Consider the following 68,583-nt stretch of genomic DNA (forward strand, 5'->3'; position numbering starts at 1 on the left):
TCACTGAAGGGGTTCAAGGTAAGCAGAAGGCTGAGTGAAAGAGAAGTCACACTCTACTTGGGGACTAATGCAATTGTTGTAGCCGCGGCAATAGGAACCGTGGAGTTAATTTTTAGAGAAGGAAAAATTGTACTGAGAGATTGTCTTTATGTACAAAATTTAAGGAGAAATTTGATTTCTGTCTCAAAACTGTGTGCAGATGGTTATTCTGTCTTCTTTAGTAATACGATTACTATTAAAAGAAATAACAGATTCATTGCATACGGGGAACTGGAGAACGGTCTCTATGTTCTACATCCTTCTCTAGAAACTAACATAACCGAAACTACATCGACTGAAATCCCCAAGAAGAGAGCCCGTGATACAGTTAATCCCATGTGTCTGTGGCATTACCGACTTGGCCACATCAGTGTTGACCGAATCACAAGGTTGGTAAAGGATGGTCCTTTGGATTTTCTAACTGTAAAAGATCTTTCGACCTATGAGCCTTGCCTACAAGGCAAGATGACAAAACGGCCATTTAACGATAAGCCTAAAAGATGTATAGGCACACTTGACCTAATACATACTGATGTATGTGGTCCCCTGAGTGTTAGGACACGAAATCAACACGTGTATTTCATCACCTTCACAGATGATTTCTCACGATATGATTACATGTATCTAATGAGACACAAGTTTGAATCCTTTGAAAAGTTCAAAGAGTTTAAACAAGAGGTTGAGAAATAGTTAGGGAGAGAAATTAAGGCCCTTCGATCAGATCGAGGTGGCGAGTATCTCTCTGATGAATTCAGGGACTAAGTAAATGACAATGGGATAGTATCACAATTAGCTCATTCTGCTACACCACAACTTAACGGTGTTTCAGAGAGGAGGAATAGGACCTTATTGGATATGGTCCGGTCGCTTCTCATACACTCAGAGTTTCCCACATCCTTTTGGGGTTACGCATTAGAGACTGTGATTTACGTGCTGAATTGGGTTCCAACCAAATCGGTTCCGAATACTCCATATGAACTTTGGACCAGAAAGAAACCAAGTGTCAGACACTTGAAGATTTGGGGTTGTCCAACACACGTTAAAAGAACGAGTGCAGACAAGTTGGAATCCAAGACCAGCCGTTGCCTATTTGTAGGCTACCCAAAAGGCTCTATAGGTTACCTTTTCTATGACCCAAGTGAGTAGAAAGTGTTCTGCAGTCGAAATGCACAATTCTTAGAGACCGATTACATCCTAGACACCCATCGTCAAGAAATTGTTCTTGATGAGGAGAGCTCAGGAGCAGTGGGAGATGTCCCACAAGTTACAGGTAGTGACCAACCTAGAAGATCCACTCGGGTGTCCAGGCCACCAGTCCGTTATGGTTATGACCAGGATAGTTACCTGGTGGAAACCTTGACTAGTGAGGAGGATCTCCGTGACTTACGCGGAAGCTATGCTGGACATAGATTCCTAGAAGTGGGTGGAGACCATGAGAGCAGAGATGGACTCAATGGAGACCAATGGAGTCTGGACTCTAGTAGATTCACCCTCCGGGGTAAAAAAAAAAATTGGTTGGAAATGGATTTACAAGAGGAAGAAGGGCCCCAATGGTAGGGTTGAGACCTTCAAAGCTCATCTGGTGGCGAAAGGGTACACTTAGAAAGAGGGCATCAATTATGAGGAAACCTTTTTGCCTATGACCATGCTTAAATCCATTAGGATCCTGCTAGCTTTAGCAGCATACCATGATTATGAAATTTGGCAGATGGATGTCAAAACCGCTTTCCTGAATGGAGATCTTACTAAAGATATCTATATGCAGCAGCCGCAAGGCTTCATTGCTAAGGATCAGGAAAACATTGTATGTAAACTTAGTAGATCCATTTATGGACTTAAGCAAGCTTCTAGAAGTTGGAACATCCATTTTGACTCTGCTGTCAAATCGTTTGACTTCGAGTAGAATCCGGATGAACCCTGTGTTTACAGGAAGTACAGTGGAGATAAGGTTACCTTCTTGGTTCTGTATGTAGATGACATTCTACTCATTGGGAATGATGTATGAATGTTAACTATGGTGAAAGTATGGCTTTCACAGCAATTCTCCATGAAAGATCTTGGAGAAGCCTCCTATATACTAGGTCTTCGACTCTATAGAGATAGATCAAAACGGATAATAGGATTATCCCAATCTGCCTACATTGACAAAATAGTCAAAAGATATAGCATGGAAAACTCCAAGAAAGGAAATGTTCCTTTCAAGCACGGATTCACTCCCTCCAAGAAGATGTCTCTCAAGACTTCTGAGGAGATTGATGACATGAGAGACGTTCCCTATGCCTCTGCCGCAGGGAGCATCATGTATGTCGTGCTGTACACTCGTCCTGACATTGCTCAGGCAGTGAGTATAGTAAGCAGATTTCAGGCCAACCCAAGGCAGGAGCACTGGACTGCTGTGAATAACATACTTAAGTACCTTCGAAGGACAAAAGAGTTTTGACTAGTACTCGACAGTAGCTCACTACAAATCCAAGGGTATACAGATGCCGATTTCCAGTCGGATCCAGATGATAGAAAGTCTACATCCAGATATGTTTTCATGATAGGAGATGGGTGATCTGATCTGCAGATAAGATAAGGGTTATCCCTTATCACTTAAAAGGACTTCTAATCCAAATATGATTTGGATCTCCAACTCCTAATGGGATTAGGAGCTGATCCCTTTAACTCTATAAAAGGAAGAGGGGTTGGCAGCCTTTAGACATGCAAACTACACACTCCTGTCTTCAGAGCTGAAATCACAAGAAGAGAGAACTATGCACCCTACAAATACTCTCTTGCCGCCTCCTTCCTGCAGCTGCCGCCTCCAGCAGTTCGATCTCCAGTTCTTGGGAGAAATCAAGATTTGATCTTGATAGGAGTTGTATTCACAAGCCATCCAGTTGATTCTTGCGAAGGGTCAAGTTCTTTTGGAAGAACATTGCTAATTCTGCTCCACCCTGCACTGTGCCATCTTCAGTAGGAGCAGATTTTGGATCATTCCTTGGGCGTGAACACCTCCATTGGGAGATACTACTTCTCTGTATCAGGTATAATCCCTCCCTACTCCTTTTGGTTCAGATCTGATTCAGTTTATGGTTCAAGAATGATCCTTGAAAATATGATTTTCTAAATAGGGAATTCAATTGCCAGTTGAAGGGAGAGAAAAAAAATTTTGAAATTCGCCCCCTTATTCCGCAATCTTTGGGCGTCCATGTGATGGATATCCTATCCCTTCAAGTACCGAACTGACCACTTCGTCGCTTGCCAAGAGGTACAGTTCTAAAACATCGCCCTCCTCGGGCCAGGTTAAGATCGGCACGCTAGCGAGGTATTTCTTGAGCTCGTCAAACATGAGTTGACAGTCTTGGGTCCATTCGAACCCTTTTTTCTTGATTGCCAAAAAGAACGGCAGACAGCGGTCCACCGATTTGGACATGAAGCGGCTCAGGGCGGCTATGCGGCCATTCAACCTCTGAACATCCTTCAACTTCCAGGGTGGTCTCATATCTAAGATGGCCTTAATTTTGTCCGAGTTGGCCTCAATGCCACGCCGGTTAACAATATATCCTAGGAACTTACCCAAGGTCACACCGAATACACACTTGTTTGGGTTCAGTCTCATATTAAACTTACACAAAATTTCAAAAACAGAATGCAAGTCTTGTATTAATTCATGTGAAAATTGACTTTTGACGACCATGTCGTCTACATAGCATTCTACTTTTTTTGCCAATTAATGGCGCAAACAACTTATTTACAAGTCTTTGAAAGGTTGCCCCTGCGTTTTTCAACCCAAAGGGCATAACCTTGTAACATAATAGACCAAACTCCGTGATGAAGGCAGTCTTTTCTTCGTCCTCCGGGTCCATCTTGATTTGGTTATAGCCCAAATAGGTGTCCAAGAAACTTAGCAACTCGTGCCCTGAGGTCACGTCCACCAAGCGGTCAATTCTGAGGAGCGAGAAGAAGTCTTTTGGGCAAGCCCGGTTTAGGTCGGTGTAGTCGACGCACATGCGCCACTTGTCGTTGTCCTTCTTTACCAGGATGGGGTTGGCTACCCAGCTAGGGTAGTGGACTTCTCTTATGAAATCAACTGTGAAGAGCTTCTTGACCTCCTTGTTGACCGCTTTCCACCGCTCCAGGGCTAGGATGCGTTTCTTCTGTCTAACAGGCCTAACTATAGGATCAGTATTCAGCTTGTGAGTTATAAGGTCGGGGTCTATACTGATCATCTCTGCCGCGGACCATGCAAAAACATCTAAGTTTTGAAGTAAGAAGCTTACTAGTTCGGATCGTAGAGGTTTCTAGACGAAAGCACCGATCTGAAGCGTCCGAGATGGGTCTGCTACTGAGGTTGGGACTGTGACTGTTTCTTCCGTGGGCGTGGCTCGTTCTTCACCTTGCTCCGTAGGCTGCTCCAGTTCGAGGTTGTCGGCCACCTTGGTCTTTCCCTTCAGGACGACGACATAGCACTTGCGAGACTTGAGCTGGTTGCCCCGCGCTACCCCCACACCGAAGTCTGTTGGGAACTTCATAGCCAAATGATAGGTGGAAACCATTATCCGTAGGACATGGGTGATCGGCCGGCCTATTATGGCATTGTATGGGGAGGGGGTCGCGACCACCAGGAAGTCGTGGTTGAATCTGACTACACAAGGCCATGTGCCGACTTCCACAGGTACTGTTATTTTCCCAAGGGACCGGACTACTTCTTCGCTGAAGCCCACCAAAGAAGTGTCTGCAGGCTTCAAGTCACTACTCTGCAACTGAAGCTGGTCGAACGCAGCTTTGAAGAGGATGTCTGCCGAGCTGCCCAAGTCAACGAGTACGCGCCTGACCTCAAAGTCGTTGGTTCACAACTTTATCGCGAGTGCGTCATCGTGGGGGTAGTGGACCCATCGCGTATCGTCTTCCGTGAAGAAAATTGGCTCTTCTGTCCTCAGCCGCTTTGGAGGATTCTGTTCTTCCAGGGCAGCTTCACGAACTGACATCCGAGCTGCTGTTGAAGTACAACCCGCGATGATCGAACCTCCCACTATCATGTGGATGGTGCCCCGAACCAGCCTCTCTTCCGGAGGCTGCCTTTGCGACTGTTCGACCGGCCTACTGCTGGACTCAGGAGCCTCCTTACCATGCTCCCCTTGCCGACCTGTTTTATCACTATTATTATTATTAATTTGTACAAAGTTCCTTAAATATCCGCGACAGATGAGCTCTTCAATCTCGTCAATGAGGTTTTTACAATTTTTGGTACTATGATCGTGATCTCTGTGAAAACTGCAATACAGATTCTTATTTCTCTCATTGGGATCTTCCCTCAAATGGGGTGGCCACTTCACATACGGGGCGTCCTTGATTGCCATCAGGATTTCGGCCCGCTTTGCGTTCAGTGGGGTGTAATCAGTTCGATCCGCTACAGGAGCTCGGAACGATTGACCCAGCTTTGCCCCCCGAGCTGCATCCCTTTTCTTTCGGCTGTCCCCTTGACTGAAAGGTTCTCCTTCCCTCTTCCTATTTTCGGGCGTGCCCTCGCCCTTCTGGTTGACCTCCTCTTCGGTGGCTATGAACCTATCTGCGAGCTTAAGAAATTCGATTATGGTCGCCGAATGGGATGTGAAGGCTTGCGCGAACTATGCCCAAATTCTTATTGATCCGGGCACCAGGTTTCAGTACCATGTGTGGGCTACTCCTCTGAAAGTGGTGGAGAAGACCATGCACATGCAGGACTCACTGGCTCTTGCCAGATGCATCTGCGACTAGAAGACATCTACGTGATCATTTGGGTCGAACCGTCGTACTTGTCAAGAGGGGGGCGTTTGAAATCTTTAGGCATTGGGACTGCCAGGAGCTCGGGAGATAGGGGGATTGAACTGAAAGGATGGGAACCTTGGCTTCGCCCGAGCTTACCTCTTCTTTGCCTCCGCTCGGGTAGGTCGTGGGTGGTAGATCGGCGAGCTCGGCGTTTGTACTACTCACCTCTGTGTTGTCTGGGATGGTGTGTGCAGGGAGGAGTTCGGGCCGCTAGTGATGACTGCGGACAAAGGGATCCTACTTAGAGCCTGCGGCTAGGATCTCGAACCGGCCGCGATGAGACCGGAGTGGCTGGTCTTTCTTGCCTTCCGCGGGAGAAGACCTTGCTCCTAGGAGGGTTCTAGGGGGCCTCTCCTTGGCGAGAAAGGTGCTCCTCCTGACGGCGAGACCTAGCTCGCTGTAAGGCTGGGTGATGAGGAGGGAGCTGCGACTACTAAAGCTGAGGTTGAGGCAGTTGAGGAAATTGCTACTGATACTGGCACTGGGAGACCTGGTGTAGCACTTGTTGCTAATAGAGTTGAAACTTGGAACTGTTGCATTTGAGCCTGCATGGCCCGCATGCATTGCATCAAGTCTTCCATCTAGTTCGGGCTGGCTACTGGGGGCACAACCGAGGGTTCGGTGAAAGTTGCTCCAACTGTAGCAGGGAGTGGAGCAACGACGGGTGCCCCTGTAAGAGGCACGTTCAGGCTAGAGATCCCATCCGCCGAGAGGGGGACGGTGAACTGTCCGATGCAGAAAGTAGGAAATTGGGGTTGCTCCCTGGAGTTATCCATCTCCATGCTTCGTCCGATGTTGCTTGAGGACGCCAGGAGTGTTGAGTTTTTGAAGAAGAAAGAGCTGTGAAGGTTTAGAGAAAGGCTTTTCAAAGCGTTTCTCACAGACAGCGCCAAATGATGTAGCGCGATCCGATCACTCCTAGCTGGCACTCACGTGGCTCCTGGAAGATACCTGAGAAGAAGAAGAATCCCGGGGGGAGTTACCCGGCGGGAACACTCCGATGATTAAGTTAGTACTCAGTAGGAGAAGCAAGGAGAAGATGGAGGCTAAGAGTGTAGATAGCGCGAGTATAGAAGATGAAGATGATGAAGATAATCAAGATCATACATGTTCTCCTTGATACTAAACTCCTTATAGTCGAGATCTATTGCCTCTGGTCCCTTGGCTTCTAACAGGGCGAGTATAACCGCCACTATAAACCTACCACAGTCGTTACTGGTAGAGCTGAGGTGGCACGTGCGGGGCCGTCACAGCAGGGCACGTGCCTGTCAGGTGTAAGACACCTTCTAAAGGTGGCAGGCACGACGCTGCTTGACGAGGGACATGGCTGCTGTCACCAGATTTGTCAGGTACAGTGGTCAGGCAAGAGATCTTCCTGCGATATACCAGACTGCCCTTTTGCGAGTTACCCTATGCTGGGCTATCTCGTAAGCGGTGAGTTGCCCGTGGCAAGCTAAGCTGAGCTGTCTGGCCCAAGGTGTCTTCACCTCGGGTGTTTATAGGCGGATCGGTGTGTTCCTGTCTAGGAGTGACCTGAGGTCCATTGGGAGGAGCTTGGGTATTGGGAAGGGACCCCGAGCTCGGAGGCAGCTCGGGGTGCCTTAGCCCTAGGGAGGGAGTGTAGGCCAGGTGGCTCATTCGCGAGCTAAAGTTACCTCAGGGTATTCCTTCAAAGGGAGCTCGGGGAACCCGGAGCTCGCGTCGTGGCGAGCTTCTCCTATTGTGGGCTATGATACAACGAGCTGCTTTATGGGCCCGTTACTAGGCTATAACGCTGAGTTGTTGCTCGCGCTAAGTCAGTGTCCACGTGTCATCATTTAGGTCGGGTCAAACCGTCCTCCATCAGTAATTTAATTTCATTTTTTTGAAAATTAATTATTGAAATCAAGAATTACTAAAAACTAATAATTAATTAAAATATTAATAAATGCAATTTTAATAATTAAAAATTATTAGTAATTTTAATAATTTCTATAAGTATTGGATACTACATTTATAATTACCATAATTAGTGGAACTATGTTTATGGGTTTAGGGGGTGTTATGGGTTTAGGGGGTGACCCCTAGGGTAGAAATGGCAATGAGCAGGTTCGGGGTGGAGATCATACTCCCCATCCCGACCTCAAGTTTTAAGTTAATACTTGTAAAAAATTTGAGCTTGCATCCACGGTCCTCAACGGAGAGGGCGTCCCCATCGGGGACTTGAATCCCTGAATTTTTTATTAAAAGTTTGTTTTTTGAAATAACATAAATATATAATATAAATATTATTATATATTTAATATAATATATACACATATATTTAATATATATAATCGTGGTTGGGACGAGGTGTGGACTTCACTCCCCCGTCCCAAATCAGGTATTCCTATTAATCCCATCCCCACCCTATTCACGCTAAGGCAATTTCCATCCCATCCCTGCCTGATCGGGAACGTTGGGTACTCGGTGGGGATGGAGAAAATTGCCAGTAGGTTCATAGAACAAAAACTTTCAAGTCTAATTTTGTACATCGCACAGGGCCCGCTAGTAATATGATATAATATAGAAATACATAGTTAATACAAAAATAATATATTACATTGATAAAAGATACATAAAATGCATAAGTGTGCATGAGAGATAGAAAACCTGAACTAATGTATTGGGTCCAAGCTCAGCCCAAAAGTTTTCGGGCCTGAGACAGAGAGGGCTAAAAATGAAGCCCCCTACCATTGGCACCATCCAACTAATCCAGATCTCTATTTATGTTAAAACACATATTACTCAGTGGACATGTAGTAGAAACTGATTCAAATGGACATGACTTCTAGGAAAAATGAAGATCCTTAAACCTCGCCTAAGGTTTCTGGAAAATATTAAAATCTCCCTTCACCCTTCTAAAAGGCCATTCACCTCATTATCATCAGTCCAAAATGTCTGAAGTGATTTACCTTTAATATAATAAAATGTGTCATCTATTGTCCAACGTGGCCAAAAGGTTGACCATGTGGCAGACCAAATTGGAATTCGAATGGGTGCCCCATACGCGCCCCACAGCACATCCCCATGTATTTGGAACATCTCCCCCCGATAAATACGAGAGATGTTTCAAAAGCACGGGCAGATGTGCCTATGGGGCACATGTGGGGCGCACTCTGTGGGGAGCCCATCCGAATTCATCAAATTGTTGGCCTACAAGATTAGACACCGAAATTTGTTCCTAAAACCACCCTTATTTGTCAAGCATCACCTAATGATCTTTATCAATTGAAATTTTGTAAAATTAGACATCAGATTTTGGACTATATTCCAAACCCTGAATAGGTTTAAATTTTATAGGTGGCATAGTTAGAGGAAAATTTTCACCATGGGTGGTTTTGATCAAAACCAGGTGACCCACCTACAAGTATGACAATTTTGATATTAGGGGAAGATTTTTGTATTAAGTTTCAAACATTCAAACCCAAATAGGAATGCCTATGAGACAAGGCGGGTTGGGTTTTGCCTACCCTGTACCTAACCCTAAACTCAAATACCCTGCCCCGAACCCTGGGGATTCATGTATTTGCCCTACCCTGCCCTATCCCTAACCCTAAACCACCCTTATTTCTATACTTACAATTTTATTTTTTTTTTTACATTTTTTTAAACTTACACAGAAATATTTTATATTATGTAATATAATATAACATAATATATATATATATATATATATATATATATATATTGTGTTATATAATATAGTCAGAGCAAGTTCGGGGTGGGGTGGGACAAGACTCCACGAGGATAGGTCAAATTGTCATTTCTAAACCCTAATCAAGGCATTTTTTATATTTATCCCATCTTAGCAATGCTAGAAGCAAAATCCTTTGATAAGGAATTGATGAAGGAAGATTTGGCCCGACCTCGTAATTACACAACACGTGGCAAAGGCAACAGCTCGGCACAACAGCGCGCCTAAGGCGTGAAGGAACCAGCGGTCCGAACTACCTATCAGCAGTCCGAACTCACTACTGGGAACCCAAACTTTCCCTTAGGCCCCGAGCCAAACCCGAACTGGCCTACCTTATAGCAGTTCGGGACACACCCCACCGAACTGAACTGCCACCTCACCGAACTGACCTGTCCTATGGCAGTTCGGGACATACCTCCGAACTCAAGACTGCCTCGCTCATCACTCCAGCACTTCGCCTCCAAGACGCTAAACTGAACAAATCGTACCATGCCTGGCACCGAGGAAGTTTGTATCCAGGGGCGGCGCACTTGACTGACTTGGGATCTGACGCTTGACAACTGCACTTCAAACAGCCACCTGCCACCACCACCTGACACCACCATCTCCAGTTACAGAGACGGCTCCGACAAGGAGCAGTGGTAGTTCTGTCCTAGCAGAAAGGATGACACCCGAACTGGAAAAAACACAGAAGTAATAATACCCGACCTGACAGAGGCCTCGAAGTGAGTGCGAGAAGTGGTTATAAAAGGCCCCCTACCCCCAACAACAAGGTATGTGAACTTTGCACTATCTGGTCTTTATCTTGCCTTTGAGAGAATACTAACTTGAACTTCGGAGTTGACACGACTTTAACCAATGTAGCAGAAACATGTTTACAACGGATAATAACTGATTGTTAGGGGTGGTCATGGGTTGTGCCGAGCTGGGCCTAAACATAAAACCTAGCCCAAGCACAGAAATTTTCAGTCGAGCTGGAAATGATCACCCCCTACAGTGATTGTCTTTGGGTGTAAAATTTGACCCATTAGTGTGGGGGCAGATGCCAGAGCTGACAAAAGTGGATGATATAAGGGTGTGTTTGGTTGCAATGTAAATAAATTTGCACTGATGCAAAACCATGACAGTGGAAATGATTTGAGTGTAAATTCTGATCTATTTTTGTTTTAAATTTTATCTTATTTTGTTTGATTACAGTACAAATAGAATAAATTAAGACATAAAGCATAATAAATTAAAATCCAAAACAAAATTAAACAAGAATTTACATTTCTTATATTTGCACTCTCATGCATTTGTACTAGTACAAATAAATTTGCACTGCAATTAAACACAGCCCAAGTTTCTTAAATTGGAGGGATCCCATTGACCATCTCAAATACTAGGTCATGGGCAACTGAAATTTGGTTGGAAGCTATCAAAAGAAATTTAAGTGAAGAAGGGTTAGGGAGAAAAAGGCCATAATATATCATTTAATCACTATTTGAATATGAGATATGGTGAATATTTTAGAATGCTAAAGGTGGAGAGGGCATGAATCTGAGTTAACATGCCCTTTCATGCGAAAGCCCACTGGGCTTGAAATATAGACAAACCCAGGTCTATTTATACCTTGTGCTGAAATTTAATTATTTATGATGGAAGCAATGAAGATTGAATACTATACAATTTGATCAAATAGACTTTGATACCATCTGAAGGAATCATTCAATTAACCTAAAAGCTTAACCTGTTGGGTGAGGTTCGTGAATAAGGTTTTATTCTCCAACACTGTGTGTCTCAGCTCTCTGTTTAGGTCAATATAAGTCTTTATTTGTTTCTAATGCAATTTCATTTGCAGTAGCACAAATGCATGAATGTGTAAATGAAAAGAATTCAATTTTTGGTTCCCTTGTATTTCAGATTTTACTTCACTTTGCATCTATTCTAAGTCTGGACTGCTCAATATGTCTTATGGGTCCAACTCAAAACCTGTCAATTGACACCCCTATTTCCTTCAAGTTCATCTTTACTCTCCCACACTTTTGCATTAATACAAATGAAATTGTACTGCAAATAAACAAAGTTCGAATATACTATAAACAAGATATGTACCATGGACGACAATACTCATTACTCAATCACCAACAAACACATCAATTACCGGTAATCTGACAACAATATAGATTTTGATGAGATGATGTTTCTTAATTGGATTTCATACCTCATTGTGCTAGACATGTTTTATGCAATGAAAATGCGTTATTGAATTAGCTGCTTTTGTCAATCGAATGAAGCATTATTTCATGGTTTTTAAAATCGAACCGGTCAGGGGTTCGGTTACCAGTTCGAACAGTTCGACCATTCGACCTGAATGACCGGCTGACAAAAGATTAAAAAAATTGAAAAACGGTCAAAACCGTTCAAATGGTTAACTGGCTGGTTCAACGGTTTATTGACTGAAATCAATAATTTTGGGGAAAAACAGTTTTGGGGAGAAACGGAACTGGTACCGGTTCCTGGTTTTTCCGGTCTGACCATCTGGTTCGGTCCAGTTTTGAAAATCATGCATTATTTATTCAGAATCTAGATCTGCTGCTCACACCTCTGTGTGTTCAGTTCGGATTAGGTAGGCACAACGTTGTAAGCACGTTAATGAGCACTTAAATTTTTTTTTGACACATGTCCCTTAAAATATCCTCAGCCCACCCTTGAAACCCCTTGTGCCTACTAGATCCAGTCCCCACTGTGTTTAGGTGGTCATCTAACCAATCATGTATCACCAGTGAAAATACCAATGTTTTGTACACATGCATGTAGGTTCTATGTTGCTTATGAGTTTGGCTTCAGTCAGGGCAAAGTCCATTCGGCCAACTTTTACTGTCATGCATTGAGAATATCTCCTTACTTGTGTGCTGTATTTCATGTGGAGATCTTCCCAATACAAGATTACAAAAGGCTGTTCGAATGGTATGGGCACAAATTTGCCCTGATAGAAGCCGATCTCGTTGCCTACACACAGTGGTGCGAGCAGTAGATCTCAAATGGTTTATTCATTTATTCATTCCCTACTCAATTATCTTCCTCTCTCTCCCATAAAAACAATGCTGTTGAAAATATATAAGGACAAATTTGTTAAACTATCCTTATCGATTAGTTAATTGACTAACTCTATCTTTTTTGTTTACATATGGTGTTAGAATAATTTTAAGTTTTTTGAAAATTGTCTTAAGGGAAAAGTGAAAATGACTATTTTACCCATTATTTTTCTTCAAATTTTCAAAATGAAATATTAACGGTAATTGATTCTAACCTCAAAAGTGATGACAATGGTGGGTCTCAACCGACAACTGTTGGTCTCAGCCTCTGTTTACTGTGGTTTGACAACATCGGTCAAACCCAATATAATCGCCAGGGCTCCATCTTCCTCCTCGTCGAGGCTGGCGGCGATACCTTCGTTAAGACGGGTGCCATAGGCCTTCAAGAGCCTGACCTCAATGGGCATTTACTTGAGGATGACATCTGCCTTGTCGTTCTGAAAATCACAGAGACCAACGAGTATAATGTCGTCGGCGGCGATCCAGACCTTCTTATGCATCTTGTCCCGGATGTGGCAGAGACGCTTGGTGTCATCTATGCACATGGCTTCGCAACGGCCGTTCCTGAGGAAAACCATCGGAGATGAAGACAGCGTTAGATGAGTTGAGTTGTCCGTAGCTTAATTAATAGGGAAAAAAGAGGAAGGCTTCATTAAGCCAAGGGTGACAAATTTGATGAGCTTGTCCTGATCCAATTTATTGCTTTTGGACAAGTATAGAAGAAAAATGTTGATGTAGCAGTTGTCCCCTTGAATCAAAGCATTATCAAGATTAGTTGTTGCTGTACAGTCTTCCTGTGTTTTTTTCTTAGACTTTGACCATTAGTTTATCAACTTATGTACCTTCTTTTCTTTGACCATTAGTTATAGTTTAGACTCTCTGATTCATCCCCTTTCATCTATCTATCTATCTATTTATCCATCTCTTTGATCATGTGTGTGTTTATGCATCGCTTCCATTATAAATCCACAAACCCCAAGAACTGAGTCAAGAGTGTTGTCTATTAGATTTTCTGCAAGCAAAAGAATGCTAACATGCTAAGAGCATAGCAATTTAGTCATACATGAGAAACATCTCTCATACTGCGAGGCCTTGCATTAGAAACATCTCCTATTTTTTTTTATGTACGATTGGATGCTATGCTCTCAGGGTGTTTGTACATTAGTTTCTTTCAGGAAATCTTGTCTACAATTTTGTGGGGGCAAGAAGACAATTCACAAACCACTTAAACAAGAAAACTCATAAAACATATGTACGAGGTGAAGATAAGGATCTATTTGGATTAATTTGAGGATGCCAAAATGTGGTCCAATTTTTCGTGACTTTTGGCCTTCTCCATGCATCCATAACACAAAGTTATGTTTCTCACATTCTAGATGGATTGCCCTAAATGCATTGGGCCATTTATTCTCACAAAGTTATGAGATTGTGGAACCATTCTTCTTGACTACAATATCCATATTTTTTGTATTCGGTCCCTCTCTAATTGTGAGGGCAAATAACTATTACTTTTCACCTCATTCAATTTCTTTTCATTATTCTTATATCTAAGGTATTAATCTTATATTTAAGGTATTTTTTCTCACCATTAAAGTCTATTAGTTAGATCTATGTCTAATACTTATGACAATATAAAACCCATCTTTTCATGACATAAAAATGAATTTGTTCTTTTGTCCAAGTAGTGGATAAGCAATTCAACCATCTAGGTCAAATAGGTAGGGCAAATCATGTTATCTTTATCGCCCAATTTAGATGGGAAAGAAGGAAAAAAAAAACTAAAGCAAATAGTTTATACAAAAATGTCAGATAAAGGAACAAATGGTTCAACAAATTAAGGAAAGGGTAGTTTGAGGATTTAAAAAGGTTTAACAAGAACATAACAATCAAATGAAAATCCTTTTCAAAGTTAACTAACTGAATTCTAATAGAGGAGGCAAAGTGTTGGAATCTAATAGTTCAGGTGGGGTAATTGTTACAAATGAAAGTTCAGGGAGCTAAGTGTCACTACCCACAAAGTACAAAGTTATTATCTGTGATTTACCCAAATTTAAAACTAATCCAAAAATGAACCCATTTTCCTATTTGAGTAACATGTCAAATGGGTTCGCCCATGATGTTTTAGTTGAAAATATAATAAAATTTTTAAAAATAGAAAACATATGAAAACTTATTGAAAAAATAAATTAAAAAGTAGAAAAACTTAAGCATATCTCTAATATTATGCATTAATCATATTAAGCAAAAATAAGTGTGATATACAAAAATTATTTTTATTATGTAAATGAAGTGATAAATTTAAAACTGATAGCCTGATAGGTCAACAACCCAACCTTCTTGATCAAATGGATATGTTTTTTGTCAACTTACCTAGAAAAGTCTCACTCTTCTCCCATGTAGGTAAGTTGCTTTCCCACGTGGAGAGAAGGTTGATAAAATTTAATGAGATAAAAATGTTCATTAATTAAAGAAGCCCTAAAAACAAAATAGGTGCAACAATAAAAATAAAAACAGGAAACTTACCTAATCAGAAAAGAACACAGGTAAATGCACTTGCCTAGGTTAAGTGTTACTTGGGAAACACTTAGGTCCTATTCATTTACTCTTAATGCCTCTTAACTCTTATCTCTTAATACCTTTAAGGCCCCGTTCGTTTAAGTTACTTACCCGGATAAATGCAATTACCTGGGCAAGTTTATCTTGGGAAACACTTACCCGAGTAAATACATTTACCAATGTTCTTTCATTTCCTAGGTAAATAAGGTAATGACCATTTTAGCCATAAAAATTCATTATTAAAAGGGGCATTTTTGTCCCATTCAAGTGTTAACAATTTTCCCCCTAGGTGGGAAAGCTATTTACCCACCTAGGAGATGGGTGTAAGTGATACCAAGGAAAACAAACTTTCCCTGGTCCCCACATAAATCTGAAAAATGAACATGGGATTCTTGGTCGATGGGAACCAAAATCCCATTGACCAATTTTCCCCCCTCTCAAAATCCAAAAAAAGAACACACCCTAAGAGGCATTAAAAGTGTTCAATTCCCATTTTATCTTCAACCTTAATGTATATCACATCATGTACAATAGAAATAATGCTCACTTTTCTTTTCCAAAACTACCCCCAAAAGGTAACTCTTTTTACATATGCTATGATGGCCCTATACAATAATAATAATAATAATAATAATAATAATAATAATAATAATAATAATATTAATGAATTCATATTTAGAAATATTGTTATTATTTTATTAATCATCTTTTGTTTATTTAATCACCTATTTGATTATTGATTTTTTTGATTAATTAATTAATATATAATTACTAATAATTAAAATAATGATTTAATTAATAATTATGTAATTAATTATTTTAATTATTTATAAGAATAATTAAACATGATTATGATTTAAAAATTATTAATTATTAGTAAATTATTTAATTAATAATTATGTAATTGTTTATTGGAAATATATATCCAATTATTCATTAACTAGTTAATGTTCAATTCCTTAAAAATATTTAATATTTTTTATTAATTCCACCATTTATTAGTTATTTTATATTTATTTAATTAATTTTTAATTATTTTGTTAAGTAGTTAAACAAACTATTTCATGTCCAGGGTTAAAATGGTTAATTGCCATTTTTCAGAACTCAACATTCAGATTTCAAAACATCATTTTGACATTCAAAATTTATAATTAAGAAAAGTCCTTAGATACATCTTTAATGTGTTTCCAAAAGATATTGGATACATATTATTACATTTATTATTATCACCAAACATCATAATCAACATATGCACATTTGCCACTACTACTAAAACACTCTCAATGAATCAGCTTTGTCAACTCAAATTGATACAGACACGCAAACCAACGAAGTAGTCAAATGAAATCATTTATGTATGGATGTATTGACGGAGAGCTTCTAGATTCCAAGATCCTTCACTACAAGAAAATTGGACTTTGGCAACAGTCGATTGATCACAGTTACAGTTAGTTGTTGCCAAAAGTCAAAATTTAGGAACAATTGATTAACAGTGTTGCTAAATTAGGAATTGGCAACAGATTTTGTCCAACTGTCGCAAATTACTTATCCAATTGTTGCCTTTCAACAACAACTGATTAAAATTGTTGTTAAACCAATGTATGGGCAATAAGTCTTATACAACGGTTGCTAATTGTATATCAATTGTTGCTAATTTCTTTTTTTTTTTAACTTTAGCAACACAACATCATAGTCATAGTGATATTTAAAACATCAACAACTAAGGTAAAGAACGATTAATATGGCAGCCATAAAAAATATAAAAAAATGTAAGAAAAAACAATGCTTTTAGGGTTCTAGAACTTTTATGACACATATATATATATACCATGTCTTTCCACATATATTTTCCCTAATTTTATTAATTTGTTTTATAATTAACTCATGAACCAATGTTTGATTTAAACATTTCAATGGTTTAAACAATAGAGTCGATAATTTATTTTCCATCTCATTGGTTTTTCCTATAATTGGATCTAAAATTGTGATAAGTTCTGGGTTGGATGGTTCAATTGTTGTTTGCATCAAACAATGGTTTCAAACATTGATACATAGTACCTTTAATTAATTAGCCAATATGATAAAAAAAAAATTGTGAGGCAATCCACTAGCTAATTTATTGGTTAGGCTTTAAAAATTGATTAGCTAAAAACATCTTCCATAATTGGGAAACTCCAAAACTAATAAATTAGTCTTGATTTCATAAAACTTGTTTTATATTCCTTTTTTAACTTTTATACCAACTTCTAGATTAGGTCATAACTTTCCACTCATTGATTGGATTGGGATGATCTTTTTTTTTGTTTTTCAAATTTGAATAACATTTCGCAGTTAATATGCATTACCAAGGGGTCTAAGGCACCTTGCCCTACTATTTTTACCAAAAAATATTCCTTTTTGATTCAAGTAGTTGAACTTGCCCACCATTAGCCCTGTTCACGAGATGGATTCGAGTTAGATTTGTCTCTATATTAATAAAACATATTTAGGCCCAAGCTCGAGCTTGACCCAACCATTGAGCCTCAAGACCAACCCTTGTATAAATCCTACAGCCCAATTGAGAAGTTTGGAAGAAGTTTTTTTATTCAACAACAAAGCTGATTTATTTATGATAAGTGACCACAAAACCCCAAAAAACTAAAGGATATCATTATATGATAATTTGAAAAAAAAAAGAGAAAAAGAATAAAGAAAATATATATATTATAGATTTTTTATTATATAAAATATATTTTTTATTTAGTTTTAATCAGTGTTTTGAGCCTATCGTTGACCTGAACAATTGAACTGTTCGAACCATCACCCAATCAAGATTCTAGCTCTAGTTCGAGTAGAACCCGAAGAAGTGCCAAAACTATTGATTTTGTCAAAAACCATTCGACCCAAATGGTTTGACCATTGATCCGGTCAACTCGATGACTAGGTCATAGTTCAAGAGGCCATAAAACAAATATCATATCTAAAACATAATTATACATTATTTATTGATAAAATATGTACTTGTGTGTGTGTGATCCAATTATTGAGAACTTACATCTATATTTTTATAATTTTAAATATATAAATTCATAAATAATATAATATATAGACTATATTTTATAATTTTAGATATAATTATATAAAATTTATATATTAAAATTAATAAATAATATAATATAATCAGATTCAGATTTTTATGGGATTGGATGGGGTCAAATCCGAAACCGATCCAATTATTAATCAGATGTAAATTGTAACATTCAAATTTGATATGATTACATAAATACATAATTCAAATCTAAGATAATTGGATCCATTCACATGCCTATATAAGTATATAAATATATATATGTCAAATATATAGACATTGATGTGGCACGATCTAAACCATTCGACTTGATTAGTCAAAATCGGTGGCCTGTGACCTACAAGCAAAAAATGGTTCGGCCTTTGGGTCGGTTTTTTAAACACTGGTTTCAATGTTTTAAAAATACACCTGAAACTAGAATCACTTTCGCCACTAGTTTATGGGTCAGCTATTCGATTGTCTAGTTTGAACGAATGGCCCACTCCAATTTTAAAAAATTAAAAATAAAAAATTATTAAAATATTAAAAAAGTTGAAAACCATTGCTTGTGACGAATGGGTCAACGGTTCAATCGCATGAGCCGACAAGTCATTGACCAAGTGAATGGTTTTTTGCCAAAGAACGGGTTAAGAGTAAAATGGAATTAGTTGCCTAGATGGCTCCTAAGCCGAACGGTTTGACCATCCGAGTCAACGGCGATACAAGAACGCTGATTAACAAGTTTTTTAAATCGACCTGGACAACAAACCAATCAGAGGTCCAGTTCCCAGGTTGAATGGTCTGACCGTTTGAACTGAATGAATTGCCCGTTCTGACAAAAAGAATTTTAAAATCTCCAACCCACTTAGGCCTGATCACGCCCCTAAAATTGCCCAAAACACAAAATAGGCATATCAGGGTGTCACTATTCCCCAAGAATCACTCTTTAGTATTACTGTTAAGGCACCCTAAATCTCCTACCCACTCCACATGCACAAGGGACATCTCCTCATGCATGATAACATACAAGTAGTACTGTGTTGTGATCTCATGCGAATAAGTGTTAATGGTGTTCTTGTGGGTAGGAGATCCGATTGCATAAGTGTTGCCTCTCTCTCTTTCTCTCTCCACCTCTATTACCACCTCTGTAATCTAATCCAAATTACAAATTAGGATTCTTGTTTCTTAGGCTAAGTTTGGGAGTGCTTATTTGGTAAAAAAAATACTTCTTTCAAACAGGGGTAGTATAGGTATTTTTGAAATGATGTGGTGGGTCAAGACAAGCCAGAAAGGAAATAAGCACTTATTTGTAGAGGTGTCCATATTTTGGTTAATCGAACAATGGGCAATATTTGCAAACCGAACTGGTGGTACCGGTTTTTTCATTTCTCTAAACCAAAACCAAACTAGTACCGCGGGTTAATCAGTCTACCGGTATCAGTTTTTGATCAGTTCGGTTCTTCGGCGTTTTATATTTATAATATATATTATATAAATCTATGTATAATATTTATATTATAAATAATAAATGATATATAATATATTATAAATATTTTAAAAATATATAAAATATTTATAAATAGATTATTATAAATATAATATAAGTATAGATTTATATATAGAATGAATATATATTTATATATAATATATAGAAAATATGTCACATATATTAAAAATATATATAAAATATACATATAGATATATATACCGGTCAGTTCAATTAAATGCCGATTTTTTTGTAGGTTAAATAAAAATGATCGGTTCGGTTAATTGCATTTTATGGTTCGGTTTTCTCAGTTTGGTTCGGTTTTTTGGTTTTTCATGGACACCCCTACTTATTTGGGCTTATTTCACAAACTCAAATAAGCAGTTATTGGTGTGGTCCCAGCCCAAAATAAGTGTTTATTCCAATAATTGATTATTTTTAAGTACTCCTAAATTTAGCTTTAACCGCTTTAATAAATTAACAAATTATTTTATTTTTCTTTCTTTCCAAATTCCACCTTCTAATGGAATTCCCACCACCCCCCTTCCATCCTCTACTTCTCGTCTTCTTTCTCACTCAATACCCTATGGGAAAGAGAATCCTTAACATAGTTGTTCAAAGAAACCCTCCTGCTATAAATGAGTGTGGATCTCCTGCCCACGTCTATTGCAACCACACATGGAGAACATCTCATCCTCTGCATAGTATTATGTAGGGGTAGATGTTCCCAATTCACAAGGGGTAGTGTATTCTGGGTAGGCGTGGGCAAAGTTCTCGTGGGCAGGAGATCCGGAGTTGCTATAAAATTTTCAATCCCCTTGTAGCAAACTACGGAGGTACCCATGTTTATTCATCTCTTCTCACCTTTTCCTTTCCCTTGATTATCAAGTAGGGCTGGCAATCTTGACCCACCCACCTTGGAACCCACCCAATCTATTGGTGGGTCAATATGGGTCAAGTAACCCATTAGAGTCAATGGAAAAAGGGTCAAGGTGGGTTGGGTCAAGGGTACCCATTAGGATCAGGATGGGTTGGGTCGCGCGGGTCAAAATGGGTTGGGTCAAAGTCAATTCTATCTATACTAACCAACTCTCAAAAATTAGAAATTGCAATGATTCAAACTCATGCCTCCTTCCGTAGTCGCACCTCGTTAGACTTCCAAACCACCATGCCACATTTCATTTTAAGATTAAAAATGAAATAAAATAGATTTTACTACCTTCCATGTTCACATGCAATTTTATACAAAAGCAATTTTATGAAAAGCACTTTTAGAAAAGTAATTTTACACGAAAGCACTTTTATAAAAGTGCATTTATGAAAATATTTTTATAAAAGCACTTTTACACGAAAGCACTTTATGAAAGTACTTCTCTGAAAACACTTTTATGAAAGCATAAAAGCACTTTTACAAAAGTACTTTTACACAAAATCACTTTTATGAAAACACTTTAATGAAAGCACAAAATCACTTTTACATAAGTACTTTTACACAAAAGAACTTTTATAAAAGTACTTTTGTAAAGTACTTTTATGAAAGAACTTTTTTAGAAGTACTTTCATAAAAGTGCTTTTGCGAAAGCAGTTTTATAGCATTTTCTACATTTTTTTTGTTATTTTCTGCATTTTTTACAATTTCTGGATAATTTTTGCATTTTTGGTGTTTTTCATGCATTTCCTACAATTTTCTAGTATTTTTTGCATATTTTCTGATTTTTTTTGCAAAAGTTGTGAATTTTTTGTAATTTTTTAGTTTTTTATTTTTCATATTTTTTTGGTATTTTTTGTATTTTTCTACAATTTTTGGTATTTTTTGCATTTTCTGCATTTATCTACAATTTTTGCATTTTTCGGGTATACGGGTTGACCTGACTCATTTTTGTCACGTGTTAGTCTTGAGAGAGATTATTCTTTCAAAATTTATTATCTTGGGTATATGGGCCTTTCCGATCCATTTTTGTATTTATAAGTGAGGGTAGGTGGGTGAGTAATAGGTGATGGTGATTAAGGGTCAATATAGATGGGTCAAGTGGGTCATATGGGTGGATTAGGGTGGATTATAACCCTTTAACAAGTAGGGATGGTAATTTCCCCCGTAAAATTGGGGCCCCGCCCTGACCCTAAACAAGGACGGGGCGGGAATGGGGAAAATAATTTTTCCCCGAACTACGGGGCAGGGATGGGTTTTGTATATCTCTAGGTTTTCCCTAAATTTTGATATTGATATTTAAAATATCTCTAGGTTTAATATTGATATTTAAAATATCTCTAGGTTTTCCCTAAATTTTTAAAATCCTAGGATTCCATAATTTTATTTTTGAATTACCCCTAAAGTATTATAATCAATTCTAAAATACCCCCAAATTCTTATATCCTATGTATAAATTGTCCATAAAATAGATACTTTAAATAATTGTCTTGGAGCGGGAAAAATTCAGGGATTCCTCGTCCTCGATGGGGAATGGATGCCCTACTCCGTCACCTGGGATGGGGGCGAGTATGAGGCAAGATATCATGACTTTGAGACGGAGACGAGGAGGGGGTGCCCTGCCCCATTGCCATTCCTATTAACAAGGATTGATGATGGGTCATGATGGGTTGGTGGGTCAATATGAATGGATTGGTATTCAACCCTTACCCAACCCAATCGAATCCACCCATTTGCCACCCCTATCAAATGTTGGATTTGTGTTAACGAATTTAGTCATTTGCAATTTACACAGAGAATTGAATTTGAAGTTGACTCTATTCCTAGGGATGGCAATTTTGCAGAAATTTTAGGTACCTCAATTCCAAACCCAGTACCCAAACCCAAATTATATTTATCATGTAAAACCCCAAAAAAAATCTATGTTACTAAATATTGTATCAATGTGTTATATTACTCCTCTATCTCTCATTAAAATAAAAGGATTGAAGGAAAAGAAAAGTTTGAGAATGATAAAGTTAAATTAGGTAATGAAAATTTTAAATATTGGAGATGTGAAAAAAAAAAAAAAAGAGTAGTTAGATGATGGTTTTAGACAAAATTAATAGATACTTCTATAAATTGGCCGTCTACTCTCGGGGTTGGGGTTTATTATCTAGTGGCTTCCACATTGAAGGAAAGAAAAATGAATCTGTTCTAACCATTTGACAATAACCATGCTGAAGAAAAGGGGCATGCCGTAGAGTCTTTGGTTAAGGGAACTAGGGAAAAGAAAATTAAAGAAATTTTTTAAAATAGTATAAATAAAATAATTAACTGGTTCGTTTTATATTGATGCAGAATTGATTCCCCTAAACCATTAATTTGGAAAAATTGAGTTATTAATGGTGCATGTCACCAAATATAAAAAAAAAATAGTATAGATATAAAAAGCTTAATACAAATTAAATGATAATTGGGTCTAGGCGAAATGGGTCATGACAGATTTAATGGGTTTGAAATGACATAGGTTTAGAAAAATTAAACAGGTATAGGACAGGTTTTAGATCAATTAAGCATTTTCATTTCCTCCCATTCCATTTTCATTTCCTGCCATCTCTCTGCTAACTTCTTTTATTTGCTTTTTAGTTTTTACTTTTTCTTTTTCATAATTTTTTATTTTTCATGCAGCTGTGAGAGAAAAGAGAGATTTTTGTATGGAATTATTGGAGATGATGTGATCCATGACGTACACTTGATAGAGAAATCGTGTATTACTTCTGTCAAGGTGTGGGAGACCTTCAATCCTTTTCAAATTTTCAACAAGCAAACAATAAATGCTTTGGCAGAATTTGATTACAATTTGTTGTTTGGTGAATAGTGGTTTTTGTTCCATTTCCACGATGTTTGATTGATACCAGAGACGCTGCATAATCGTTTTCATCCAGCAACTCTAGCGCCACTAAGCGATGGCTTTATATAGAAATGGGTCGGATCTGGAGTTAGAACGGAATGCAACTAACAGATTTTGAATGCTATTTTTTTTGTTTTAATTTATTTTAATTTTTATTGTTTTAAATCAGAATGGGCCATCCGGACAGTCAGCCATTTGACTCAGGAATCAGTGGTCAAAATGATTTCATGTCTGATCTGATTTTTAAAAACTGAAACTGTAGGGATGCAACTTGGTGGGCTCAATCCAAGCCAGATCAACACGATCCAGATTGGACTTTTAATCCTTAAGTAGTCCAAATTTGGCTGAGCCTGATTCGATTTTATACAATACATATATGCATATGTAATCACATTTTTGCAATGTGAACATTCATATATATACATATATTTTTAGTAAATGATATATAAATGCATACATGCATATATTTTAGTGTAGTCAGGTTTACTAACCTTAAACCAGTATGGGCTTGAATCTAACTTGAACAGATCAAATTTAACTGCGGGCTAGGCTCAGATTGAACAATTTTGCTTAAATCAAGTTTGGGCATCAGGCCCAATTCTTAGGATTGAACCTGAGTTGAGCTTAAACTGGCCCAGCCCGCCCGACTTGCACCCCTATGCAGTAAGGTCCTATGGTGTGGATCCCATACTCAATCTATGCACGTATAGGACCAGATTGTAGATTAGATCCCACGAGAAAGAAAATGCAGGATTCATGCCTTGTTCACGTTTCAATCCGGTTGGATTCGAGCTGGGGATATGCAAAAAATAAAATAAAATAAAAAGATTCCAAAGTGCAAAAAACGGGTATGGAGCAATGTCGGATCGAACCACTCCGTTTCATGCCCTAGTCCATTTCCTATATGCGTGGTCCATTTCTAATAGACCACTAGTAGTTGGAAAATTAAACCGGTTCTAGTTGGCCCATTTAAATTTTTTTAATGGATTTGTGGTCCATTTGATCGATTATGACATTAAGGTGGCAAATGGTTTCTTCTCAATAACAACACCATCATCATCACCAAGCCTTGGCCCACGTTTACATGAACCTTGTTTTATCACTCTGTTCTTTTCAAGTATTTCGTGTTATATCCATCATTAAAATATTGACACTTAAATCATTTCAACGCAACTTTAAAAAACATTCAAAGATTAGGAATGAACATGCTAGTGTCTCGGGGTGTTCATAAAAAACCGAAAAAATGAATCGAATCGAAAAAATCGAATTGTAAAATGCGGTTAATTGAACTAACCGATTTGATTTCCGTTTGGAATTTTTAAGGACTGGTTGGTTTTCGGTTAATCTACAAAAAAAAATTAGTGGTTAATCAAACCGACCAGTATATATATTTATATGTACATTTTATATATATTTTTAATATATGTCACATATTCATTATATATATAAATATATACTTATATTATATTTATAATAGTCTATTTATAAATATATTATATATTTTCAAAATATTTTTAATATATTATGTATCATTTATTATTTATAATATAATACAATACATATATTTATATAATATATATTATAAATGTAAAAAACCAAAAAACCGAACAGGTCAAAAATCAAAACCGGTGGTACCGGTTCGGTTTCGGTTTGGAAAAATAGAAAAACTGGTACCACCAATTCAGTTTGCAAAATATGCCCATGGTTTAGTTAACCAAACCATGGACACTCCTACTAGTATTTCATACACATGAAATGATGAGACCCATATATCGACGATAGACGGTGATGCAATTATCAAATCTGGGCCCCCAGAAAACATGGCCTGATGAGTATAACTAGTTAGACGGATATAAAATGGGCATGGAGAACAAATTAAAACTGATGAAGATAATAACAACCAAATTAGGTCAGATGGGTGAGTTCACATCTCCGCCCCACAACGGGTCGCCCCATAGCACATCCCGCCGTGTGTTGGGAACATCTCCCAATGATGACATCATCGGTTCTAGTATTATCATCAGGAAATGTTCTCAATACACAGCAGGGATATGCTATAGGGTGTTGTGGGGCGGAGATGTGATCTCCAGATGGATAAGTTACTTTACAAACTTTTTTTACACAAATTTGATGATCTCTTTTCTACCTCTAATTAGCACAAAAAAAAACTCAAGAGAATCCCTATTTTTTATTCTCAGATGTTTTTAACATTTGTATTAATTAATTATTTTCTTGTAAATTTATCAAAAGAGCTATGGTCAAATTTGCCAATATTTTATTTATTTATTATATTAGAATTACAAGCCAAATTTCATTGGATTCAAACCCAATTCATTTAGCAAATGAACCTATATATCAGGCTCGAAACTCAATTTAAATCGAGCTGAACCAAGTAGAGCTTATCCTCGAGCTGAACCAAGCATATGTGGACTCATACCGAGCAACTCCATCAGTGAGCCAATAAGGGTGGTTTAGAAGGTTCATTCAGGCGGTTCTTCTGGTGGAACAATCAAACCACATCAAAACTCCTCTAGACCTAGAATGCTCAGGTCACCTACCTGGACGTGTAATGGTAACAAACACCGAGAAAGGATTAATTGAACGCAGCGGGCTGTCAAATCAATCATAACACCTCACGTCAATAACAAAATACATGGCACAACATTTTTTATTGTGAGTTCATCGGTTGCCAGCCACTGAATAACCATTGCCTTTAGTTAATTTGGCCAATCCAAATTTAGATCAACCATTTTTTGTTTTCATTTGTTTTTGGAATTGTCACATTAATAAAATAATAAAACATGTTCATACAATGTGTCAATCGAGTTGATCAAAACATCCATGCTAACGCATTCCATGTAATCTCATTGTCTATTATGTGCATATAACGTGTCAATCAAAGGTGTGACAAGTGGATCGAGCTCCAACCAGGATATCACTCAGGTTTTTAGGCTATATTTGGTTTGAAGAAAAAAATAGGGAAAGAAAAGGAAACGTAATAAAACCTTGTATATGTTTTCTTGTCTTTCCCTACTTTTTCCTTCAAACCAAACACGGCCTTAACAACCCAAGTGCCAAATCAAAGTGACATTCTGAACCGCAGTGACACCCTACTACATCAACTTTTCATCTTCACCTTTGTGGCCAATTTAATGTCAACGAAAAACAAATATTTTAGTATAGAAATTATATGATTTATTGAACATAATGTCGAATAATCAAATGTAAACATGCTTTTGAAACTAGATTCAAAAACATATTTTTGGTTTCAGTTTTGAAAACAGAAAAATACACCCACATTCAATAACATGTTTTTTGTGTTTTTGTTTTAAGAAACAATCTGTATCTTGTTTTTATTTATTTTGGGGACCGGCAAATCACATTGTTTCTCAAACAATCTCTTTTTAAACAAAAACAATTTGTACAATTGACAATTTCACATTGTAGGACACGCCCTTGACGAGTCTGCCATGTGTACAGTCATACACGTGCCCACGTGGACCATACAGAGTGATAAAAAGTTAACACTGCATAACCACTAGAGCCCACGTGTCTGTGATCCAATGGAAGCGAAATCGCCTACCACTGTCAGGTTGGCGGATTGTAGCCTTGTAGACAGAATTGAATTGGCGTCGTGGTTATACACGGAATTGTGTATGAAAATGGCCACCCTCCTTTTCACATGCCCCACGTGGCAATAGATCTATCTCTGTGGAATATAATACTAATTGATTTATCTATGTAAATCAATTGATTCTCTTTCTAACCAGTAACTTCCCTATTAATTCAATTAAGACGGCCATCCATCAATTAGAAATAAATTTGATAAAACAAAAAAACGTTTTTCTTGGCTCCTTTTGAATCATCCGCCATACAAACGATGGGTCCCACGCAGTTGAATGGAATGATATCGTCTAGTGGGCTCCACTCCGGTAAGAAAAGTCTTGTGGTACTCTTCTTTCTCCCTGAGTCCCTGTTTTTTGACGGGTAGGTGGCACATTCATATGCCTTAACGCCATGAGATGTCTGTGGTGTTTGTCTGATCTGGCAAGTTCCTCTCTCTCTCTCTCTCTCTTAAGAGATAAATGTGAGTCGGGCTGCTGCTGCTGCATTCTCTGCGGAGCAGAGGCCATTTTGGAGTCTCACCTGCTTCGAAACACCTCCTTCCTTTTATTTTATTATTTGAATCTTTTAGCCTTTCTTTGTAGATCTATTGTTTCTGTCAAGTGAGGTGGTTGAGCAAAGGCAGGCATCCATGGCGACGAAAGGATTCGTATTGTATCTGCTTTCTGCATTCTCTGTTGCAGTTCTATCGACGTTCTTCGTTTCCGACTCTAATGTCCACCACTACCCACCTCGTCTCTCCTCTCTAAACTCAACTATTACGCAATGCCCAGATAATGCATTCGGCGACAGCACCAAAGTTTGGCCTGTACGTCTCTTTCTCTCTTGACTACTTGCTTCTTCTCTCTTTCTATTGATCAGAGCGTTTCAACATTTTTTTCTTTTTTCTTTTTTGGTACTTGGGTTTCGCAGAACTTAGAATTCAACTGGAGAACTGTAGTGGCGACGGTGATTGGATTTCTGGGTTCGGGCTTTGGAACGGTGGGTGGCGTTGGAGGTGGAGGGATCTTCGTCCCCATGCTCAACTTGATCGTTGGATTCGACACAAAATCCGCTGCTGCTCTTTCCAAATGTAACCCATCTGTTCCGCTCTCTCTCTGAACTTCCTCTGCTTTTTACTTTGTTTTCATCTCAAGAGAAGCTGATTCCATTTGTTACTACATCAGAAAAGCTAACTTTTTCAAATGGAAAGCCAACTGTAGAATCCAAAACCAATTCACTTTGCTTGAACAAAATAGTATATAATGAAAAGTAAAAAGGCAGAGAGAGATTAATATAGTAATAGTTTCTATCTATGACTGTTTTTTGTTTTTGACATAAAGATGGGTGTGGTACTGCTGCTGCTTCAGGTATGATAATGGGTGCATCAGCATCGTCCGTTTGGTACAATCTAAGGGTATCTCATCCAACAAAGGACGTGCCCATAATTGACTATGATCTAGCCCTTCTCTTCCAGCCTATGCTCATGCTTGGAATCACCATTGGAGTCGCACTCAGTGTTGTCTTCCCTTACTGGCTCATCACTGTTCTCATCATCATTCTCTTCTTGGGTACGCCAAATTTTTTTAACCCCATTTGTTTAATACAATCTCTATTTAATTGTTCAATATATTATCAAGAAACCCAGATCCCCAGTACTCATTAGATGTTATAATAAGCTGATAATTCATACTTTTCAATGGGTCTCTGTTTCTCAATCCTATTAAGCTGACACGTCACTGAGAGCATTCTTTAATAACAATTAGGGACATCATCGAGGTCTTTCTTCAGGGCAATCGAGATGTGGAAGCAAGAGACGATTTTGAAGGTGAGTTTGTAACGTTAGAACAAATCAAACAAGGAATTGTATAAGTGCCGGTGGTTATTAAAAGTTTCCATTGTTTCTGGGAAAAACGTCAAACAGAAGGAACAGAAGAAGCAACAAGAAGCTCTAGTGAACTGTCAGGACGATGGTAAGACACTAAAAGAACTCGACTTATTATAAAATTCTCTCTCTTTTAGATTTAGGCTTATTGAAATTTGCTCGCATCTCCGCGTGGCAGTTCTGATAGATGCAGAGTATGAGCCTCTGATCCCTCAAGTAGAGAAGACCAAATTGGTGAGCAACCCACCCATTCTTCTTCTTTTTCTGTCTTCTGATCCTCTTATCTATTTGAAAGACTAAGTTGGTCTTATTTTCCTTAATTTGCTCCTTACTTTCAGCAAATACTACGCTTCAACTTGAGATGGAAAATGGTTCTAGTGCTCTTGCTTGTCTGGTTTTCATTTATACTTCTTCAAGTCCTCAAGGCATGTCCCTCTCTCTCTCTCTCTCTCTCTCTCTCTCTCTCTCCACCCACCCATTTATCTGAATGACCGTTTTGTACTGCGCGCTCTGTGGCGTCTTGGGAGGAACTGTCGGTGGCCTGCTCGGTTCTGGTGGTGGATTCATATTGGGGCCTCTCCTCTTAGAGATTGGAGTCATTCCCCAGGTTTGGATCAATGACTATTCTTATTTCTTAATCATGGGGTCATTTCACTGAATCTAATATGAGAGGTTCATCATGTGCAATTAAAACAATAAGGGGTTTAGAGAAATAATAATTTCATGAAAATGTTGACTAAATTAATAATACTTTAATTAAAAAATGTGACGCTTTAGAAACAAAGAAAGTAAAGGGCAACCCAGTGCAGGAGGCTCCCGCCAATGCCGGGTCCAGGGAGGGACAGAACAAAAGAACAGTATTTATAATATATTGAGTGACCCTTTTCCCTTGAGGCCTGATTGCCTGACTAATATAATATCTTCCTAAGTGTTTCATAAGTTACCCTTATTTCAGGAAAACTCAGAACTTGATAGAAGCAAGAATCAAAATTTTGCAAAGTATCGTCCCCCCAACCTATCAAACCGGATTTCCTGCCCACTTCTCTCTACCCGCCATGAATTGCAGCCACACATCGCCATATTGAATTGTGAGATGTGTGGCTGCAATGATAGAGTGTGGGTAGAAAAAGTGAATAGGAAATCTGGGTTCCCTAACCTATTGACCCATTTTAGGGGGTAGGCAGGCCTAGAATTGACACCCCCCCACACCCAACTTCGAAAAATAATAACTAAAAAAAAAAGTGCATGCACACCCCAATTATGACATCTCTTCTCTCCCACTTCACACCTCAGAATGCACCGCTTTTATAGAGAGAAATGAGCTTTCACATCTTCTTAACCTGAAATGGCTGAGAAGAGGAAAGGTTCCTTCTTGAAGGTACTCCCACTTTTTTTTCCCAGAGAAGAATCAATAAGCCTAAGTTTGAAAAAAAGTACAAATGCAAATATATACAGTGTAAATACATATAAAATAATACAAAATATAAGGTTTTGCACTCTACATATTTGCATTTGTACTCGAACCAAACTCAGCCTAAGGTTTAAGGTACCAAAACACCCCTTCCACCATGTTGCATATCAGTGTATCTATACTTTGAATCTTGGATATAAGAAGCTGATTAGTAATTTAAACAGTACCAAAATCTAACTAAAAGAGTTATTCTCACGCCCATTAAGTTATTCTCGCCCACTGGCTATCAGCTTAATTCAAACTGCTGAACTAGGGCTTACTGGATTTGAAGGAGGGGAGCATATGAAATAATTCCCCTTTTCAATCGTGTTTATTTTTGTGTGTGTGTGTTTAAGATTGGAATCATTCATAATCAGTACAAACCCGTTCTCCAGTCCATGATCTTTCTCCTCATCACTTTGAAATCTCACAGATTAAGTTGTTAATGTTCCCCTGATTCAGAAAACAACCATTGACTTTTTGAAATCGAGAAATGGGCTTCACTCTCTCTTTTGCTGATGGGTTCACACTTCCCACTAAAAAGAACTCTCCTGAATGTTAGCTTTCCTAGAAATTGCCAAAGCTAAAACCACTCTATGCGACCCAGAAAAGAAATCGTCAGTGTTTTAAACCAAACAGCAAAAGATGTGATGTTTTGTTTTTCCTTTCAAACACTGGCATATTCAAATTTTATTGAGGGGTCTCCGGATTGTCCTACAACCACAGTCCGTCTCCTTATAATCAGTACACTTTGACAAAATATACACCCCTTAAAGATCCTAACTAGCACAACCCTCTGCATTGTTCTAATGTTGGAAGTATCAGTTTTATCGGTTGAGTACTTTCTGTGGTATACACAATTAAGCAGAGATTTGGTGCTTCATTTGTAGGTAGCAAGCGCCACAGCAACATTTGTCATGATGTTCTCATCATCTCTGTCTGTCGTGGAGTTCTACTTCCTCAAGAGATTCCCTATCCCTTATGGTAGGTCCCTCTGTCATTTCCTCTCCTTCAATTTTCTTTCAGTAATCACAGTAACCACCATCTCTCCTGTTCTTGTTTAGCAAACAAAACAACAGGACTAGACTCTATAAATCCCATTGGTTGTCTGGCTGAGGTTTCTGCTCAAGTATACTCATCTTTGTTGACAATCACTTTGTATTTGCAGCTTTGTATCTTATGTCAGTGTCTATGGTGGCTGGATTCTGGGGTCAGTTCTTCATTAGAAAGTTGGTTACGTTTTTGGGGAGAGCTTCCATCATAGTCTTCATTCTATCAGCTGTCATCTTTGCAAGCGCTCTAACAATGGGTAACTTCATTTTCAATTCAACTACACAACCCATATCATTCTGCAGTATAATCAGAGCTAATTTATATAATATATATACACGTTTGGCAGGCGTTGTGGGCATCGATAAGAGCATCCGCATGATACACAACCATGAATACATGGGGTTCCTGGGCTTCTGTGACAGTTGATTACTGTCTGAACAACAGAGATTACAGCAAAGAAAGAGGGTGTAACAGAAAGGAGAAATGAAAGGAGAGGAAGATAATATAGCTTAAATTCTGTCAAAAGCAGTACAGAGGATGTGTTGGCCAATACCTAATTGACCAACCCAACTGTGCTGTCATTCCATGAAGAGTTGAAAACAAGAAATAAATAAAGCTGTGTTTTATTGTGGCTGTCTGTGATGTGTGTTAACTGCTTGTTAACACCAATTCTATTTGTATTTCACTATTTCTTCATCTTGATGTGTGTTAACTGCTTGTTAACACCACTTCCATTTGTACATCTTAATTGTGATGTGTTGTTAGCTACTGGTTAACACCATTCATCACGTTCAATTAGTAAAGGGTTCAAGTAATTAATATTTCTTAGAAAAATATCTATCTTCTGCAATTTCTGTGGCTGGCTTGGGTCTATATCTGGCTGCTATATGATCAATTTTTTTGTGGACAGACACCCTTTTTGTCTTGTGTTTCTTGTTTTCCTTGAATCATGAGCCTTTCAGTAAAAGGAAAACGAAAAGTTGTCTTCAAGACTGAGAGTGCTTGGCGTTTGGTCAATTATATATAGAAGAGACACTGTAAAAGGCTTTGGGCTCCAAGCTGGTCCAAGACCTACAAATACAGCAAAGAATGAAAAAAATTTGAGGTATTACTTGATGCCGATAGCCACATGAGGATAATCGCATGAGGATAAGCTGTAAGCCTGAGACAGGTCAAGTTGTTGGCTTGATTGGATTGGTCCAACCATCATAGCCACCTGATCTGTGCCCCCTGGTTAATTGTTTGGGACATGAGAGATAAGATGGACCTTGGACGTTTGCCTTCATTTATTAATGACATTGACACCACGATTCGGTCAGCACCCACCTGATATATAATAACCAGTCAATCGGTATTCATCAAATCAGTTTGGGGAGAGGGGTGTTGATTGGCCAAAGCTCTTTCTGTCTTTCACTATTAAATAAAAAAGTTTATATTTTAATACATAGCCATAAAAAAAAAATCCTCATTTCTGATTATATGAGATTCATAAAAGGGTTATTGTTTACAAATAAAATTTAACTTCATTTCTTGAATTAAATAAAAAAGTTTATATCGAAAAAATTCTCAGACACTGGGGGTATGTATAAAACAAAATTCTCAGACACTGTCCTCAACCCCGATCTCCTCTGGGGATAAAAATGACCCTTCACCGTTGTCCCTAACGAAGACAAGTTTTTTATCTGGGATCTCAATCCCCAAAATTTTTAAATTAAAATTATTTTTAGAAAATAGGTTTATTTAAAAATAAGGAATTTTTTTAAATATAAAAATGTTTTAAATATATTTAGATATATATATATATATAATATAAACAATATCATAGATAGTATGTATAATATTATATATATATATATATATAATTAATATAAATAATTGGGATTGGGGCGGGCGGGGAATTCACTCCCCATCCCCATCCCTGTCCCCAGTTGGGTATTACTATCAATCCCACCCCATCCCTGTCAAAGCAATCTTCATCCTGACTCGATGGGATTAGAGAAACCGAATAACCGACAGGGACGGGGAAAATTGCCATCCCTAGCAGGGACACTCATTATATAGTTATTAATACCATGGTTTTCAAAATCGGACCAGACCGGACAGTTGGACCGAAAAAATCAAGAACTGATCAGGTGACCAGTTCTATTTTCCCCAAAAACCGGATTTTCCCCCAAAATCGTTGATTTTGGTCAGCGAACCACTGAATTGGGCAGTTAACCATTCGAACGTTTTTAGCCTTTTTTATTTTTTAAATTTTTTTGATTTTTTTTGTTAGAACAGGTTAAGCATTCGACTCGAACGGTCAGACTGTTCGACCCAATAACCGGACCCTGACTGGTTCAGTCACCGGATCGGTTTTAAAAGCCACGATTAATACAATAAAAATAGAGGACCGATGATAATAAATGATTGTCCTAATCAATGTTGGAAGGCTGGAACCAGACAAGAAACCGGAATGCTCCATGGGTCCCAGTTTTGCTATTGCTAGTTTAACCCATTCAGGCCCTACGTGAAAACCACCAATTCAACCTACACGGACAAAGGCCATGGGTTCCTGATTTTCACGATCTGACTCTCACTCTCCGGTCTAGGTCAAGTCCTACAACAGTGGGCCCAAATAGTTGAATACTTGAATTATTAATTAATTCTACAATTGAAATTTTGAATAGGCCACTTTTGGGTACAATAGAAGGTTGATGAATCATCCAAAGCTTGATATAACTCTTTTATTTATTTATTTATTTAGTTTAGAGTTTAGACAGACAGAAATTGATGAATAACAAATGGCTAAAAGTAGAGAGGTGAATTCCCCTAACAATTGAAGGTTGGAATATTTTGCCCTGATCTTTCAAGGCAGTCATGATCTACCACATGACCAGCCCTTTCGCCATGTTGGACCACACCCATTGAGAATGCTCTCATTTTTGTTTGCTTATATTTTTTCTGGTTGTGAGGAAAAATAGCTAATTCATAATATCCAAATTATAATTTCTGTTCTCACAAGAGAGAGAGAAAATAAGTTTAAAAAGAGGGGTATTTTAGTCAAGACAAAGTTAAGATACTTTGAGAAATAATTCCTATTTTTTTATAGTAGTATCATTGTCACTCCCGGCATTCTTTATACACTTCTCTCCCTTAGGTATGGATATCTATTTTTTTTCTTATTTCTTCCTTCTAGATTTCTCTCCCTCTATCCCCCATTCAACCAAAATACTTTCTCTCTCCTCTGTCTAGTAGGTTGCATTTATAAAGCACATGCCATATGGTTAGTTCTCTCTCTCTCTCTCTTTCTTGCACATGCCGTATGGTTAGTTCTCTCTCTCTCTCTCGCACATGCGTTCAGGGATGGGAGTGTGTGAAGCTATTGATGTAAACTAATTGCAGTCTGCAGTTAGTTTAAGGGAGGGCATGAAGAGGTCGTTGGTTGGAGTCAGATTTTTTTGTTAGTGTTTTACTTAGTCTGTTTTCTGTTTCAATAAACCCTAGTTTTTAGGGATGTTATTATTTGACCTATTTCTTTGCTTTGTTAATCACATAGCTAAGATAAGGCTAAAGTGTGCTGCTTTTATGCTTTCTGTTAGAGTTGTAAATGGCTATAAAAGCCAAGTTCTGTTTCAATAAAATAGGCAAGTCATTCAGTCCATTTTGTTGAGCTCTTGTTATTGCATTCAATTGTTTCTAACACTTTGTCGAGTATTTTTTTCTTCTTAGGCTCTGTTTGATTTCTGTGTAATTTTATTTGCATTAGTAATAACACAATGAGAATACAAATAAAAGAAAATTGCATATTTTTTCTTCAGATTTTACTTTGCTTCAGGTTATTTTTATTTTACATAAGGCTCAGTTTGGAAAAAGTACAAATACAAATATATACATATACAGTGCAAAACCTTGTATGATATTTGTATTTGTACTCTTCCCCAAGTGTGCCTAATTTGCAATGCAAAGGAAACAAAATAAGGCAAAGGATAAAACAAAAACAAATAAAAAAATTGCACTCAAAAACATTTGCACTTCCATACTTATACCAGTGCAAATGAAGCTGCACTGCAAACAAACCAGGCCTTAATGGCTGACATGATAGCATGCATTCCGATCCCTATAATAAGCGACAATCTTGCTTTTTTTTTATCTGATCTTTTTTTGTTTTGACATGATATGTCTGGAAATTTATTTGAGCAATTTGAGTTTCGAACTAGCAGTCAGCTGTCAGCAACTCAACTACATTCAGTTGGTTTGCATGTGGAGTGGTAGATAGACTCCAAAGTCCTCTGGACTGTTTGTTTGGTATGTAGAGATAAGATAGTATGACGGGTGTCAATTGGACTGGATTTGGCCCAATCTGATCCAGTCTAATGTGAGTCCATTATAAATGGATCTGATTTACTCCAGTCTAATGAATATTTTGGACCGTTTTGAACCGGTTCAGTTCAATGTTTAGACTATCTAATCTGTTTAAATTCACGTTAATTAGATTGGTTCCAACTCAAACCTGGTCTATTGATACCTGTGTTCTTATCTTCTATCAATGGACCAGATATTGGCTCAATCCAATCCAATCCAATATAAATTCATTACAAATGGACCAGGTCCAATCTAATGTCTTATTGGTCTGTCCAAATTGATTTTGATTTTGATGGAATCCAATCCAAAACCGGTACATTGACACCCCTAGGTGACAGAACCTTATTAAAAAAAATCTAGCTAGGTTGTGTTTGTCTCTCCTCAAGTTTTTCAATTAGTCAGAATGAAATATTTCGACTGTTATATCTGCTTTGGTGTAATAACATGTTTTGGTGTGTCAAAAGTAAGAGCTCAAAGATTTCTGCCCTAAAAAATCTTCCATCCATTTTACGTTGAAACAGAAGTAGCATTGAATGATCTTGACATTACATTATATCACATACAGCTGAGCAAAAATGCCATGACATTCATATGAGATGTGAGTTCTCCAACTTGAGTTCATGGATGACTTGGACCGGCAGATTGCTCCTAATTGATCCACTCAGACTAGACTAACACCACTATGATCTCTCTCTCTCTCAACCCAAACCGATACCAGATTTAGAAATTAACACATGCAAAAAAGAAAAAAAGAAAACATTTTATATAATGTTGTTAAGGGCAAATTATTGATCTCAATGTATTTTTCCTTGGCTAGCATGTTAATTAGGTCTTATTGGGGTCACAAGAGAGTTTTGCAACCGTGATCGCAAATGTGTGCTCCTAATGTGTTCATGCAATCATGTTTTATGAAAATGATACATGACATCAAAATATAATAATATTTTAAATACACAACTGTGGTTTGGTTAGGACCATTCTGTGAGTGGGAAGATGTTCCCTATGAACTGCTACAAGTGCTGTGAGGTGGGTGTGAGGACCATTCTGTGAGTAAGAAATCCAAACTCTGGGCAGGTTGGCCAAGGCTTCAGTCCAATCAAACTCTACTTTGTTGAGGTTAGGTTAGACAAACCGAATTTGTACCCATATTGCTCACCATTGCATGGTTTGTTTTGTGCTTCGGGAAATCAGATCTGTTCCTCATAGAGCGCACCTCACACCAACCTCATAGCTCTTTCAGCTGTGCATTGAGAACATCTCCCACACTTGATTTTCACATTCATGGGAAGATGTTCCAATGCATGGCTGTGATGTAATATGAGGTTGGTGTGAGGTACAATCTGGAGCAAATCCAATTTCTTTCTTAAGATGACCAAATCTTACATGTCCGAGAAAGTCTTAGTCATGCTTTTTAGGATAAATTGCTGAAACCCCCCATAAAGTTTGGTAATTACAATTACTTTCCCTTAACTTTATGACACAGTTGTAAGTAGACCCCCTTTGTTAGAATTTGTTAACAAGAGGCACAAAAATGTCCAAAATACCCATGCATTTACTATTGAGGTTGGTTTCTACAGAAAAACAATACAAACTTTATAAACAATAAAAAAATGAGAATTTAAAAATGCAGTTTTACCTTTGAGCAATTGATATAAAGCACAAATTTTAAAAAGTAAATCATTTTCAAAAAATGATTGGAAAGGTTTGGGGTTGCCATTCATATGAAGAGAAAATTTGGAAAAATAAGCATTTAGGTCAAAAGCACCACATGGGTATTTTGGAAAATTTCATGCCTCTTTAGAGGATTCAAATAAAGGGATCTAATTGTAACTATGTCATAAAGTTCAGGGGAGGTAATTACAATTATCATATTTCAGAGGAGGTTTCAGCAACAATCAAAAACTTCAGGGAAGATTTCAGCAATTTACCTTTTTTTTATTTTAATAAGATGTCATTGGCTTGTCAATAGGTTGGGTTGGGTCGGATCAGGGTTGAACATGACCCCAAACCAATAAGAAAACACCAGACCCATTCCTAACCAAAACCTCATAAGGTCCATAAGTAGAACCAGAACCAACCCTCTTACGTCTGAGCCAATGAGATTCCATTATAACTGACAGGCCTTTAACATAATAATTTGGCAGGGAAGCCATGAGAAATATATATAGGGGCTGTTTGATAATGGCTGAATTTTCTGAACCAAAACACTTATTACTTTGTCTTTTAGTGGATAAAATGGTTAAATAATAAAGTATTCAATGCTATTATTATCTATATATACAACTTTTTGAGCTTCAGCAATTAAGGAGCCTACAATTTCCTTAGCTTCTTAAAAAGACAAAGCAATAAGCTTGTCAGTTAAGTCATTTCAGCTGTTATCACTTATCCAACAGCCCCTTAATATATTCGACCAAAATTAGTAAACCCAATCCCGTTTTTAGAGATTTGTCCAGTTCTATGATCCTGAGATGAGTAATGGTTGAATGGAGTTTGGATCTCCTCTCTAACACAAAATCCCTTCCCAACACATTCCAACATGATTTATGCCCACACATTTCAAGCACGACTTAGGATCTCCTTCCACAAAAAACTGTCCCAACACATTCCAGCATGACCTGTGTCCACACATCTCATCCATGGTGGGTCTCGTTTTTTATGGTGAGACACGCAGACAGATATAATTTAAGAAACTATAACCGTGTTGAGACAGTTTTTGCTAGGAGATTCCAACTCAAATCACATCCCATCAATGTGTACAAAACCAGACGAGATCATCTGCCCACAAAGTACGCCCCACAGTCCATCCCATCCGTGCATTGGGAGTATCTCCCCATGACAAGCACGAGAGTAGTTCACATCTCTCCGCCTCACATGGGGCCACCCCACAGCACATCCCCGCCGTGGGGCACGCTTTGTGGGCAGCCAATCCGATCCGGTACAAAACACGTTTGAGATCCGTGGATATAGATCAAATTGGACCAAGTTGGAAAGATTTCCGTTGGGAGGAGATCCGGTCTACTTCTGAGAAGTCAAAGACTCAAAGCGATCCTTTTTACCACCAAAGTGCTTTTATCTGCTGCGTGGAGACCAAACAGGAACATATATCAACATGATGTCTGGGTCAGGACAACTACTGTCAGATGTGGAGATGGTTGAACCGGTAAACCACAGACCCAGTAAACTTGCTGAGTCCCGATTGCCTGAACGTTTTCAAGAGTTACCGGATAAACGATTAAATTCCATGTTAAACCAATAGACGGTCGACTCAGTGAGCTTTCTGATTTTGCCTCAACCGGATTCCGGTCTGACAACTGATCAAGAGAAATAGAGCTCTCTCTTATCTCTAGTTTGCTGATGACTGATGTTACTTTCCTGTTTGTAAGTTGCCATGGCCCTTGGGTCCACTGTCCACTCCACTTGCATTCTTTCAGAAACCCCTCCAAGTGAGCCACAAGGAATCAATCTTCTTAGGTGGAATTATTATGTAATAAAGAATAGCAGTATTGTTCATAAATTATCCGCAGTAAACTCCATATACTCATAAGTCGGAAATCCCTCCGGACCATTAATTTCCATGCAGTCTGAATAAAGTTCTAAGGAAACCTGGGGATCTCACCAAACCATCAACATTTCAATTTTTTTTTTTCAATCAAGAATACTTGATCATAATTGATAAAACTTGGCCCCCAACATAAACAAGCATATAGGAAAATAACTCTAAAAGAATGCAAAAATATTATGTATTTCCAGGGATGATTTGTGATGCATGAATCCCTCCAAAGTATAAAGAAAAGACAATGAAGCTGTACAACAAAGGCCAAAGTGCAAATGTTGTACATGGAGGGAAGCTGAACACTATCCCAATTACAATGTTCCTTGAGAAAATTGGAGCAATCTTTGATCTGAAACCCCACCTGGTAAGAAACCTTCCTTCAGTTCACCTGCACTTGGACCCAACCCCACTCTATAATACTCAGTTAAGATATTAAATCAATAAGTGATCATTCCTCACTTAAACACAAACTGATGTGGCTAAACCTCTGTGGAAGAAGGTTGCATAGGAAGAGCACCATGCCATAGTGCTGCTACCTGGAAGAATTAATAACAGCTGTTTTTATGGGTTTACTGCTAGGTTGAGGATCTTTAGCTGACTTAGAAGCTACATCAATTGCAATATTCCCCACACCCGCCTCCATTGCCTCTCTCTCATCCTTCTCCCTCTTTTTCTTCTCACAGATACCATCATCCACAGCCTCAGTTTGAACAGAGGGCAAAAAAGGTTCAAGAAGCCAAGGTCCTGCACTAATCCAAGGATGAGTAAGGCATTGTCCTGCTGTTGGCCGCTTCTCAGGGACAAAATCCAGTATGGGGACCAGGAAATCTGCCATGCCATTTGCATCTTGCTCACTGAATTCATATTTCTCCATAAGCACCTTATTAAGGGGCCAGAAACGTAACCGGCGAATGTGCCTCAAGTCCCCATACCTGTTGAAGAAGTCTCGGGAATACCGTCCACCTAACGCAATCTGAAAGGGAATTTTGTTGACAAATTTAAAGCCATGAAACATTCAAAACTGAGGTGCAGAGTGTGACATAATCTGTTTACCTTGCGTGGCATCATTCCAAGAAGCTCCATCATTAATGCCAAGTGATCCTGTAAACAACAAAGATTCAGTCAAAAACACACTCATACCTTGAACAGAAGACCTTTAACCTAGCTTCAACATACACATATGCATAAATTATCCATCAACCACAAGGAACAAAACTATCACATTTCTAAAACTACAAAATTGTTTTGCCAAACAAATACCAATTTAATGAATATAATTTGTAGCTAGGAAGTATGTGTGCAGAGTCTTGCAAAAGTACTTCATTCAGAGAAAGGACATCTATTGCTACATAAAGCAGATATCCCGCTTCTGAAAGAAGCTTCAAAACATACAGAAGAACTATATAAACTAGTCTTCCTATCTTTTCTGTCCACAACTAGTACCACAAACAACCTTTGACTTTCCACTTGTCTATATAAACTAGAAACAAAGTCACTGAAATATGGCTTTTAATTAAAACAACCCTGGTTACTCCTTTTTAATGCAATACAAGTCCACAATCTACCCAAGTAAATTGCATGATACAAACTCCTAGACCATATGGATTTCATCATATCTAATCCAGGCATAAGAAAACACAGGATTTAAGAACAAAACAAGGAATCAGAAAATTTCTAATTATTTTAGAAAATATCCCAGACTGCCAGTGAAAAATCTGAAGTTGAGCAAAGCAGCTGAAGGATAGCAGAATGATAGACTACCCATGTAACTGAGCAGTAACACTTTTCAACACTATTACCATAATATCTTATGATAAGCCATGATTCCAAACCATAGACCTAGTGGAGTGTGCACATGTTATGAAACCATAAACCAACCTCACATAAGAAACGGGAGATTCTGTGGAAATAATGCATCATGGGAGGGATTTAATTTAAGAAGTCTGAGGACATCAAAGACAACTTATTAGGGAGGCTATGTCAGTATGTATGATTTTGTATTTCAAAGCAAAAACAACTGCCATATCAGCAAAATCATATTGTTTTTGCTGATGTGGCAACTGTTCTTGTTTTGAAAAACAAAGCCATAAATATAGGCAGTTGGATCTGAACTGACCCAGACATGAGTTAAAAGCACAAGACCCACAGGAAAGGCTGCTTAACCTGCCTGACCAGATTAAATGAACAATGGAGTTCCCTAGTTTTCAATATTTAGTACCTTAACAGTTGACAGAATTCTCCGCAAAGACATCACTACCCAAGCAAAACTGCAAAAGTAAGCTGGGGTGCCCTGATTAAAAACTTTCAATTCCTGAAAAATAGTTAAGATCCAGATGTTGAGGATTCACAAGAGAAGATGACATTCTTCTTGAATCTCCAGTTAGGTCAATGAATGTTCAGTTGGTTAAATGAATGCTTTTATCAAAACTTGTCCAACTGATACCCAACACAGGATCAGTTAGTTCAGAGGATTCAGTGGGAACAACTGAAAAATCCCAGTTTTTTTGCACCCCCTTTAGTAATCTGATTATATCTATTCATCTACCTTGTTCCTTGTTCTGTTATATAAAGTGGAGCATCATTCTTATATATTCCAACCCCCCCCCACCTTATTCTTATGCATTTTCTATTCAATAAGGAGTGTCATTACAGCTTCAAATAATATACCTCTAGTTATGTTTTGTCATGTTTAGAATACAAAGATCCATTGTTGTTTAGCCTTCAATGAACTCATTGTTAAATTAACAGGTTTGACGGCTTCATGGAAACACTACTGAAGAAGTGAAGATATACGAAAGGACACAACATAAAAAGCCATTGTAAACCAAAATGGCAAAAGTTTGAAACACAAAAAGGACAAAAAGAAAAAGAAAAACAAACATTTCCCTTTCATTTTTTCTTTATTAACTTTTTGTGGATCAATGACTACAAAGTTCTACTAAAGGCATAAGAAAGAACAATAAATAGCATCTTAATTTGTGCCTTCCAACAACAATAAAAAATAATGAAATCTTAAATAAGTGATACGAATGAGAAGAATTGCAATTAATAGCGTCTTAATTTGTGCCTTCCAACAAGACCAAAAAAAATGTATTCCCTAGTCAAAAACGAGTTTTTGGACCTTATTTGAACTTAACAATTTTTTGATCAATTTATTTGAACCTAACAATGCATAACACATTTAATTCCCAGCACCAACTCATGAACTAGTCACCTATTTATCTTAGCATCCCAGGCTTGGTCATAAACCCTGAATAACAAAAAGAACAAAACCTTCTATTTTTGCAAAAACAGCTTCATGTTTTACATGTTGCCATTTTGTGATTTAAGGGATCCATGATGAACAAGGCCCATGACGCTAGCATGCTCTTAAGGTCTCGAACTAGATCTACATTTATGCATACTCCATTGAATCCTTTGGAGATGCATAGTCAATGCAGGCATATGGGAAAGGGAAAGCCACCATTTAGGAAGGAATCAAATTTCTTCAAATCCCTGCACCAGTTGCTCTTGTCATGAATAATGAATAAGAAGAGAAGAGAGCATAGGAGAGTTATTGGGTCTAACAATAAAACACGACAAAATCTTGTCTCTCTTTAATGAGCATGGTTATCAAGGTGTCACCTAGGTGCCCACCTAAGTGAAAATTTACAAGGCAGGCATCCTATTATAATAATATTAGCATGGTTGCATCTTATTACTATGCATAAATACAATCTATTATATACTATGTATCAATGTTTTAAAATGCAGAGGAATGATGCGAGGCATTCCACTACGTGAGATGTAGTTCAGAACGTAAGAGGCGTAAGCCTCCTTAAGAGGAGGGGGATGAGGATGAAGAAAAGGAAGGAGAATCCCATCTTTCTCTTTTTTAATAAAGATATTTTATAAAGAAGAACGAAGATACATAACACTAGCTGAAAGGGCCCCCAGCACACACACACACACACACACACACACACACACACACACACACACACCAAAAAAAAAAAGTAAATTGGGGTGCATTGAAAAGGGAGTGGGGGGGTCTAGGCCAAAGGGGGTCTGGGGGTTCCTCCCCCGACCCAAACTTTTTTCCCGTTCTTTTTCCTTCCCTTTTCTTTTTTTCTTTTTCCATTTTTCTTCTTTTTCTTTCCCTTCCTTCCTTTTCTTCTTTCTTTCTTTCTTTTTCCTTTTTTTTCTGTCCTTTTGTATGAGGTGTTTGTGAGGCACATGAGGCATACACATCTAGCAGCCTCATGCAAAAGGCGTATGAGGCATACGCCTCTTGTACCCATGGTTCGTAATTTCAATATCGATGAACATTTCTCCATGTAGAGTTGGAGAAATTTCACTAATCTCTGCATACGCCTCTTGTACCCATGGTTCGTAATTTCAATATCGATGAACATTTCTCCATGTAGAGTTGGAGAAATTTCGCTAATCTCTTTAAGATATTTGAAAAATCTAAAAAATCAAGAAAGTTCTCCATAAACATGGAATTAGTTAATAAACCTTCAAGAGATCATTAGAAGAAATATAATACATATAGGGCTCAAAACCATAGGCCATAGCAAAAAACTTTATAAATCAAGTAGGAAAAATTACGAGACTATAATAGGTATGTTTCTTTTGTCTCCCATTTGGTGTTTAGACATCTTCTGTTCCTTATATGTGTCAATTATTTTCCATTTTAACTTTCATCTTTATTGTTGATATATGTTTTGATTAGATTGAGAATACTCTTTTCTAGTTATGCATTTTTCTTTTCCTTTTGAATTATAATGATTTAGTAAGTGAATCATATAAACGTAGTAAGCCAATTATCCAATCAACAATTCCCTGCTAGTTTTTTAGGAAAATATTTTTGAAAAATATGATGATTTTAACAAAATATTGAAAAGTTTTTAATAATATTGATAATTATGAGGTCTGCGGGAGGCTGAACTTCTTTGTGTCACAAAGTTGCTTTCTTCTCTTGGCAATGTTTGTTTAGGCCCTTCTTCTTTTGATAAGAGAGTATGGGCCCCTACTTCCCAGGGTTCTTTTACTTGTGCTTCTTTTTTTCAAGTACCTGTGTTCTAATGTTGTGCTTGGGTCTCCTTGTGCGAGAAGTTTGGGCCAAGCCTATTCCCCCTAAAATAGATGTCTTTCGTTGGGAGGTGTATCATGTTAAGATTAATACTTTGGAAAACTTAGAAAAGAAAAAGCCTTTTTTGTGTCTATCCCCAAACTGGTGTATATTGTGCAAAACTCATAGTGAGGACGGCTACCACATACTGATTTCCTGCCCCTTTGTTGCAGCTCTGTGGGATTGGATTTCTGATTTGTTTGGTTACAGGTGGATTCTGCCATCAGAAGTAAAATTGTTGTTTAGCTCGTCTACCTTTGCTTGGCCAACAAAAAAGGAAAATGCATGTGGAGATGCCTTAGAGCAGACACGCTGTGGACTATTTGGTAAGAAAGGAATTCTAGAACCTTTCTTGAAAGGAGAGAACTTTTACAGTAATGAAGTATATTAACTAGAGCTATACACTGTCTAAGAACCCTAGACTTACTCTTTTTTCCTTTGCTGACTTTTGGAGAAGCTGGGCTGTAATAGCTAACATGTCTTCTAAGAAAAATAAATCTGCAGCAATTTGGGTACCTCCTCCAGAAGATTTTATTAAACTGAATTTTGATGCGAGCAGCCAAGGCAATCCAAGACTATCAGGGATTGGAGTCTTGAGGACTGAGGAGAGTAATATCGTATCACTGTTTTCAGGCCCAGTGGGAGTAGGTGATTCAACAAGGGCTGAGCCGTTGGATGTTGTACATGGAATTCAGATTGCCAACCAACTTGGGATAGAGAAATTACTGATTGAAGAGGACTCTAAGGTGATTGTAGGTGTGGGTTGGTTGTTGAACCTTGATTCAATTACTTGGACCTATAGGGATCCTATGAAAAAAAACAAAATGGTTGACAAGACAAATGACAATTAGAGTCCAATGTGTCGGTAGGCCGGCAAATGCTTTCGCTGACTTTCTTGCCAAACAAGGGGTATCTAGGGAAGAGCCAAAATCTCATTTGTAATTATAATGAATGGGCCAAAATCTCCTTGCTACCCTAATTTAAGTGTGGCCCCAACAACTTTTTCTGATAATAAAATAAAAGTCTCGTTAAAATAAAAAGAGATACGAGAGGAAGGTGATACGACATAACCCAAGTGAAAAAAAAATAGACCCCTGAAACAACTACCAACTGAGAAACATCCAAACAAAGGATCCAGATAAAACAATGCTCAAACTCAAAAAAGTACATATCCATTGGGGATCAACCAACAACATTAAAGCCAACACTCCCCCTCCCTCCTTCAATCAACTATGCATGTTAACACAAGGCCACTCCTTCAAGATGCAAAATGGAAATAGTAGAAGATTAAGACTGTAATCAGTCTTGAATCCTAATAGGTTTTAGGTTTGCAAAACAGAAGAAAAGAGAGAGAAAGGAGAGAGAATAGAAGAGAAACAAGAGAACACAAGTTGTTGAAAGAAGGGACAGATTCTTACAGATCTGCCGCCGCCACTCTCTTAATATTTATAGGTTATGTTTAGTACATAATGGAAAGGACACATCTGCCCTTGGTACTTACATAATAAATAAAGTAAATAAAAACTGAAATAAATAACAACTAAATTAACAAACTGACTCAAACTATCACTACTATAACTAAAACAAATAACTACATTGCTGTCCTACGAACACAGTGGAGACCACTGCAATGGGGCCCACATCAGTGTTTCCCACTCCCCCTCAAGTTGGGAGTAGATATCTATCATGCCCAACTTGGATAGGTCTGTCTCTAACTTCTTCCTTGGTACAGCCTTGGTGAAGATATCCGCGAGCTGCATATTAGATGTGATGTACGGAAGACACTTCTTGTGATGTGACCCTTTCTCGCACAAAATGTCGATCAACTTCGATATGTTTAGTTCTGTCATGCTGCACTGGGTTGTGGGCTATATTAATAGCTGCCCGATTATCACAATACAACATTAAGGGCTTTTCATAGTCAATACCCAACTCTTCAAGTAGTGACTTCAGCCATAAGATTTCAGCCACTCCATTAGCCATTGACCTGTATTCCGCTTCAGCACTGGAGCGGGAAACAACACTCTGCTTCTTACTCCTCCAAGAGACAAGGTTACCTCCCACCAGGGCACAATATCCAGAGGTAGACCTTCTGTCATTAACACTTCCAGCCCAATCGGCATTTGTATAGACTTCCACCCTCATGTGATTATTGTTCTTGAGCAATATACCTCTACTCGGGCATCTCTTCAAGTATGCTAATATTCTCTCTACCGCAAGAAGATGAGAAGTTCTAGGGGAGTGCATGTACTGGCTAACAACACTAACTGCATAGCTGATATCCAACCGAGTGAGGCAGAGATATAGAAGTTTTCCAACCAACCGTTGGAACATAACTTTGTCTTCAAGAGGCTCCCCACCCTCTGCACTAATCTTGTGATTCTGTTCAATGGGTGTATCAGCCGGCTTAACACCCAACTTTCCAGTTTCCGCCAACAGATCTAGAACATATTTTCTCTGAGAGATAAAAATCCCCGGCTTGGATCTAGAAACCTTAATACCCAAAAAGCATCGTAGTGCACCAAGATCTTTCACCTCAAACTCTTGATGAAGGAGCTATTTGAGAGACTCAATCTCATGATTGTCATTTCCTGTCACTACAATATCATCAACATATACTGCTAGTAGTGTCAGAGAGGACTCCATCCTCTTGATGAATAGTGTATGATCTGACTGGGCCTGTTCATAACCAAACCTTCCAAGAGCTAATCTGAACCTATCAAACCAGGCTCTAGGTGACTGCTTCAAGCCATACAATGCCTTGTTTAGTCGGCAAACCTTCTTACTTGTCTCTGTATCATAGAATCCAAGAGGCAACTGCATGTAAACCTCTTCTTGTAAGTTTCCATTCAGAAAGGCATTTTTAACATCCATCTGAAACAGGGGCCAAGAATAATTTGCTGCAAGGGATAACAAAACTCGAATTGTGGTCATCTTGGCTACTGGGGCAAAGGTCTCCAAGGAGTCTATACCATAAGTCTGAGTGAACCCCTTTGCAACCAGCCGGACTTTGTACCTTTCAATAGAGCCATCAGCATTATGCTTCATAGTGAACACCCATCTGCATCCCACCGGTTTCTTTCCTTTTGGTGGGTCAACCAGTGCCCAAGTATTATTCTTCAACAAGGCATCCATTTCGACTTGCATTGCATCTTTCCATTCTGGAACTGATAAGGCTTCTTACACTGTTCTTGGAATAGGGACATCGGCAATGGAAGTGAGATAGGACCGGTAAGATGGTGATAGACGACCATAGGATAAGAACTGTGAGATGTTGTGAGCTGTAGAAGTGGTGCAATGTCGTTTCCCTTTGTGAATGGCAATAGGGAGATCAAGGTCATCCATAGGAGGGGAAGTGGCAACAGTGAGAGGTATCTCAGTAGGCTCTGGATCTGGAGCCGCAGAAGGAACTGGAGCTGGCCGGGACTGCCGAAGACTAGGATCAACCTGCCTGCATCGCCTGTGATAGACTCTCAACTCCAGCTCCCTCTGACCACCCTCACCACTACAACCTTCATTACCTAGTGGAATAGGTAAAGGAACAGCCCCACTTCTACCAGCCCCACTTCCACTCTCACTGCTCTCCCCCTGAGGAAAGAAACTCAAAACAGCCCCACTCTCACTGCTCTCCCCCTGAGGAGAAACCCTAGGATAATAGGGTGTCTCCTCAAAGAAGGTGACATCCATGGAAACAAACCGTTTCCCTGAAACCGGATCATAGCAGCAATAACCCTTTTGAGTTTGTGCATAACCAAGGAAAATGCATTTGGAGGCCTTAGGTTCAAACTTGGAATGATGAGGCCCGAGAAGCTGAACAAAACAGGTACAACCAAAGGTTTTAAGGGGAACATTGAACAACTCCTCATTTGGGTATAGAAGGGAAAAGGGGGTTCTCATATCAAGGTCCCGGGAAGGAACTCGATTAATGAGATAAACTGTCGTGAGGATAGCATCACCCCAGAAGCGAATAGGTACATTGGAGGTAAACATAATGCTTCTAGCCACCTCCAAGATATGCCTATTCTTCCTTTCGGCAATGTCGTTCTGCTGTGGTGTATAAGGGCAAGTGCTCTGGTGAATAACTCCATGGCTAAGAAGGTAGGAGGTCAATGGCTGAGCAAAGTATTCCTTTGCATTATCAGACCTAAGGACTTTGATTTTGGTCCCAAACTGAGTGAGAACCATCTGATGGAAGTTTTGGGTCAGAGCAGGAACCTCATCCCGAGAACACATAAGATAGATCCAAGAAAAGCGGGTATGGTCATCAACAAACAGTAGAAAATATCTGTACCCACCCATAGAAGAGATATGATATGGCCCCCAAACATCAGTATGCACAATATCAAAAGAGGAATTACTCCTTTTATTACTTAAAGAATAAGAGGTTTTACAATGTTTAGCAAACTCACAACTCTCACACCTTAACTTTGATAACTCAACAGACTCAAATAAAGCAGGAAACAGACTCTTCAAAGACTTAAAAGACAAATAACCTAATCGGTTATGCCAAAGCATAACCGAACTCACAGACTGGGAAACAAAAGATTTATTATCCACTGACACCTCCCGACGAGAACTCTCTCCAAGCAAATAGATCCCGTTCGTCTCACGGCCAATCCCAATCACCTTCCTTGTCTCCAAATCCTAAAAAACACATCGGTCAGGGAAAAAGGTTACTGAACAGTTCATGTGTTTGGTAATACTACTAACTGAAAGCAGGTTAGTATCAAGCTTAGGAACATGCAAGACAGAAGATAAAGAGATAGTATCCGATAGCTTGATGTCCCCCTTGCCCGAAATGGGAACAAGAGAGCCATCAACAATGGATACTCTATCTCGGCCAAAGGACAAGTTATAAGTGAACAAAGATGACAAGCTAGTCATATGGTCAGATGCACTTGAATCTATTACCCAGCAGTGATCAGTATTACCTGGAGCTGAAGCATGGTAAACTGAAGCTCGAGTACCTGAATGTGCAAATGCAGATGTGGTAGGAGCTAATGGTGATTGAGATGGCTGAGCTGAACTCCCAACTTCCTTTTCCAACTGTATGAGGGCAGCCCGAACAACAGCTAAAGTCTCGAGGAATGTGCTTGATGAGGATGTTGAATCAGTGTTCACTACCATATGAGCATTACCCTTCTTATTTCTTAGTTTTGCTGGGACCAAGTGAGGATGTAGCTTCCAACAAGTATCTTTAGTGTGTTTGGGTTTCTTGCAATGTTCACATACTAGATCCCGTTTATCTTCCTTCTTCCGATCCCTTTCTGAGTCACCCCCTGGCTTGGGTTTAGTAGCTGTCAAGGCTAGGAAAGAGGGTTGAGGCTGCATCATGACTTTCCTCCTGGTCTCTTCACTATGCACTAGGGAGTATGCTTGAGAGAGGGCCACACTATCTCTTGTCAATATCTGTTGTCGCACAATGTCATATTCTAAATTCAAACCAGCCAGAAACTCAAATACCCTATTCGTCTCGACTTGCTTTCTGTGAGTCTGTACATCTTTGGGACTCTCCCACTCAAGGGTCTCTAGATGGTCAATCTCATGCCACAAGGATTTCAAGGTAGAGAAGTAGACAGAAACTGGATTCTCTCCTTGTTTAAGGTTGTTCACCTCACACTTCAATTCATAGGCTCTAGCAACATTAAGGGGTTGGGAATAGGTTTCTTTCACAACATCCAATATCTCTTTGGCTGTCTTTGCCCACAAGTAATTTCGGCTGATATGTGGCTGCATAGAATTACACAACCATGCCATAACCAAATAGTTCTCTTGAACCCACTTGGTGTATGTTGGGTCCTCCTTGGAAGGTTCTTTCACATCTCCCAAGAGGTAACCCAGTTTTCCCCTTCCTCCAATAGCCATCATGGCTGATTGCGCCCACTCCAAATAATTTGACCCATCAAATCTCATAGTTGTAATCTGAAACCCGGTTTCAGATACACTACCATAACTGTGGTTTCCAAAACTACTTTCTCCCTGACCCTTAAACTCCATCTTTGATCAAGATTTGGTGGCTACAAAATGTTAGAGCAACTATACCAGAAAACAGAGCCAAACAAACAAGTCTGAAATCTGATCCGAAACCAACACAAATCTGATTTGATCTGAAATCTGATCTGATCCGATTTGAAACCAACCCAAATCTGATCTGAAATCAATCGCCTATCACAGTATATGCAAGAAATCAACTCAAATCTGATCTGAAATCAATTGGCATGCACAGTACCAGGCAGCCTATCAATCTGAGATACTATTTTCTGAAATCACTACTGTGGGGCCCACTGCTGCGAGAGCAAAATTAGGGTTTCAATTGTAGGTCTGAAGTGCTCAACTGCACTCTCCAAGCAGTCCGCACAAGTGGGACTTGTCGTAGGGCAATATGAAACCCTAAAAACTAATCACCTTTGAAGAGGGGGGTTCGGCCCAACAGTCAAACCCTAGAAACAAACTTAAACACAGTTCGGCAAGCCAAACCCTAGAACAAACTTGAACACAGTTCGGCCCCTCTTTCTAGATAGGTCCAACCTATCTCGATTGATTGCAGTCTCTGAAACTCGGTAAAAAAAAAAACTTACTTATGTACTTCAGTTTACTGTCTTCTAGGGTTACCTGAACCCTAACCTTCGCTGCCTCTTCCTGATTACCAACTCTCTTCAAGCCGCGGCAAGTCTTCAACTGCTGTGAACCTCTCCTGGTAATCTCCAAGATTCAGCCACCGAAAAACTTTTTCAAAGCTTCCAGCCTAGCTAGTCCTCATGTGGTCGGTTGGACTAGACACACATGAGAAGCCCTAGATAGGCTCTGATACCAAGTAGAAGATCAAGACTATAATCAGTCTTGAATCCTAATAGGTTTCAAGTTTGCAAAACAGAAGAAAAGAGAGAGAATAGAAGAGAAACAAGAGAACAGAAATACCCAACCACCTTTGAGGACCAAGTTTCGTCCTTATCGTCAAAAAATATCTTCTTGACCACCTTCCTTGTTCCAAATCCCCCCCCCCTATTCTGCTTTTCTTCATGCTTTCTTCCTTTCTTTTCCTTTCAAAATCTTCAAATGCTCTCCAAGCAAAAGCCTCTCCACCCAAGAAGAACAAACCTAAGGACTTGCCAACCTCCACCTCCCTATCAATGATTTTCCTTATATCCAAACTCCCCTTTTTCACTTCCTCTGCCTCTAATGACACCTCAGCACCCTTCTCTTCTCCTCCACTCCACCCCCCCCTCTTTCTCTTCTAAGGGTCCCCTTCTCTCCAACTTCCTTTGGGATAAATACACTGAAAAATTCCTCTCCAAACTAAGGTCCTGCAAAGTGTGATCCCAACAATTTAACTAAAATAGAATTAATAAATTAACTATAGGGCTCTTCCATCAAGGCCCACCTACTCCAAGTTGGATAGGTTTCTGTTCTCTTTGGATTGGAAATAACACTGGGGAAATTTAGACCCTATGGCTCTTCCAAGATTGACCTTTGACCATTGGCCTATAGTGATTTGCAAGGAGGAAAGAAGGAATGGTGGACCTGCCCCCTTTAGATTTGAGAATATGTGGTTGCTCCATCCTGGATTCACTAAAAGAGTAAGGGAGTGGTGATATGAGTGCAACCCAGTGGTGGATTGGGAAGGAATGAGGTTCCATAGGAAGCTACAATTTTTGAAAGCAAAGATCAAGGAGAGGAATCAATTAGTGTTTGGAAGGCTTGAAGAAAGGAAGAGAACCTTGATGAACAAGATCGAGAGCCTTGACTTGAAAGAAGAAAGGGGAGACTTCGGAGAGACAGAGAAGGAACAAAGAAAAGGCTTGAGAAGTCAGCTTGAGGACAGACTACATAAAGAGGAAATTAGTTGGAGGCAAAAATCTAAATGTAAATAGCTACAAGAAGGAGATAGAAATACCAATTTCTTTCATTCTTTGGAAAATGGGAGGAAAAGGAGAAGTTCTATCTCCAAACTGGAGATAGATGAAGTTGAGTTGACCAAAGAAAGAGCTCTAGAGTCTCTTTGGTAATTTGTTAAGGTCCGTGGATCTACCTCCATGGTTTCCATCAACCTAATAACTACTTAACAGTCCCCTTCCACTAGCAACTCACTCTAACCTGAGATGCAGGCTAATTTTAAGCCTTGAAGTAGTGAGAGGAGTTCCACTCTAAGAGATATTCCATCTCCAACTGGACTTAAATACCTGAGCAATATATTACCCATATGATTAGCTATTGTAAAACAGTTGGTCAATTAAAAAAGGCCATTACCCAATGTTGGTCCCAGCTATCTGGGGTCCTGGGAGGGATGGATTGGACAAAGTGGTCTTTCTCAGGCTCAAACCCGCATTCTCACGCTTGACAGCCCAAGATCTTACATTACATTAAATAATGGCCCCTTACCTTTTCTATAGTTAAGATTATGCAAGTATCTTTGAAACAGTATTGCATGGACTCTCCTAAATGGATGATCCATCAGTGCTGAACACAAGTGGGATTCAGAGCCTTTATAGATTCTTGAAGTTGAAGATACTTCTACATAACACTTTCCTTTTTCTCCTTACTCATTTGACATAAATGAAAAGCTACTTCATATGATGAATGTCATTTTTCCCATAAAATGTGGGAAGCGCAGAGGGGTTGTTGAGTCTTAGGGATCCTTCTATCTGCAGTTTAATTTCTGCTCATATTGGGAGGTTCTCAATCTCATTAATTGTGAAACTTCCTGATGGTAATATTTGTCAAGTCACAAATGTCTATGGTCCGACAGATGGAATCTTTTTTTCGTTTTTTGATCAGCACCCGACAGATGGAAATCTTCAAGAGGATTTTTGGAAAGAATTGGTTGAAGTGAAGGGTAGTCTATCATCCATGGGCCATTGGTGGAGACTTCAATGTCATTCTAGCTGCTGTAGAAAAAAAGACCAGTGGTAGGAGGTCAAGAGGGATGCTTCAATTTTCTGATTTCATCAACAGATTTGAGCTGATTGACTTCCCTCTTTAGGGCAGCCGATTTACTCAAACTAACAATCAAGACACTCCCACCCTGGTGAGATTGGACAGGTTTTTGGTGTCCTCGAATTGGGAAGAACTTTTTCCTGATTTTAGGCAGACTTATCTCCCTAGGCCTATCTCAGATCATTGCCCAATTCAGCTGCTCTGTGGATTTAGAGGAAAAATCAGCGCACCCAATTCAGCTGGTTTGAAGATGAGAAGATTATTCCCTTGTTGAAGACTGTATGGAATGATTTGCAGGTGGCAGGTACTAGCCCTTTCATTTTTGCAAACAAACTTGGTGCAGTTAACAAGAGGCTGAAAATCTGGAAAGCAGAGAATAATTTGAATTCTGAAACTGAAAAGAGAAATTTGTTTAGTCTTATTAAGGAAATTGATGCTGCAGAAGAAGTAGGTCTTTTAACTGAGGAAAGCAAAATGAAGAGGTCTCAAGAAAAAATCAAGAATGATAAGTTGGCAGTAAAAGAAGAAATCAAGTGGAGGCAAAGAGCTAAAGTGGCCTAGTTAAAAGAGGGGGATAAAAACACTCATTTTTTTCATGAAATGGCGAATGCCAGAGCAAGAGTTTCTCCAATTAGTAAGCTGGAGTGGGAGGGCAGATTGGGGGAATGTAATGCAAGAGTTTCTTCAATTAAAGGTAATGGCTACTAATTTCTATAAAAACCTCTATAAAGAGAATTGGCCTATCAGACCCTTTCCAAGAGGCCTTCCTTTAAAACAGTTGAATGAAGAGCAGTCCTATCTCATCAAGAGACCCTTTTTGGAGGAGGAAATTAAAGTGACCATATCTGTGTTGGCGGCTGATAAGTCACCAGGGCCGGATAGGCTTACCAACCTATTTTATGTCAAATGCTAGGATTTTGTGTAGGAAGATATTTTGAGAGTATTTCAGGCATTTTATGATAATGCTTCCCTTCAAAGAAGCTTAAATACTACCTTTATCACCCTCATCCCAAAAATTGAAGGGGCGGTTAACATTAAAGATTTCAAGCCAATCAGTCTCTTACATAGTTTCTACAAGATCCTAGCTAAAGTACTTGCCGAGAGAATGAAAGGGGTGTTAGGAAATGTTATTCATATAATCAAAGTGCTTTTGTACTAGGCAGACAGATGCTTGATTCTGTTCTATTTGCAGATGAGCTTATTCACTCAAGAAGAAGAGAGGGCTCCCCCGGTTTGATTTGCAAACTGGACATTGAAAAAGTCTATGATCATGTCAACTGGAGGTGTATTGATTTGGTGTTGCAGCATATAAAGTTTGGGCAGAAATGGAGAAACTGGAGAAAAGTCTGTGTATCCACTTCCAAATTCTCAATGTTGGTTAATGGTCAGCCAGCAGGGTTTTTTGATAGCTCTAGGGGATTAAGACAAGGTGATCCATTGTCGCCCTTGCTTTTTATTTGTGTCATGGAGATTCTCACTTTGTTTTGTAGAAAGGCTGCAAAATCTGGTGAGTGGGAAAGTTTTGCATTCTTTCCTGAGGGAGAAAAAATCAATATCCTCCAATTTGCAAATGATACTTTATGCTTTGTGGATGCTTCTCCATCCTAGTTAGATCTTGTCCTTAGAATCCTATCATGGTTTGAGGTAATCTCTGGACTGAAAGTCAACTGGAATAAAAGGAAAAACATTCCAATGGGTCATGTATCAAATTTAGCTGATTGTGCGGAGGTTCGGGCTTGTCAGACTGAACTCCTCCCGGTGAAATATTTGGGACTGCCGACTGCCGTTGGGTGCAAATTGTCTTGCCTCATCAATTTGGGACCCAGTTATTAAAAGAATGGAAAGGAAGTTGGCTGCATGGAAGGCTAGATATCTCTCAATTGAGGGTAGGGTTATCCTGATAAAAAGTACTCTTTCCAATTTACCTACTTACTTTCTTTCTCTCTTCCCCATCCCAAACAAAGTTGCCAAAAGATTGGAGCAGATCCAGAGAAATTTTCTTTGGAGGGGTTGGGAGGAGGAGAGAAAAGTACATCTTGTAAGCTGGGATCAAGTTTGTCTTCATAAGGCTGATGGTGGGTTAGGGATTAGGAAAGTGAAGAATTTCAATTCTGCCCTGCTAAGTAAGTGGACTTGGAGGTTCTCGGCCGAAAGGGAGGCTTAGTGGAGATCTCTCATTGCAGGTAAATATGGGGTGGAGTGGGGTAACTAGAGATCCAGGGATCCCCCCTAAGTTGGGGTAGTTCCCCTTGGAAATCTATCATGAAAAACTTCTCTTCTGTGTTCATGGAAGGGATTTCTGTCAAGATTGGTAATGGGGATAGAACAAAGTTCTGGAAGGACCCTTGGTGTTTGGATGGGACTCTAATCTTTTCCTCATATTTTTCAGTGTGCTTTTAACCAAGAAGCTTCTGTGGCCAAGTACTGCAATGTGACAGGTGGGTCTCTAACTTGGACTCCCATTTTTAGGAGGGATCTGTTTGATTGGGAATTAAAAGAGATTGTGGTCTGATGGCACTTCTTCAAAATCAGAAGATTGATCAGTAGTTGGAAGACAAATGGAGTTGGAAATGGAATTCAAATGGTGAATTTTCTGTCAAGTCCCTTGCCTCTAAAATGGGTAATTTGGGTCCCACTGATTTTCCTGCTTCTCAGATCTGGAACACTATAAGTCCTTCAAAAGTCAACTTTCTGATTTGGACGATGGCCCTTGATAAATGTCTTTCCAGAGTTAATCTGGTGAAGAGGGGCGTCCAGGTTATGGATCTTTCATGTAGTTTTTGTGTGCAACATGCTGAATCAATAGATCATTTATGTATTCATTGTCCATTTTCCTCTCAGATTTGGGGACACTTTCTCAGAGTCTTGGAGTTCAGTTGGGTAATGCCTAGATCGGTTAAGGATCTCCTCTGTTGTTGGAATGTGAAAGGCCTAACAAAGAAAGGGAGCCTGGTGTGGAGGACTACTCCTGCTGCTGTCTTATGGTCCATTTGGGCTGAGAGGAACAGTAGAATTTTCAGTAAGAAAGCTAAAAGTCCTGAAAACATCATACAGAGAGCTGTGGGCAAGCTGATTTCTTGGATATCTGTAACTGACGAGTTCAAGAATCTGAATTTGTTTTCTTTTTCTTGCTCCAATTTCTGGTGGAAAGTGTAACTGCTGTGGTTTTCAGGCTGCCCTTCTGGGTCTGAACCCAGCTTGTATGTTTTTGAGCTGAATAAAATTACTTTACCTTTTCCAAAAAAAAATTCCCATAAAATGTTACTAATATAAACTTTCAGACCCTTTTTCTATAGGTATATGATGTTAGAATTCAAAATATATTGAGAAGTTCACTATTATTAATTTCTCCATATGCATGTCCACAAGTCCATGACTTTTGTGGTGCTGTGTCAGACTCCTGGACAGATGGTGGATTCCAATTCTTGTGTCTTGTCCATGCAAACTACAGGTAAACGCACAAATAATGCAAATGAATTTCCCAAAGTTAAAAAGCAGTAGGATACTGAATTGAGAAATCCAGAACATCCACAAAGTGCCAAGTACAAAATACATGACCACATGTAATATTCTTCTTTAGCAGTTACTACCCATCCAAAAAAATATTGAAGTTCATCATCATCCATGCTTTGTTCTAAAATATAAATCATCAAGTACCATAACCATGATTCTATGGAATAACTCCGCTGACAGTATGCACCATTGAAAGAAAGGCCAAAGTTGAGAGCAACAGCAAAACATACCTCATCTCTATCAAAGTTGTCACCACTATGAGGATCAAACAGAACGTCACCAGTTGCCAGCTCAAAACATATGCAGGCAAGGGACCAGAGATCTGCTGAAGTAGAGTACTTGGATCCAAGTATAACCTCAGGACATCTATACTGTCTTGTCTGAATGTCACTTGTAAACTGTTTATATGTCCAACAGGCATTCCCAAAGTCAACCAATTTGCACTTCAGGTCCACCGAAGCCAAAAGCTTCTGCCTTGTGGAGCGGCTCCCTCTCCTATGACCCTGCTTTCCTTGATGAACTTCCTTTACCCCATCAGCATTTGATGAGTTCCTTTTGCTGACAGAACTACCAGGTTGGTCCTCCGCAGTATTGGTCTTTGCTTTTACATCACCAGAGGAATCCACTGCACCAGATATCTTGGGATCAGTCTCAGTTTCCTCAGAAACTTCCTTCTCAGAACAACCTTGAGCAGCTTGTTTAGCCTTTCTGCGGATCTTTTTCTTCTGGTTCTTTGTCAAATCCCCATTTAAACTCTTAACATCTTTTGAAGCCTCAAACACAGGCTTGTCCTTAATAGTTGGGAGAATGAGAGGAGCACCTGACTTCCCGGGATCTTTAGCTGGGTCTATCATGGACAAGAGTAAGATGTTCTCTGGCTTCAAATCAGTATGTATAATTGAGAGCTGGCGATGCAAGTAATCCAAACCCACCAAAATGTGAAAGCAAATTTCCTTAACCATGTGGAGTGGCATCCCACGATAGTCACTATACTTAACAAGCGTCAAAAGATTATCACCCAGATACTCAAAAACCATACAGACATGCTGCCCATTTGGACCGGAGTGCTTAAAGTGATCCAAAAGCCTTACGACGCACTTCTTGTCATCTGGGTCCCCTTCTGCAATCTGCTTGAGTATGGTTATCTCATCCATTGCTGCCTCAGTGTAGTGCTGAGCGCTCTTTTGAACTTTCAGAGCTACATATCGCTAACGAATATGCAGAAATAATAGGGAAAAGGAAGAAAAACTCAATATAGAATTCTCTGAAAACCAACGAACTAATGAAAGGTGGATTCTTTTCACATAACTTACATAGAACTATAAAGTTAACAAGTATCAGAAAACAAGGAAAACAGAAGACAAGGAAAGATATTAGGTATTGGAAGCATACAGAATGCTGAGTATCCCAGGCAAGCCAGACAGTGGAGAAATGGCCCCAGCCCAGCTTGCTCTGCACAACGTAGCAGCCGTTCTTGAATGTATCTCCGATCCGAACAGCGTGGTATCCTCCACGCCTGTAATCCTCCGTTCCTTCGTCTTCTGATGTGTAATCGCTGCTCTCGCTTCGGTCCTCCTTTTGGGGGTCCTCCATGAAATGACCCAAAAAAAAACAACAAAAGTTAAAAAGATTTGAAGTGGCCGAATCACCCGCTTAAGCAAATCAGTCCTTCTCGATTGAACCCAAAAAGGAAATCTCCACCAGAACCTCTCCCTCGTTGCCCGGACCAAGAGATTTGTGCTCAAAGAAGAAAACTAGGGTTTTGCAGGTAAAATGTGAAGAAAAAACAAATTGAAAACGAGAGAAAGAGGGACTTAGAGAAATGGAAGAAAGAAAATGACTGCTCTACCTCTACCTCAATCAATTCCTGTATATATATATACATAAAGAAAAAGAGAGAGAGAGAGAGAGAGAACAAAAGTGGAATGTATATGATGTTTTGTCGAGAAAGAGAGCAGCTAAAGATGATGGTGATGATGACTAGTTCGTAATTGTAACTGGGTTGTTGCTCCTTCTAAGCTTTAACCACCTCTCTGTGTAAATTACGATTAAAATTTACTAAAGATGATATTTTGTCAAACAAATAAAGGAATGAATGTACAGGAAAATCGTAGGTTTGCAAATCCAGAGCTGTCGCGCGCTTTACAATCTCAAGACTGCAACTGTGCAACTCGTATGAACTCATTCCGGAGATGTTTTTGGGCAGCGGTTCTCATACATAGAATCAATCAAAGCTGAGGAGAAGCTTTTGGGGCCCGTTTGAAAGGGCTTAAGTTAAGCAGCTTAGCGGAAGCGGCTTTTCGCGCTTTTACCAAGTGTAGGGTGTCTTTGCAGTGGGTTTTCTAATTTCTACCCAAAAAAATAAATTTTTATTACTCAAAAAGGTCAAAAACATGTTTTCTTCTATTTCAAAAACTCATTTGTCAAACCTTGCATTTCATTGTCACCAACAAGATTTTGTTTTATACGATTTTAATTTTATAAATAACGAGATTATAGAATCAAGTGTGAGCCCCAATTTTTCTTGAAATATAAGCAAGAAAGATTGGTCTAAGCTTCATTGTCAATCTTTTTTAAATCAGGCTGCTATGGATTTTACTTTTTGGGTAAATTGCATATTAATATCTTATATTTTGGGGAATGTCCCACTTTAGTACTCAAGCTTCAAAATACGTCATTGTAGTATTATTTGAGCTCTCTTAATTTAGTTTAAAATCGTTAACTATCGTTATATAGCATGTGAAAACATGCAAATATCTTTGGAATTTTGAATAGGTGAGGGAAGCATAAATTTGAAATGGGTATAATAGTCATGTTTAAATCCCTTTTCATTGTGATTGAGCACTACTATTCACTTTATGCCCTAACATTTTTACCAAAGAACCAATGTTTTATTGCCAAAGAAATTACATGAAAAATTGTCGTTCGAGAAGAGGGATTTAGACCGTTGCCATTGTAATCCTTTTTTCAGTTATTCAATCCACAACAAAGTGGAGTTCACTATTACAATTTTCCCTTACTTTCTTTTTTTATTTTTTGCTTTTGTAAGTAACACAATGAAACTTTTAAGGGAAACAAATAATAAAAATGGAACTTTAAAAAAAGAGTTGAGAAAGCAAGAAATACATAGTAAATTAGTAACCCATAATTTAGAAAGCCCAAATTTAGGGCATATTGGAGATGGCAATTTGACCTGCCCCCAATCAAGGTTCTAGCCCACCCATCCTGTCCCAGTTGGGGTGGGCCTTTTGGCCATTGATCAGGTTCAAAGTGGGTTTCAGGAAACTAGAAACTCTAATGACCAAGGGATGAGGAGGATGGTATTTGAGAGAGAGAGAGACTTGTTCTAGGCAGGTTTCACAAAAAAACAAAAAAAACAAAAACAAAAACAAAAAAAAACAAAAAAAACAAAAAAAAAACAAAGATTTGCAAGTAGGAATGATTGGAGCAGCATGGGGCAAATTTAGGGATCCTCGTTTCCCTTGAAATTTCTACCCCAATTTGGGGTGGGCCTTTTGGCCATTGATCAGGTTCAAAGTGGGTTTCAAGGAAACTAGAAACTCTAATGACCAAGGGATGAGGAGAATGGTATTTGAGAGAGAGAGAGAGAGAGATAGAGACTTGTTCTAGGTAGGTTTCACAAAAAAAAAAACAAAAAAAAACAAAAAAACAAAGATTTACAAGTAGGAATGATCGGAGCAGCAGGGGGCAAATTTAGGGATCCTCGTTTCCCTTGAAATTTTTACCCCAATTTGGGCATAGGGTGGGAATGGAATGAGGTATTTAAGTTCGAGATCAGGGACGGGGAATGCAAAACCTGGCTACACTCGACCCTATCACTATTTGTAGCTCATGTGAAACATGATTAGAATGGGTATTAATATTTAAAGTTATTAGCAGGCCCTAACTCTCATTATAGTTAACACATCAAACTGACAAAGGCTTCAAAAAATGTAACACCCTATTAAGCCATGTGTATCATTCGGGGGGATAAAATGCTTGCACTTCTCCTAGGGTTTCTTTGTCAAACACTAGGACCTTTTCTTGGGTTTATAATTAGCTTATTCTTTGTAGTCAAGGTTTTAAAAGGCTAAAGGCGTAGTTGAGGCCTAATGGCCCAAAAGGTGAGAGGCATAAGCCTTAAAGTTTAAGAAAAATTAATTAATGATTGTAAACTGATGAAATTAACATATAATATGCCAAATTAAAATGCTAGAAGGTAGATATATCCATAAACTAGAAATTTATAAGCAATAAGTTTTGGTAGTTAAGAATTAAATAAAATAATAACTAGTCAACTAACAATTATAAACATTTTACATTTCATGTAAAAAATAATTTATAAGCAATATTATTATTATTATTATTATTAAAAAGAAAAAATATCTGTTAGGATAAGAAATTAGAAAAATAACAAACTTGGAACATTACATTCACAACAATAAGAAAAACCTCACATGATTTATTTAAAAGAAACTAAGAACTTGATTAGTCCTTTAATCCTTCTTGCATTGAACTCTCTTAAAACAACAAGAAAAATTAATAGAATTTGATTTGTTTTATTGTTTTTTCATTTTATTTTTTTTTATTTGGCCCATAATTATTGAAGTGTTTTTTCTATATGTTTTAAATTATAAAAATACATCTTTTTTGCATTAAATTACCAATTAACCATTGATATTTGATGCTTACACCTTTTTACGCCTCAAACCTTAAGGGTTGAGGCTTAAGCCTCATTTTCACAAAGACTTAAGCCTTACATCAAAATTGTGAGGCTTAAGCCTTGAAGCAAAATTTGTGTGCCTCATGCCTCAAGGCTTAATCCTTTTAAAACAATGCATGTAGTATGGTATGCATTTAATTGAAGTGCAATTTTATTTACACTAGTACAAATATATGGGAGTGAAAATGAAAAAAATGAAAATTCTGTTTTATTTTTATTTTGTTTTTATTCTGCTTTCAAGTCTTATTTTACTTCATTTGTACGGCAATCAAACAAAATATGGTAAAAGTTGAAATAAAATCAGAATTTGCACCCAAACCATTTACACTTCAACTAAACATAGACAAGGTTAAGGCTCAATTTAGAAAGAATACAAATACAAATATGTATAGTGCAAAACCTTGTATTTTTGTATTCCTAAACCAAAAATTTTACCTCTCTCAATCAAATTTACCCTTTTGACACCTTCTTTCATATCATATATGCAATACCCTTATCAATACTTTTCAAAAAGAAAAGCTTTACCCAGTATAAATAAATAAATAAATAAATAAATATATATATATATATATATATATATATATATATAGTGTTGGACATTCCAACACAATAAAGGACCAAGGTTGAATCAGCATGTGTGCAATTAAAGAAGTGAACATTCTAGAAATAATGGTGTATCCAGCTAAATACATTCTAAAATGGAAATCAACATGTGATTTAAATAATTAAACAATAACATTCCAGAATAAAGGGCAAAATAGAAAAAAAAAATAATAACCCAAGAAACTTCTGAAATGGGGACCCTTGACTAATCTATTCTCTCGCTCTCCTGTCCTTTCATCTCGACCTCTTCCCATTTCCCATGCTACCAATCACCATCCTTCTTCCGATGAACTACATAAGTTCGATATGCCCCTCCAGGAGTCCAATCATTTATTTTTCCTTTTCTTTTTTATTTAACCACCCAATTAATTCCACAGATTTTAGGGTTCCACAAGCTTTAAATAAGTCATTAATTAATAGTAAATACCTATCTCCATCTTAATTCTCTACTTCTTTTATCCTCACTGTATACTGTATAGATCCAAATCAAACAGTCAAAATCGAATATTTTTAATTCACGGTTGTGAGCCCGCAGCATTTGCTAATAGATGGATATTATCAAATGGAAAGCAAATTGTACGGTCAGAATTATTGATAAGTCATTACGGGTGTAAATGGTATTGGAAAATCTGATTTTGAATTCGATATTCAATATAATCGAATTGAATTCGGATAATTTGAATATTTAATCGGTCGAATTCAAATATGACCTGATTTGATTCGATAAATATCTGACTTCGACCGATTATTTAATTCTTATATATATTTATATATATAATATTTTATATAATATATATAATAATTAAGTTATATAAATAATTTATATATTTATATACTTTATATCAATAAAATATTTATTTATATATTTATTAATTATCTAAAATAATTAATTAATCGCATTCGAATTGAATCAAATATTCAAATATTTAATTAGATTCAAATTCATATATTAATTTCCAATATCCGTTGGATATCAAATCGAATTCAGATATCAGATTTTTTAATCGGATTCGGATTCGGATATTGCCTTATCCAAATCAAAATCAATCCGCTTACACCCCTATAAGTCATCACGGCATGGAGGTCTAAGGAGATGATGCATGCCTGTGGCACGAGATGCATAATCAGTCACTAGAAGGGCTGCCCCTTGCGCCTCCTTAAACAGCTCTCGTATCAAATAAGCAGCTGAATCAATTTTAGTTGTATCTTCAATTATTCAATGGGTCCCTAGTAATTTGAAGGGCTCTTTGTTGTTTCAGCACCTTTAAATAACTTATACAGTTAACAGTTACAGCTAACCAGTTTAATTCAGGGCCCGTTTGGGGTGAAGCTTTCTATGTCTTTCTCATTTTAATCTCACGTGGAAAGACACGGACAGTCTGCCAAATTGTCTTTGGGCTACTCAAATCTTATGTTAAAAGCTCAATGTGTCTTTTGACTGTCAGAGCTATAAGAAGATCTTCTCAAAAAGACACACTAAACAGGCCCTGAATCTTCAACTTTATCCTCCCAAATGGGCTAGATAAGAGAAAAACAAAAAATGATTATCCATTTTTAGCATGTTTCACATATTGAAGAATTGTATGCTTTCTCCAATTATAATGGATAAAACAAAGGGCAAATTTCTTAAACTACCCTTATGATTTACCTAATTGATTAAGTATACCTTTACTATTTGACTATTGTCTAACATTATTCGCACTGCTTTAAAAATTATTATTATTGTTAAATATTAACAGAAGGGTTAAATGTCAGCTTTACCTTTTCGTTTCTGTTAATTCCCTTTGAAAGTAATGCTCTCTCTTCCGTTAAATCCCAATGGCACACAAAATCTCTAAGGCTTGGATCTAGTTTGTTTCCTACGTGTTTTGGCTCGACCAAGAATTTGAAATTGGGCTAATAAATAGACATGATAACAATGTTGCCGCAATGATACGCTTCAAGATGTTCACCACCATGAAAACACTTGTCAAGTCAATACTGTCATTGCAACTTCTAGTAGCGGTATCTCCTTTGCAACTCTCTTCTCTCATTGTTTTTCCTCTCCCATCTCTCTCTCTCTCTCCGGTTTCTCACGTTCTTCCTTTCCCTCTCCCTCTCCTTCTCCTCCCTCTTCACCATTGGTTCGTCGCTGCTGCAACGAAAATAGGCACAACCTTCTAATCAAATCGGTGATGAGGGTCAAGGGACATCAGGTACATCCAACAACGGCGAGGTGATTGCCAATAGGAGCGGTGGCTGCCAATCGAAGAATAGAGCATACCAAGGGACATCCAATGACGATGAAGACAGAACAAAGCAAATAGAGAAAGAAAGCCTTCGAAAATCAGGCTTCATCTTCTTCAGGCTGTCCGTGCTTGCCCAAAGAGGGCATAACCCTAACCGGAAAGACCACAACCCTAGAGGTTGAATCCCCAAACACCATTGACAATGTGAAGGTGAATGTCCAAGACAAAGAAGGCATACCTCCTTATTAGGGGTGGACATGAGCCGAGCTTCTCATGAGCTATCCGAGCTCAACTCAGCTCAGTTTAAACCGAGCTCGAGCCTAGTGAAGCTCAGCTCGTGAGGCTCACGAGCCAAGTATAATAAATAAATGATTTTTTATTATATCCATACATACATACATATAAACATATATAATAAATAATTTTTAATTTATATATAGTATTTTTATTTTTATGTACAATAGTAAATAATTTTTTTATAATTCTTTTTTTTGTATGTAAAATAAAAACATTTTTATATGTATATTTTTTATTTTTTAGAAAAAGACGGCTTGCGGTCGAGCTCGCTTTGACCCGAGTCGAGCTCGAGCCTAACATAGCTTCAGTGAGCCGAGCTTGAATAGCCAAGTATTCAGCTCGGCTTGGCTCGAATCCACCCTTACTACTGATCATCAATGCCTTATCTTTGTGGGAAACCAGCTCGATGACAGTTCCACTTTGGTCGATTACAACATCCACAAGGAACCTACACTCTACTTGGTTATCTGACTCAAAGGAGGAGCAAAAAAGCTCGATGTGTTGCAGTTCTACAAGGTTGAGGACTCGAGTGAGGTTCAAAAGTTGCAACTCCCCTCTCTGTCGACGAGAACAGGGGAGTTGCAGCAATAAAGCTCTCCTCTTAATGGTGATGGTGGTTGGGGCGAACAGAGGAATAACTCACCGTGGTGCTCTATTCTCTCTCTCTCTCTCTCTCTCTCTCTCTCTCTCTCTCTCTCTCTCGCCACTACTACTAGTCCATCGTTGCTATAATGGTAAAGAAATGTTGAGATTGGGCCATCTGAGCTTACCTCTAGATCAAAGAGTATTGCTTCTAGAGAACCACTTATTGAGAGGTAATGGGTTCTAGAAACCCCTCGAAAGAAGCAACTATTGCTGAAGTGCCACTGATTTGGCTGCCCGAGAATTCACGCTTATCTGGTGCTGACGAAGATGATTGGAGGAAGATAGAGGGAAGAGAGAGAGAGAGAGAGAGAGAAGTCAAAGGAGGAAGGGGTGGTTGGTCGAGAGGAAGGGGATGAGGGTAACATTGGATTTAAAAAAAAAAAATTAAACACCACGTGGTGTCACATGTGTGTGGGTTTTGACGAAATATTAACGGATTCTAATGGTAAGGGTAGAGCTAGTCAATTGTCAAAAACAGTGGAGGTAGCGTTAGATAATTGTCAAACAATAAGGGTATACTTAGTCAATTAGCTAAACATAAGGGTAGTTTATGAATTTTGCCATAAAACTAAATAATTAATATAAAAAAACTTAAAAAACTTAGAGCCACTTTCAATTTGACAAAAACAAACTTAAAATCTCAAAGTTGTGGAGTCATAAACAATCTTGGGCTCTCCGTCCAAAGAAAGTCCAATGATTGTATATAAAAAAACTATGAAAAACATGAAGGTGAAGATATATCCCGTTAGTTTGGAACTGCTCCTCACTTAGCATTTCTCACCCAAGACCAGATCTGTTCCTCACATAGGGCACCTCACACGTGCATCCTACCATGCATTGGGAACATATCCCATGTTTTTAAGTTATTATTCATAGGAGATGTTCCCAATGCACGGTGGATGTGCATCACGGTGGATGTGCATGTGAGACACCCAAGTGTGAGGAGGCACAGATCCCGTTCCTTCTCACACCAAGCTTACAAGGCCATTCAGTCACTTTATATTATTATTCATAGGCAATGTTCTCAATATATGGTGAGATAAGACTATGAATGCATTCTGTGAGGAGAAAAAATCTCGATTCATATCCCATTGGGTCCGTTTGAGAGGGCTCAAACTATCATTTGGCCATTGAAAGGTTGAGAAAATTCTTCAGCTGCATGACTGAATATTTGTATATTAGCAGTATAAAACAACAAATCATCACAGTTAGACTAGATTCTCACTATCACCTTCATCAATACTAGATTCTCCCTCTATGGAGGGCTGTCAATGGGTCCGGTCTGGATTGGGTTCAGGCAGAACCAACCCTGAACCGATTATTAATCATGACAAAAATCATAAAGTTATAATCATCTTGATTAATAGTTGGGTCTATAAGGTTCAAACCTGATTGATTATATGAAAGCTATATTTGTTTATCTATTCAATAACTTTAAATTTAAATTTTGATAATATAATCTTAATAAAAATGATAGAAAAATATCAAATTATTTATCTGTATACCTATTACCTATATAAAAATATAAAAAAAAAGACATTTTCACACTAAATATCTCGTCCATGATATTATTTCCTTTTTTTATCAAATTCACCCCCACTAAAAGACACTCCTCTCTGAAAGGACACATATGTGTCCATTCGGGTGACTTGAAAACACTCTATAAATAGAGTGATGGTCGACCCAATTTTACACAATAACAAACTCACAATTCTCTATCTTCTTTCCTGAGCATTATCTCTGAGTGGTTCACGGAGGTATGGTAAGCGAGTTTACGTCTACCAGTGGCCTATTGGTTGTTTTATCTTGGCGACCAATTTGCAATCACCTGACTACATCGTAAGGGGCAAATGCAATTTTAAAAAGAATGAACAAGTGGCACAACTCAGTCCTCCCTTTTCTGCAATTCTCTGTTTCGCCTTCATAGTTCTGCAACATTGTCAAATTTTGATTTGAAAAGCATTTATCAATAAATTTCATTCTCATTATTTATATTGTTTTTTAAACAGTGGTTACCTTCGTGATGCTAATAATCGACCAGCAGCACAAGCTCGAAATAATCATCATTGGAAGAGCGAGGGCATCTGTGGGTATGCGATGTCGACTATAGTATAGTAGGTCGATCTGCTTGTGTCAACCCATGAAGCAAGAGGACAGGATCAGTTTGAGACCCACCCTGTAGCTATTACACTATCTATTCTTGCTCTACAACTTTCTTTCTGCTTCTCCACACCTGTTGCGTTAAACCCACGACTGTGCTCCATCAAGACGAGGTGCCCTTTGACTTGCATAAGTATTTCCTCCGGAGGAGCTTTTGCATTGGCTTTAATTTTCTTGGGTTGGTTTCTCTCCGCAGCAAACTATAGGTTGGTTAGTGTGTAACTTCCCTTTGCTGTTTCTGATTCTTCTGATGGCGAAGACATTTTTGCTGAGTTTGGAAGGAGTATAAATACAAATATGTAAAATGCAAAACCTTATCTTTTGTATTATTTTGTATGAATTTATACTATATATATTCTCATTTGTACTCCTTCCTCACTCAGCCTTAATTGTTGCGTGGACATGGAAATTTTATAGAAGCCACTGGTGGTGACAATGAACCAATTGAGCCTTCTGTTTAGTTATAGTTATATATATTGTATACCATGCCATATTGTTCATCACTAGCTGCCTTACAATTCTATTTCCCTAGCTAGCTGAAATAACCCAGCAGGTTGATCAGCTGCAATTAATAAGCCTATCTAATGTTTGACTGGTTGCCTTGTTTCTTCATTAATTTATCAAGGAGATTTAAAATTTTAATAATCTCTCCCTTCTTTTATATTCTTTGAGTTTTGTCTTTTCCTCTTCTCTCCTTTAAATGTATGAAAAGATTCCTTGTCCTACATTGCTTGGGAAAAGAGTTAAGCAGAAATATATCTATAGATTTGCTCTGAAAACACTATAGATATTCACATGCATGTGAAGGGGGGTTGGGTGTGCTATTTACATGCGTGCATTGAGACAGAACGGGGTGTGAGCATAGGCGCAAGTAAGTACGTGTATACACACCCAAATCATTTTGGTTTTGACTAGTTTAAATAGTTTGACTTTTGAATTTGAATTT

The 68,583-nt window shown here is 38.3% G+C and overlaps 1 protein-coding gene and 1 pseudogene across 2 annotated transcripts; one reads left to right on the forward strand and one right to left on the reverse strand.

The window, feature by feature from the left end:
• Window positions 1–27,570: 27,570 nt before the first annotated feature.
• On the forward strand, window positions 27,571–32,358 carry LOC148871023 (sulfite exporter TauE/SafE family protein 4-like; annotated as a pseudogene). The gene is made up of 10 exons (XR_016106462.1): window positions 27,571–27,965; window positions 28,070–28,229; window positions 28,507–28,707; window positions 28,903–28,964; window positions 29,061–29,109; window positions 29,200–29,255; window positions 29,360–29,628; window positions 31,362–31,455; window positions 31,640–31,780; window positions 31,871–32,358. The product of XR_016106462.1 is annotated as a sulfite exporter TauE/SafE family protein 4-like (transcript).
• Window positions 32,359–39,586: 7,228 nt separating this feature from the next.
• On the reverse strand, window positions 39,587–59,261 carry LOC148871024 (uncharacterized). The gene is made up of 4 exons (XM_088967293.1): window positions 58,374–59,261; window positions 57,212–58,189; window positions 40,475–40,522; window positions 39,587–40,394 (listed from the first exon to the last, which is right to left on the reverse strand). Exons 1-4 carry the CDS (start codon window positions 58,572–58,574, stop codon window positions 39,954–39,956), a joined length of 1,668 nt encoding a protein of 555 aa, XP_088823419.1. The 5' UTR covers window positions 58,575–59,261; the 3' UTR covers window positions 39,587–39,953.
• Between the last annotated feature and the right edge of the window lie 9,322 nt (window positions 59,262–68,583).

The sequence above is a fragment of the Nelumbo lutea genome, chromosome 2, assembly GCF_056320005.1.
Source record: "Nelumbo lutea isolate HS-2025 chromosome 2, American lotus-T2T, whole genome shotgun sequence".
In the NCBI taxonomy this organism is placed as follows: domain Eukaryota; kingdom Viridiplantae; phylum Streptophyta; class Magnoliopsida; order Proteales; family Nelumbonaceae; genus Nelumbo; species Nelumbo lutea.

Coding starts and splice junctions, on each gene's coding strand:
- LOC148871024 (XM_088967293.1), bottom strand. CDS start 58,574: ATGGAGGACCCCCAAAAGGAGGACCGAAGCGAGAGCAGCGATTACACA. Junction 40,523..57,211: donor ACAACTTTGATAGAGATGAG/GTATGTTTTGCT, acceptor TGTTGTTTACAG/GATCACTTGGCATTAATGAT. Junction 40,395..40,474: donor TTGGAATGATGCCACGCAAG/GTAAACAGATTA, acceptor ATTCCCTTTCAG/ATTGCGTTAGGTGGACGGTA.